This window comes from Motacilla alba, chromosome 20, assembly GCF_015832195.1.
Source record: "Motacilla alba alba isolate MOTALB_02 chromosome 20, Motacilla_alba_V1.0_pri, whole genome shotgun sequence".
NCBI classification, from domain to species: domain Eukaryota; kingdom Metazoa; phylum Chordata; class Aves; order Passeriformes; family Motacillidae; genus Motacilla; species Motacilla alba.
In genome coordinates, this window is record NC_052035.1 from 14188191 (window position 1) to 14249138 (window position 60948).

Below are 60948 nucleotides of genomic sequence, written 5' to 3' on the forward strand. Positions count from 1 at the left end.
GGCCGGCGGCGCCGCGGACGCGGAGAAGGCGGGCGGCGCCGCAGACAGCGTGCCAAAACACCAGTTCCCTCTCTTCCTGGAGGAGAACAAAATCGCCGTCAGCTAAAGACTCGGGAGGAGCTGACCTACAGAAAGAGCAAATATATATAGACACAAACGTATATTTTTAAGAGATTCCACTTCGGCCTCCTATTTTCCTATTGACGTGCAAATGATTTTATGGTTGTCTTTGTAAGAGTTGCCCAGAGTACAATCATGATATTGCTTTGCAAATAGTAATTAATAAAGAATAGGATTTCCTTCTATTTGGAAAGATGCGGGTCTTGCAAAGTAGTTCTTACGTGTGACTTTAATGTGTACAAGCCTTACAGAAGTTTCTACAACTTGAAATTCCAAAGGTTAGAATATTTACCTCTTTGTTTAGAGTGATAATGGGGGTTTTGAATAGAGTGGAAACAACCTACTGTTGATGGAAAAGCTTCTATTTACTGATGAGAAATGGAAACTATTGATGCGGGTAAATATCCTAGAATGTCTGCCACCCTCTTAGGATTTTTCTGTTTGGATTTTTGGCTCTGTGTGGTTTCTGAATGTACTTTTTCTTAATAATTGCTATAAAAACTACGAAGTTTTTTTTTAATTCCTTTGGGTTTTTGCCTCAGAAGTTCTATGAAAAGCAAGTTGCTGTTTTTCTTTAGTCACTGCTCCTAAGAAATTAATTCTTTGTGTTGTTGACTGCTGCTTATTTAATACTACTACTAGGACAGTCCTTCAAGTATAGTGCCAAAATTCCTGCTTCCAAAGATGTGCAGTTTTTCCTAGATGTTTTATTTCAATACCAAGAGCCCCAAACAAGCATGGGTGGGTATGTATATACTTTTTTTTTGTTTGTTTCCTCTTGAAAGGGAAGACTTGCCTTGGGAAGTCAGGTCTGAAAGCTCTGCAAGGAATCTCAGGTGACTGTTGCAATTTGCCATGGGAACTGGTTTCCTTAGCAAGAGACTTTTTGTTTTTATTTTATTTTTTTTTTCGTTTGGGTACTTTAGGAGATCAGTCTGTGTAAACCTGTATTTAAATATGAAGTATTCATGCTTAGGTTAAATGTTTTGTGGGTTTTTGGATGGCATTCCTGCTCTGGTCATTAAGGTTTTTTTGGTGGTCTGTGAGCTTGCATTCCACCAAAATGGTAATTAATGATCCCTGTGTGATGTATGAAGGTTGCTGGGATAGTCATCTGGATTCTAAGTTATCTACCTCATTTTTTTCCTTTTGTAGTTGTAGTGTCTATTTTTTCTAATAATGACCACTGTAATGACTGAGATCCAAGCAGATGCTTCCATGCACTATGTGAAACCAAAACCTGTTGTATTATTAGTGGAAGCACCTGAGGAGTTGCTGGACTGACCTTTCCCTATTCCTCCAACGCCTGCTGGAACTGGATGTGGAGTGGGATCTGAACCAGGCTGCAGAGGGAGCATTTGGTGTGGAAGGACTGAAGGAGGGAAAGAAACCTGGCTGTTGACTGCAGGAAATCTTCAAGTCCAGTCTCTCGTGGAAGGCCCCAAAAATGCAGATTTACCAAAAGTTTGTGTGATGTTGTTGCACCTGATTCTTGCTTATGATCTCTGTATGCCGAGTTGTGCCTTTCCTGCTGGACTCGTGGGTAAGAACATACCAGTACCTGTTTACACTGTAAGATGGATATTGTTACATAGACCACGCAAAAGGCATCCCAATTGTCACATTTCTACATTGTGAATGTATGACTTCTGAGAACTCTGTAGTTTTGAGTATCTACTGATGCGTTTCTGTTGACATTTTTGAGAATAAATTTTGGGATGGCTTTTTTCACACTTGGTGCTGAACATTCTTGTAGCAAGAAAGCTTTTTGTCTGCTGAAGAGCGGGTTCAGGAGGCAGCATGCTGCTTCACTGCAGGGACCTGAAATCCAGGAGCTGGAGTTAGGCTTTAGTTCACTGCTCAGAACAACAGGAACTAGGAAGCCGTGGAGGAGTTGGAGATCCCGTTGCTCAGGAACAGCTGGGGTGTGATGCAGGGGTTGGGATGTGCCAGGGACGTTGATTTCCATGCTGGAATAGAATGACAGGAATATGTGCTATCATTTTTGCACTGTGATCATCCTACAAAGGGAAAAAGAATATTAAGTTGTCAAATTGCCAGTGCCTGAAGATGCTGGCTGCTTGGAAAAGGGATGAATAACTTCCCCTTAAGAGCCAAGAAAAGCAGTTCTGAGAACAGCCCCAATAAAATGGAAAGGGCTGAGATCCTCATTCTGGTAACAAAATCCAGCAAGTGTCTTTTGCCTTTGGGAGGTAACAGAGGAGGAAAAGGGAGCCCTAAAGCTGAACCTTTCCAGCATCAGAGCTGGCTGAGTGGGCTGCTCTTTGCTCGGTCCTTGGGCGTGCAAAGAGAGGCAGAAAGCAAACGCTTGCTTCCTCATCTCTGCCAAGCTCTGGAGGAAAGTGTAGGGAGGGCAGGACAAGTCTGAGCTCCAGGAAGCTCTGTCCCTTCCAGTTGTGGGTTGGAGCCAAGCTGTGGGGCTCTGACTGCCTCTTCATCACCAGCCACAGCAGTATAATGCCACATTCACACCTCTGCTGCCCTCAGGTGTATTGTCCAGCAGGTTGGACACTGAGGGGAGATGAGGGAAGGAGTTTTACAAGGCCTGAGTGCTGGTCTAGAACTAAACAGTGAGCAGAGTGCTGGCACAGCAGGGCAGGCTGTGGCACTCAGGTGTGATGGGGGAATGGGCCAGAGCCCAAACGCTGTGACCTGGCCTGGGCACTCAGGGCTTTGCTCTCCTGCCTTGGGGCACTCAGGGCTTTGCTCTCCTGCCTTGGGGCACTCAGGGCTTTGCTCTCCTGCCTTGGGGCTCTCAGGGCTCTGCTCTCCTGCCTTGGGGCACTCAGGGCTCTGCTCTCCTGCCTTGGGGCTCTCAGGGCTCTGCTCTCCTGCCTTGGGGCACTCGGGGCTCTGCTCTCCTGCCTTGGGGCTCTCAGGGCTTTGCTCTCCTGGCCACAGTGCCAGGTGCTGTGCCCCAACGCTGTGACAAGGCAGCTCCAGGCTGGAGCAGGGTGAGATCCCTGGCTAAGCCAGCAAGTCCTGGATCTTCCTACAACACCTGGGTGACAGGTGGGACCTCTCTGAGCCTGTCCCCACAGCAGGAGCTGGGCCACAGGGATGCTCCTGCTGCAGGGGAGAGTGTTTGCAAAGCAGGCAGGGCTGGGGATTACCTGCTCTCCCATGTGAGAGCTGAACCAACGCCTTGGGAAAGTCAGTGTGCCGGAACTGCCCACAGTGGCGAGTGTGCTCAGCTTGCAGTAACATCTACAGTTGCATCTCAACAATTGAAAGAGACAGCTGATTGTCTTGTGGCCTCGGCTGCTGTGACTCAGGAGCGAGTTCAGGAGCTGGTGCAGCTGCAGAGGTGTGCGAGCAGGGTGAGCTCGGTGTGTGCACTGTCTCTGCTCATTAGCCTCTCCTCTTGCCTGGAGGATTTTCTCGTTGGTGTTTGCTCCTGCTTGCTTTGCCCCTCACGCAGAGGGTTTGCAGGCTGTTGCTGTTGTGTGAATAGCAGATGCTTGCATGAGCTGAGGTAAAATCTGGCTTGCTTAAAATGCCAAATTTGAACTTAAATGTTGCATTGCTTAAAACAAAAAAACCTGAACAGTAAGTAAGTACATTTGCTTTACCTTAATGCATTACCTCAAGTGTTCCTCTAAGGAAAGATTTCTTTTAACCTGCCCTTTCTGTTCAAAGCTTCCCAAAAAGTCGGTGGGAACTCTGAGGAGGGAATTTGCCCATTGCAGATGAGCAGCTCTGGGCTGTGCTCAGCGAGGCTGGTTTGCCTTCCCACAGCTGGCAGTGGGGGAAGGACCTGGCTGAGGTGCTGGCACTGATGGGATGCCAGAGGGGGGCTGGAACAACAGGAAAGAGATGAGTATGACATTATTTTCATTTTTTTTTCCCGTTGAAGGCCATGGTGCTCCTTGCAGGGTTTGCAGTCTGGAGTCAGGGAAGGTGATCATTTCTGTCTGCAGAGGCAGAAAGCTGCCCTGGTGTCTGTGTGACCCCAAGAGGTTTCTGCTCAGAGCTGAGGCTTTCTCGGTGCTTTTCTGTGCTGAGTGCTCAGCCCAGAGGGCTCCTCTGCCTGCCCTTGCCCTGCCTCCCTGCTGGCCGGGCTGTGCTGAGTGCTGGGCTCACGTGTTTGACTTCAGCTCACATTCACCACTGACCTAGAAAAGCTCCTGGCACTGCACAGCCACAGCAGGACAGGAAACAGCTCAGAGGCACAGAAAGAACCAGCAATTACACACTCCTGGAGCCCTTTACCATGCTCTCTGTTTTGTTATCGTGGCTTCTGCTTTGTGCACGTTGGGTTCATTGCACAGCAAGGGCAATGTCGTTCTTTGCAGCACTCTGGTTGCTGCTGGTGCTGGCTGGGTTATTGGAAAGCTTGTTTGTTAATGTCTGTTGCAAGTGATTTTGTGCTGGGCTTCCCAGCCACTCTCTGGCAGCATCACTCTCCTTTTAAACTCTTTATTGACCTATCTGATTGTCACATCTCACGGGCCAAAGATTCACTCCTCTGTCTCAATTGCCTCGTGCAGAAAGTGGAGTCTCCAGTCAGAATGAGAACAGGTGGATCTCGTCATGGGCCTTGTTTTCCAGGCAAAATCCAGACACGAGTAAACTATTTGTGTAAGAGTCTCTCTAAGGAAAACTAAAACCCCAAATCCAGTAAAATTTGCAGTATCTAGTGCTATTAAATATATATGTGTATTTATCTTGTCCCCAGCCCAGAGCTCTGAGTGCCGCCTCCAGGAGTTCCTGGGACTCCTGCAGGGATGGGCGCCCCAAACCTCTCTGGGCAGCCCCTCCACGGCCTGAGCACCCTTTCCAGGAAGGACAAAACTGAACAAACTGCCCCAACCCTCCCTGGGCAGCCCCTCCACGGCCTGAGCACCCTTTCCAGGAAGGACAAAACTGAGCAAACTGAGCGGAGTGCAAGCACTCAGACTGTGAATCCACGGGAGTCTGAGGGCCAGGCACACAAACCACGGTGTGTGTGAACAGAAGGTGATGCAGGAGGATTGTGTGGGGAAAAGAATGACAAATAACCTGTATTCTCAGCGCAGTGATACAGAATCAGTCCTGAAATCCTCCGTTCACTGCTCTTCCCAGGCACTCCCTGGCTCTGCAGCGCTGTGCCTGTGGTGACAGAGGATGTTTGTAAATCAGCTCACCTGGGTTGGCTTCACAGCCCTGCACAGTCCTGTCCATCCACTTGGCAAAGTTTGTTTTAGAGAAATTTGTCTCCATGCAGTCTAGATGTTCAGAATACCAAACATAACTTTTAATTTTTCTTCTTTTTTTTTTTTTTGGCACACTGTTTTGGTTCTCTTTCCCACGAAACCAGTTTGATTACTTAGGTCCTTAAAGTTCAGCACACATTCAGGTGATTTGCTGCCTCGGGGTACCTAAATTTCTGTATGCATTAAAAGTACTCCACCCCTCTCAAGTCCCAAAATCCAGATTTGAAAAACATCAAATTCCTTCATTACTTATTCTTCTGTCTCCCCCTCATTCTTCCAGTCTCAAAAGACAAAATAACTGCATTATGTAGGGATTTTGATTTTTGGTTTTTTACTTTTTTTAAAAGTTGCACATATGAAACGTGTAACAAATATTTTCACTTTACAGCTTTACATTTTTTTAATCATGCTTACAGGAGGTGTAACACAAAAACAATATGGCAAGAATTCACAGAACAGCTCCAGCTAATAGCCAGATCATGTCAAGAACTAACAAAATACAAACATAAAATGCAAGTGGGAGTGTATTTGTCTAGAAAGCCTTTTTCTTTCTTCATTTCTTAAGCTGACAGCTGTCCTGCCTGAACGACAGTTCGACTATTACGGTTTTAAAAATTAGGTGCTAAAGGGTTGTTTTCTTCTTGATCCACAACATATAATTATGAGAGGAAGAAAAAGATCCTACACAAAGACTGCACTTCCTCAGAGCAGTATCTGCTCTGAAACTTCATTATGAGAATGCCAAATGTTCCCTGCCTAGCAGAGCCCATGGCAGTGGGAGCTTTATTGTAGTTTCCCTTAGCAAGTGTTGATGGATTTATGGAGGCCTTCATTAAATATAGGCTTAAAGGATATCCGCTATCGCTCGCTTGTCAAAAGCCAAAATAATATCAAAGGCATCCGTGCAGCCCCGAGCTGCAGGTGTTAACAGTGCTCGCTAATCTGGGAGTGTTTAAGCCCCCAATTAATCGCAGTGGTCTTGTCTGAGCCCAGCCCTCTCAGAGATAAATTTCCAAGATGAATGCATCCCGTGGAGGCTGAGGGCACTTGCGCGGCGATCCCACCCTGCTGATGGCTCGTGCTGGGCTGTCCCTGCTCGGGATTGTGTTTCCCTGTGGTGCCTTGAGAGGCTCCCGAGAACAGAGCTGGGCAGAGTCAAGAATAAAGCAGGGATTTATTAAAAGGCCTGAATGGATACACCTTGGGCAGTGCAAGAGCCTGGCCAGGGCTGCACCCAAGGTGGACCCGAGTCACGAGTTTTCACACTTTTCTAAGTTTTGGTCCATTTCCATACTGGGGTTCATTGTCCAGTTACAGCTCCAGGTTCTGCAGTCCCTTTCCCCCACACTGCTCTCCTCAATTCCCTGCTGTTTGCACTTTTTGGGCCTGGAGCTGCAATGGTGTCCCTGGTTCTGGGGCTGGAACAGGATTGCTCTGTCTGGCTGAGCTGTGAGGAGAACTGGCTAACACTTTCTATGCAGTTCAGAGTTCCACACCAGTGCAGTAGAGTCTGGGCAATAGGAAAGCTCAAACTCGAGGCAGCACCTGGCTCTCAGTGCTCCTTCCCAGCAGAGGCTCCGTGTGTGGAGCTGAGCTGGGAATGGGCAGCTTTGGCAGGTTTGCTCTGATTTTGGGGGACTGAATGGCACAGCCCAGGCTCTGATTTTGGGGGATTGAGTGGCACAGCCCAGGCTCTGATTTTGGGGGATTGAGTGGCACAGCCCAGGCTCTGTTTTTGGGGGATTTCAATGCCACAGCCCAGGCTCTGATTTTGGGGGACTGAATGGCACAGCCCAGGCTCTGATTTTGGGGGACTGAATGGCACAGCCCAGCCTGTTTCTGTGCTGCTTGAGGAGCAGTGATGTTCCAAAGCCACCTCCAAAGCCACCAAAGCCACCTCTTGCCTGTCACTGTGGGGGTGAGTCGGAGCACGGGGAATTACCCCAGTGTAGGAGCCCAGTGCTGCCCCTTTGCCCTTGGCAGCCAAACCCCTTCTCCTGCCCTCCTCACAAACGGGGCAGCTGCAAACACAGCCCTCAAACAAAGCTGCAAATGCCATCTGCAACGGGCTGTGCTTCCAGACAAAGGGGGTGCACCCTGGTGTTTGTAAAACATGCACTTGTGGAATCAGATAAGAACAGGTACGAAGAATAATGGCACGACTCGGGCTGCTTGTGGAATTATAAACATTTTGTTCAACCAGTCCTACACCCTTAGTCCGAGCCAACTCCTTAGATGTCAGAATTCTCTATATTTTGACATTCATGGTTAGGGGGAAAAAATTAAGTAAACAAACCCAAAAGTAGTTCCAAAATTGAATTAATCTTTCAGCTTATAAGAAGTCAAACAGGATATAATTATTATGACTTTCCTCTGTGTTCATCAGGAAAAAAAAAAAAATCCTATGCATAAAAAGCCCAATGATTTATTTAGTAGCAAACTATAATGGAACAAAATTTATAGCATATTGTGCTAAACAGGTAATGAGCACAGTTTGTAAATGCATTGTCAGAACCAGCCATCCATTGTTTGAGTGGGAAACTGGCACCAGGACTTGCTCCTTGAAGGAGCACAGGCAGACCCCCAAAATACAATTTATTTACCTGTTCTTTGATCAGTGGGGCTGAGAGACCTGGGTGCATTTGGGGATCAGGGGGGCCCTGAAGGGTGAGAAATTGGTGTCAAGGGCAGAGAGCAGGGGCAAAGCCACGGGGACAAGGAGGGGCCCGTGCTCTGCACCACGGAGCTGCCGGGGAGAAAGGCCAGAGGTGAGGCAGCAAGGCTCCCAAAACCACTGGGAAACTGGGGCGGAGACTGATGGACACGGGAATTTCTGGTTTGGTTAAGATTCACCTGCAGCCAGTTGTGTCCATAGGCTGGGCTTTGCCAGGATCAGCTTCCACTCGTCTGTGTGAGCCTGAGCCAGGCTCAGTGCATGAAACACAATCCTGCTGGCCAGGCAGGGGTGCCTGTGCTGCTGCTCAGGGAAAGGGGTTAAACCATCCCAACCCAGCCTGGGGTTAAACCACCAAAACCCAGCCTGGGGTTAAACCACCAAAACCCAGCCCTGGGGTTAAACCATCCCAACCCAGCCTGGGGTTAAACCATCCCAACCCAGCCTGGGGTTAAATCACCAAAACCCAGCCTGGGGTTAAACCATCCCAACCCAGCCTGGGGTTAAACCATCCCAACCCAGCCTGGGGTTAAACCATCCCAACCCAGCCTGGGGTTAAATCACCGAAACCCAGCCTGGGGTTAAACCACCAAAACCCAGCCTGGTGCTTTCATCCAGCCTTCGTGTTCAAAATGGGGCTCAGCCTTGGACCTGCCCATAAACCACTCCTGGGTGAAATGGGATTTATGGGGTGCAGTGGTGAGAACAGTGACTGGGGACTGTCCCTACAGCACCACCCCAGAGGGGGCCAAGGGGCCCAGCTCTGGTTATAAGATAAATCACTTGCTGGGATCACAAGGAGGGTATAAACTGATTGTTCTGCTGTTAATTTAATCATCTGGGGGGAAAAAGTCCTGGGAGGAAAAAAACCCCAAAACCAACACAGATAATGATTTAAAACTATGGAAAATATCTCAGCTCCTTTTAATTAGCAGTATTAATTCTGGAGCTTGCAGGGCTCCTTTGTGAGCCTCAAGTTCTGTGCTTGCAAAAATAGAGCATCAAAGCAAAAAAACAAAATCAGTTTTATTTCACTTGATTTAACAATTCTAACTTCTCAGACTGAGGCTGGAGGTTTTCCCTTGGGCATTCCCTCTCAACAGGAGAGTGAAAATCAAAGGCTTGGAAACCAGGAGAGCTCGTACCTGCTGTGAGTGCTGCTGAGATCACAGGTGAATCTTCCAGCAAAGCAAATGTTATGCCAGAGATATGTCAAGGAGTGGCTTTAGTCCATTGGGCCACAGCCTGGTCCAGACCCTCCAGAGTGATTTCTAGCTAAAAACCAAAAGTGGCTCAATGCAAGGCGGAAAATCAGAGCGCACATAAGGAGGCTTTGCGCGTTTTCCCGGCTGCTCAGATGCTGTGTGAGGCTGCAGGGCCTCCCTCTGCTCCTCCTGTAGGATTTCTGGGACTGAGCCACCTTGCAGCAGTCAGTGGCTCCTTCTCCCACGTTCTTGGATGTTGGAGAGGGGTGGGAATGACGTGGAGGAGCTTCAGGGATGTAATGAAGTTCTGTCTGATCACAAAGGTGTTGAGGGCATAAAAGAATGCTGGATGTTTTCAAATGCAGTGCCACTTTCACATCAAAGCAAAAAAAAACCCTGGCATTTGATAAGTTTTATTTTAATTGAGGCTGTTCAGACTGGCATTAGGGCAGCAGGTTTGTGACAATGGTGTGACAAGGCCCTGCTTAGGTTCTTCAGTTGCTCCTTCTATGAAATTGTAATCTGCAGTGAATTCTAGCATCACATCCTTTCATATAAAAGAATTCAGATGTAGAATATGAGAAAAAGTAAAGCAAATGTGTTTCATGAGCCAAAGTGTTTGTGGGAGAAGGGATTTCTGTTTCTACTTCAATTGTCTCCACGAAGGGGTAAGAACAGTAGATTGGGAAATAAGAAATTAAAACATGGTATTGCTTAATTGAAATGCAGCCTAAAAATCAATCCTACAAAGAGTTTTTGTAACAAGACAGCCCAAGTTAGGATGGCATTGGAAATCTCTGTCTAAACAGTCTCAGTACTGGTGCCTGAAACTGCTGTAACTCTTCCTTGTCTTGCTGAAATGTCCTCGTTGGAAAATGTCAGCATGACTCTGCTTCAACCGAGAGGGAAAACATTAAATGACAGCTGCAGTTAGTGTGCTGCTGCAATCCACAGCGGAACGAGATGCTCGCAACCAGAAACACAAGGGCTGGAGCAATTTGTGCCGACATTTACGGAGGACATCTGAATTTGGATGCAGAAACGGGTGAGAGCAGGGGGTGAAGGTCGCCGAGCGTGCAGGGTGCGAGCAGCAGCAGCGATGCCAGCCCCGTGCCCAGGCTGGAGTGTGCTAGAGGAGGGGAGAGGCTGCGGCTGGCACAGAGCGGGAAACGAGCGCGGGGCACCGGGGAAAGGGCACGGCGGGATGAAGGGCAGAGCAGGGGACGGCTGGGGACGGGGCAGGGCGGGGCAGATCAGGGCGGGGTAGGTCGGGGCGTGGGTGGGTGTGGCAGATCAGGGTGGGGCTGGGCGGGGCAGACTGGGGTGTGGCAGATCAGGGCGGGGCAGGTCGGGGCGGGGCAGATCGGGGCAGGGCGGGGCAGATCAGGGCGTGGCTGGGCGGGGCAGATAAGGGCGTGGCTGCCCTGCTCGATCCGGGGTGGAGTGGACTTGACCCTATTCGGCCCCACGGAGCCGCCGGGTGCCGGCGCTCGGGGCCGGGCCGGCGGAGCATCCCTGCCGCGCGGTGCGGCGGTGTCGGCGGTGTCGGGAGCGGCGGGGCGGAGCGGCGGAGCCGGCGGGCGGGGCGGGCGCGGCACCTGCGTGCTGGGAGCCGGCGGCGCCGGGCCGGCCCCTCGGCGGTGCCGCCAGACGGCGGCGGCCGGGCTGGGCGCTGCCGGCAGCCGGAGCATCCCCCGCTCCGCTCCGCCCCGCAGCCGCGGCCATGACCGACAACATCCCGCTGCAGCCGGTGCGGCAGAAGAAGCGCATGGACAGCAAGCACCGCGGCGGGTGAGGGGCGGCGGGGCCGCGCTCGGGGTGCGCGGGACGGGGGCGGCGGCGGCGGCTGGAGCCCGGGAGGGGGAGGAGGAGGATGAGGATGAGGATGAGGGGGAGGCAGGCGGGCGGGCGCTGACAGGTTGCTCCTGACGCCATTGCCGCGGCACGCCCGGCGCACGGCAGGATGCGGGAGCGGGGACAGCCCCGGCGGGGAGCGGCTCGGCCCGGCCCGGCCTCCAGCGCCGGAGCCGCGGACACAGCGGGGCGGCAGCGCCCGGAGGGGCCGGGCCGGGCGGGGGCCGTGTCACCCCCGCGGCCCTGTCACCCCCGCACCCGCCCGGCTCCGGCTTGTCACCGTCCGTCCCCGCTGTGGCGCACGGCCGCGGCTGCGGCATCGCCCGGGCCTGGCTCGGGAGAGCGCAGGAGCGGCGCCGGTGCGTGTAACAAAGGCCCGGCTCCCATTAACTGTATCCGCTCGGCAATACAGTGTCCTTGCTGGCGATGCGTCCCTGAAGGAGACGCAGGGATATGTTCACACCGGTATGCCCGTGCAGGAAGTTAAGCAAGGAAAATGGTTTTCCAACAGCCTTCCGTGACGAAATCGCAGCACCGAGCAGACAGGTTGGTTTGCACACAGCAGGGCGTTCGTGGTATCCAAGTCACCTGGCTGGCAATTATCACAGCATTTCATTCAGCCCTGGAGAATTTGGGTTTCTTAAATGTGGTGAGTGATGTTAGCAAAATAAACCAAAATACTGGAAGAAATCTTCAGTGCTAGAGCAAGGGGAAATATACACGTTTGCCTCGTTTATGGTTTTGGTTGGTAGTTTGTGTTCAGAGTGCTGTAACTGACAGTGTTGTACACGGTTTATTCAGCTTTATTCCTCGCTGCCAGGTCGCTGGGGGTGCCGTGGCAGTGCCCGGGGCAGGGAGGTGTGTGTGATGCAGCAGCAATCCCCGGTGCCCGTGTCACATGCGCCGCTGAGCGAGTGCCACAAGGTGCAGCCACCGTGGCCTTGCCTTTGGTGACGTGATGGAAGGGAGCGGGGAGAGGTGAGGGCCCGGGAAATTTCTCCAAGCTGCTGGAATGGATTCTTTCCTGGAGTTCTGCAATCTCCAGCAAGAGCCTCCTGGGTGTTCCGACGTGGTTAGTGCTGCCCAGCAGAACCTGCCCTCAGCTAACCCGAGCTATGGTTCATTGCCTGCGGATTCTGCCTGATTAGCAGCCACTGAGAGGCTTTCCAGCGGTGGCAACAAATTCCAGCAGCGCGGGAAGGAAGCTTGCCTAGGGCTTTTACTCAATAGCAGTTGAAATAAATTGGATTTGGGGTTTCTGTTTGGTGCAGTAATTGTTTGAGGGTGGGATTTGTCATGTATGAGGAGCCTTTGTTTTAGTGATGTGGTCTCTTGGTATTTGATCAAGTGATGGATAGCAGAGCACTGAAGTCAAGCTAATCCAAAGCAGTGTTAGGAGCCACAGAATAAATCATCCAGCAAGTGGAGGGGTCCCTGGTGTCAGAGCCAGAATAGAGTCCTGGGAATCCTCAGCCATAATCAAGGCCTCCCTTCTTCTCTTCCCTCTGAGGAAGAACCCACACTAAAGCCATCCAGTTGATGTTCCTCAGTGCATATGAAACCCAGGATGAGCAAGTGTTGATGGGCTTCACTTTAGCATAGCCCCAGCTGGTTTCCACTGTGAGGGTCCCCCAGCAGTGGCGATGAGTTTTCAGGCAGATTTTTGTTGGTGTGGTCTTCTGGAGTGGGGAGCAGGTTTCTGGTCATGAATGTCTCTATTGAAATCTTGGTTTCTGTTGAAATAAAAGTGAGAAATGGCTAATTCACCTGTAGGGCGGGTGCCATCCAGCAAGGCTTTCATTACCCTCAGCTTCTGGCACGCTTTGAAAGGAAAGCAGGGAGGAGCTGGCTCAGGAGCCTTGCAGAGATGAGTGATGGCTCAGACAGCTCAGGTCTGTGTTGGAGAGAGGCCGCGAGCTCAAAGAACCGAGTGGGAGAGTGGGGATCTGTTCCTGAGCACAGCTTCAGCGGGGCTCTTCTTGCTGCCATCCAGGGCTGAGCTCTGAATTCCCGTGCCTTGAGTCCAGCCCTGCTCATGGCGAGGCTCTGGAAAGCCCTGTGAGCACTGTGCCCGTCAGGAGGGAGGGATGGCAGGAGCTGCAGCAGCCCTGCTGGGATGGGAGTGAGCCTGAGCTGCCCAGCCTGCCAGGGAGGAGCTGCAGCTTCCTGGAGCACCCTGGGTGCTCTGCTCAGCACATGACACAAGTTCTCCCCTAAATAGCTGCTGGTGTCAGTCCTCAGTCCTGCAGGGCTCCTTTTAAAGCAGCAAACTGCTGTGCTCGTGCAGCTGCTGCCGTGGAAGAGGCCTGGCTCAGAGCTGCAGGGAAGGAGAAAGGAGGAGCTGTACAGGAGCACTTGGTGAGGCCGTGCCATTGTGCCGCCTGTGTACTCTGGCTCCCTTTAAAATGGCAAATTCCATTTCAGAGTCAACAGAGAGGGACGGCAGCTCCTGCCCTGGGAGAGCCCGTGTGGGTGTGCCTTGGCGCTGCAGCCTGGGGCTGGGCTGCCTTCCCACAGCCAGGGAAGGGCAGGAATTGCAGCTCTCCGGCCCTTCCAGAGCCATGCCAGCTGCAGGCAGGAACGTTCCGGAATGTTTCACGTGCTGTGTCTCATGTGCAGGTGCATAAAAGGGCGAGGTGGTCGTGCCTGGCTCTGGTTTTCTTTAGCCATGGAAAATTTGTCCCCTGCTTTTGGAATGATGTCACGTTGGTTTCTGTGTTAGAGGTGCCAGGCACAGCCCATGAGGGTCACAGAAACAAAATCTGAGCAGTGGGCTGGGTTTAGAAGTGACTAAATATGTCAGTGAACTTCAGCACTAATTTGACAGTGCCACCTCAGAGCACGTTTGGCTGTGGGTTTGCACACCTACAAACGTGGCACTTTTTTCCCCCTGGGTTTGTTTTACATGGGAATATTTTTCATTTGATCTTCAAATACTTCTCCACTGAACATTTATAAATAAAACCTGCTTCTTGCTAGTTAGTGGCTGTTCACCTGGCAGCCACTCTGCTGTGTTCCTGCCTCTTACCTCACCACTGGGAACGTGGTTTTGTGAGCAAATACAATGCCAGGTGAAGTGCAGAGCAGACCTGTTCTTCAGTTCCTCCTGCTCATTGGGATCCCTCTGCAGATGAAGGGCAGCATCACTTGCAGGACTGAGCTTCAGGTACAGCTTGCGTCCTGAGAGATTCTCTTCAGTGGTTGTGACTGTCTTTGAGGATTTGTGAGTTTGTTTCCCGTTGTTATTTTTGCCAAGTTATGATTTAAAATGTGAATTGCACGGTGCTGTATAAGCTGTCCTCATGTATTTTTCTTGGTCTTTCTGCAAGGTGATGATTTTTAAAGCCCATTATTTACCCTCACTTGCTCGTTTTCTATACTTCAGGGTTATTGCAGGATTGTTCTTCAGTCCTTCAGCTGCAAAATGGAGAAGGAGAAATGTTTAGGAGCGCGTTCCCAAAGTTTCACACAAACTGTTTACATTTCTGTAACTTTGTGATCCCTGTTCTTGGAAAGTGCACATTAATTTTATCAGTGTTTCTCAGCAGCAATGTCAACCCTCAGCTGTTTTTCTAGACAATCTTTCCCTTCCCAGGATGCAGTCTTTAGATTTCACGTTGGAAAACATTTTATTATTCCTACTAATGCAAATAATTCTCTGCCAGAAACGTCCTCCTGTGCCACTGCCTTTGCTCTGAGCAGAGAATTCTACAGTAATGAAGCAGCCCCTGGCCTCATCATCTGCATCTCTAAGCTTGACTCAAAAACAGGGGTGGTAGCCAGAGAAACAGCAGATTGCAGAGCTACACAGTGCCTGCAAAATTCTTGCAGGGAGGAACAAATAAAGCAGCTGGAAAAAGCTGACAGCTCCAGTCAAGAGGACTTTTCATGTAATGGGCACCAAAGCTAATCTGAAAACACTTTTGTATGTGCTCAGAGTACTTTGGTACATTTCTGGTGCCCAAATGAATAGATTTTTCCTTTTTTACATTAAGATTATTCAGTTTCCCCAGGAGAAGGGAAAAGGAGAACTAATGATCTTATTGATTCTTCCCCAGTGAAGTTTAAGGCATCACTGAACTGTTTAAAAATAATTAAAGATTAGGGCAATTGGCTACCTTTGGGAGGAGTGATAAACATCTGCCTGGAACAATGAGCACGTGGTTCTGTGCTTGAGAAATTGCTCTGTTCTAACCAAAACCTCACTTTTAGCTCATTTCAGCAGTTGTGGGCTGGCACTGGAGCAGTCACTGTGAGGTAACATTGCTGCTGGAGCAGGATTTGGGTGGTGGATTGCTCTGAGCCCACCCAGCACAGCACAGGAGGGAAAACACAGTCACGGGGTGCTGAGGGTTGAACACCAGCCCTGGGCTTGAGTGGGTGCCTTCAGAGCAAAAATCCTGGAAGGCTGATGGGGTCAAAGTCAGGATTTGCTGTCAGGATTTTCCTCCCTGGCACAGTGAGGCTGCAGCCCTGGGCTGTGATGCAATGGGATTCCTGAGAGCTGAGAACCTCCCCACTTCCAGCGCTGCAACCTGAGGCTCCCAGTGCTGCTTGGAATCCTGTTCACTGGGAATTTTGAATTGAATGCTTTACAGAAACCTCCTGCTGTAAGGCTGTGGAGGAGACTCCCAGCAGAAATTCTGGATATTCTTTACTCGGGCATCCGTGCTCCTGATATTTGCCTTCCAAACTTGCCGGGCAGGAAGTTTTAATTTTGTTTGTCTAATTAGGTTTTCAGTTTGCTTTCCCTGTCATTCAGCAGCTTGCAAAAACTGACTCCAGCCAGGCAGGGATTTCACAAACCTGTTATTTTTCCTCAGCAGATTCTCCCATGCCCTTTCCTGCTCGTTCTTGGAGCTGCATTGTTTTTAGGTTGTTTCTCAAGCCCTGAAGTAGCCCAGCATTTGCAGATTACCATTCTACAGCAGCAAGTGTGTTTGTGGGGGAAATGCTGCGAGGGGTCACCCTCTTGTAAATATTATGATATAGGTGTGGGGCTGTTCTGCTGTTGAGTACAATCCCTGTAAGAGGCCCAGCCTCAAAAATAAACAAAGGTAAATGGTTTCAGATGTCTGAGTGCGAGGACTGGCTGATTTTTCCTCGCTGGAAAGCACATTGTGATGAAACAGGCTGTGTGGACACCAGATTTGCTCCCTTGGGTAAAGCTTCATTTTGGAGCCTTTTCTCCTTTGTGAAAGAAGGAAAATCACATTTTTCTCCTTTTTTTTCTGTAGTGCATATCTATATTCTGTTGGAATCCAAACGCCACCATTTCCAGTACTTTCTGTTCAGATGTATTTGGGATGCAAGTGGTTATTTGTCTTAGGCCTTCACCTGCAAACACAAAAGCAAACTGCAATGGAAAGGTGTCCAGCTCATAAAATACACTTCTGAATTGGAGTGTTTAACACCAGTTTTGCTGTTTGTCTGGTCTTGGTAACCAGCTGCCTTTCAATGTGGATTTTTTTCGTGAATGTGGGGGGAAAAAAATCTGCTAGTTTGTTTTTATAACAAGCAAAAATAGTTTGTGGAGGTGACAAAAATTGAGAGTTTCAGGGGCAAGCATAACTTTCTGAAGTGGTTCTGTTTAGGGTATTTATATTAATTATGGTTGTATGGCATTACCTAGGGAGCAGCTGGAGAAGGAAATCCACTTGGAAAAGTTACAAATGCAGGATAACAGGAATGTCCCTATCCAGGGGTAAGCAGGCGTGGCAGCGGTGGAGCTGCAAGTCTGTAGGAAATCACAAGTGCTTTATATATACCTGAACATTAAAATGTCTCCAGTTATTTCACTGCAGTAGTTGGATTTAGGTGGGAAAATCCACCTTTTCAGGGCTTCCCTGGGACTCTTCATGAAATAGAATCATGCCCAAGTGATTTGATTAAGCAGAAGTGCTTCTGTGTAGTTTTAAAAGCCTGTGAGAATTCATCCTGCCAGTCAGGCTGGGGAGGTGAAGGGCTGTGCCTGCTCAGGGAGCCCTGCAGCACGTGGTGGCACCTCTTTATTTCTGGCAGCAAAGTTGAGTTTTAATCCCCTCCTGTACTCAGGGAACTGACTTAACTGATAGCACTTCTTTCTGCTGCAGCCAGCAGGGCTTGAGAGATGAGAAATTGAGTTCTTTGTGGGTGAGCACCTTCTGTGTGGTGAGATGTGAGCTCTGCTCAGTGCACTCTGTGTATCTCTGGCACTCCCAGCGTGCTCTGTGCTCCTCCTTTAGTTTGTTAGCTGTTAGTTAGTTGTTTGTTTTGTAGTTGTTTATTTGTAGTTGTGCCCTGAACTGAGCTTTGGGGGCAGAATGCTTGGATCAAGAGCAAATCTTCGCGGTGCATTCTGGAAGGATGGTTTGTAAGAGCTCTGGAGCTGTGGGTGATCAATCTGGCTGTGCCAAAGTCAGTGCAGTTCAGCAGGTCTGTCCCTAGGGAGAAGGCTTTGGGAAGGGACAGCCTGCCAGAAGGCAGCAGTGACAGCAGGAAAATGCCCTTTTTGCCTCTGGGGGGTGACTTTGAACAGAGGGGCTTTTCCAAGGCACGGGAAGGATGGCTGGTGCATCTTTGCATCCTTCCTGAAGGACCTGACCTGGCTGTGGTTCCGTGCCTGGAGCCAGGGTTTGTAAGGTGGGGCAGGGCAGGGCAGGGTGTCCCTCCCCGCGCGTGGTGTGAGCAGAGCTCCTGGCTCCTCAGGGCCAGCTGAGGCTGCTGGAGCTGCTGTGGGTGGGCAGGGGCTGCAGGGGCGCGTGTGACCCAGAGGGGTGTTGGAAATGAACTCATTAATTAATGAGTGGTCCCTCTGCAGGTGCTGTGAGTGCCTGAGGTGCTGCGGGAGGAGGGAGCCGAGGCCTCGGTCTGTCTGGCTTGGCCACCCGGAGAAGAGAGACCAGAGGTACCCCCGCAATGTCATCAACAACCAGAAGTACAACTTCTTCACCTTCCTCCCCGGGGTAAGCACGAGTAAAACTGCTTTCCATCCTCCCCACCCCACTGCTCTCCCCATTTTTCAGTGGTTTTGCAGTGGATAAGTGCAGAATCTGGAGCTGGAGAAAATGATGGGCTTGTGTTTGGTGGAGCTGATGCCAAGGCTGCCTCAGGGCAGCAGCAAACCAGACTCTGAAGTGTCCTGAGTGTCCAGGACTGCTTTAAAACTGTCCCAAGTCACCATGTAGTCACTAGGAAAGCATGCAGGAATGTTCCTGGTGGTTACGTCAACATGCATAACATCCTCTCTCCTCTTTTTGTCTTTTTTTTTTTTTTAGGTGTTGTTTAACCAGTTCAAATACTTCTTCAACCTCTATTTCTTGCTCCTGGCCTGCTCTCAGTTCGTGGTTGAGATGAGGCTTGGTGCCCTTTACACATACTGGGTTCCTCTGGTAGGTCCTTCAAGGTCTATTTATCCAAGAAAGTTTTGGTGTTTGACAAAATTTCTTCTGCTGCCTTTTCTGCGAGGTGTCAGTTTGCACCTTCAGTCATGTTTTTAGCTTGCTTCCGAGGCCTGTGCTGTGCATGTTGTAGGGCTTAGCTTTCAGTGCAGTGAGATCCCTGGTAAAAGCCAGAAAGAAGTGGAGGGGCAGCTTTGGGACACTGCTGTTAAAATTCTATTTGTTTCAAAGCCTGGATCTCCATGAATTCTCCATGAATGACACGTGAGATGATGCAGTCAGCTGGAACATGTGGGAATATTTTGGGGTGATTATTTGAAAGCTCTTCAAACAGCTGAAACCTAAGCTGAAAATAGCTGATGCTTTTTTAGTTTTATTTTGGAAAGCAGGTAGGAATTTCTAGGCAAATGAATGAATGCATTTCACTGCTACATTAATTAATTAGATCACACATTTGGATATGTGTAAGTACTGGAAACCTGCAGTTTCTAACATCACCTTGCTCCCTTCCTAAAGCTCTGTCTTGACAGAGGTAATCAGTAGCTGGTTTCACCTTTCAACACAAGTTGTAAAAAGTTCATTTTCTGTGGTGCATGAGGAGTGTTTTAACTGTTTAGTCTGAGCTAATAGTCTCTGTTAAAACATGACTTTGTGACACCAAGCCCACAAAGAATTGGCTTGCATTAATTATTTATATTTTATACAGTGAAGGATGTGATGCAGGCATTTCCTCATGGCAAGAGGAAATGAAATGACTGCTCATATGTACAGAAGAGTAGGACTGAGGCCCTAATCAGGCAAACGTGTAATTATACCATGAGCAGAGCACAGAAATATCTTGAGAGAGTTATTTGTGGAGGTGGAGTGTCTGTGTACATACACATGAGGGCACATGCACCCTCTGTTCATCCGTATTTATAAAAAGGGGCTTATACAGATTTCTGTATACATTTCTGTACAAAGAACTCTCCCAGATGAGTTGGGCTGACTTCGGTGGCTCTGAGGTGCTGAGCACTGGGGTTTGAGGGGTCTGCCTTACCCTGGGCTTCTCCCTCTCAGTTACTCAGCCGTGGGCTGAAATGGGATCTGCTACTGACATTCTTCAGCTAAGCTCCACAGAGGTTTTCTTGGGGATGAACTTTACAAAGCCTTGCTTGGGGATTACCTTCACAAAGGTGTGCCTGGGGAGAGCACCCTGATAAAACTGGCAGGTTTCTTAAGCAGCAAGTGTGTTTTGAAGCAGCTGGGGTGAGCTTGGTACGGGGGATTGCACACCAATCTCACCGCGCCGATTCGGGAAGCTCAGCTAGGAGAAGGAAATGCAGATTGTTACGTTGGCACTGATAAATGCTGCTGTTGCTGGAGGCAGATGTGATTGCTCCCCTGACCTTGTGCTCCCTGCTGTTTCCGTGCTGCTGGCAGGGCTTTGTGCTGGCTGTCACCGTGATCCGCGAGGCGGCCGAGGAGCTGCGCTGCTACATGCGGGACAAGGAGGTGAACTCGCAGATCTACAGCAAGCTCACAGCCAGAGGTCAGCCCCAGGCTGGGGAACGCAGCCCTGCTGACAGCCAGAGCCACAGCTCAGCCCTGCGAGGGGGCTCTGGGCTTGCCAGGCACGTGGCTGTGTGGCCGTGCTGCTCCTGGGTGGCTCCTCAGCAGGCTCTGGTGGAGGTTGGGGTTTGTTGAAGGGTTCGTGGGATGGTCTGGGTGGGAAGGGACCCTAAAGATCACCCAGTGCCACCCCATCCATGGGCAGGGACACTTTCCACTGTGCCAGGCTGCTCCAAGCCCTGTCCAGCCTGGCCTTGGGCACTGCCAGGGATGCAGGGGCAGCCAGAGCTGCTCTGGGCACCCTGTGCCAGGGCCTGCCCACCCTAAAAAGAACCTAAAAAGACCCTAAAAAGACTGTGAGGCGTTTGTCAGCTGCTGTGGTTCCTGAGGAGTGGCAGTTTCAGCTCCTGCATTTTCCATGTCCATCCCCTTGAGGTCCCCTGCAGCCCTGAGGAGTCTGAGCCCCCGTTTGGGAGTGAGCCCAGGCTGGGGCTCAGCTGAGCCTGGCCCTGCTCTGCCATTGTTTCCAGCTGTGCTGTACCCAACAAAGACATCTAAACTCTCATTGCAGCAATCCAGGGCTGCCCGCTATGGATTGATTGCTCCTAATGCTGTGACAAAGGTGCTGAGGCCAGGGTTTGGTTTCAAAAAGGGAATGAGCTGAATTTGAGCAAGTTTTGGTTATTTTCAGTTTCAAATTTCTTAGTTATAAAAGTTTATACCCCTGAATTTAGATGCAGTGATGTAGGTGTAGTAAAAAAATGCTGCATTTGTAGGGATAAGGCTGCTTTTCAAGTGTAATTGCTTAAGGCTGGATATATTTCACATGCCAGGAGTTATGAGGCAGCTCCAAACTGGGGAGTTTGAGTTTCTGAATATTAAATCCCCTTTTAATAACATGTTCTTAGTACAACACTTAGAATGCTTGGCAACCAACAAAGGCCTCATCCAAGAGGGGTGTACTACATCTATTTAGAGATATAAAAGAGTTGCCTTCTGGATTCTATTCAGTGATCTATAAGGGGCCTGACCTCTCCTTTAGTTCTTTTCATATTGCTATTACGTTTCCCATGAATGATTTCCCTCCCCCCGGTCCTTTAACTTTTCTAATTTTTGTGAAAGAAGCCAAGGAGGCTTGGCAGCTGGGCCCTAGCTGAAAATCTCAAGCCACTGTATTTAACATGAATTTAGTGCAGAAACAGGAATGAGACTGTATATAGTTTAGAGTAGAAAAAAACATAGAAAAATATTTATGGTTGTCACATGGTTTGGGGAGAAGAGTAATTTTCTGTCCCTCTCTGAATCTCAGAACTTATTTTTTTGGGAGAGCTGGTCATCTTTTCCACTGAATAAAACCTCAGCTCCTCTGGGAATGACCTGGAGCAGGGAAGGGCCTGGTGAGGCTGGGGGTGCAAATCTGGGGGTGGATTGCTCTCACCCCTCTATACAAGGAGCTGGGTTTTCAAGGGAGAGTGTCACCAGCTCAGAGGTAGAAGCAGCGAATATCAGAATAAATTTGGAGCAGCTGATGTGAACAATTACTTTTCAGTGTAGCTGACAGTGGGACTTGGGCTATTTGCAGGCTGCTTCTTTTGTTGCTGCTGGTTTGCACAGCCCTGAGCCGAGACCTACTGTCAAAAACCTCCACCCTAAACCTTTTTTATCTTTTTATACCCAGATGATCCATTTCTGTTCCCAAATGACGAAACCAGCAGACTTCTACAAAGCTTTTTTCTTTTTTTTTTTTTTTTAGTGGAAAGCTCTGCATGTAAAGGAGAGTTGTTTGGATTGTTATGAAAAATAATCAAATTTCAATCCCCTATTCATAAGCCACAAGCCTCCCTGTGTTCAGGGGGTCTGTATCCTGATCTGCTTGATGGAAAGCTCGAACTGTGCTTGCAAATTCCTGGCTTGTTTTTCTTCTCCTGCAGCCCCCCTCGCTGGGTAACGCTGCATAATAGAGAGAAACTCCACAGAAGAGTGGGAAGGGACCTCCTACTGAGGGGTGCTGCTTAAGATACAGATCACTGGCATTTACCAGCCATAAAAACACCAATATTTTCCCAAACTCTGCGAGTCCTGCTCCACAGCATAAGGCTACAAAAGCCAAAAGTTCGGTGCAGCACATCAAACAAACCCACCCTCCTTTTTTTTTTTTTTTAATGTTTTAGATGCATTTAACTTGTTTCAGTAAACCTCTGGCTTCACCTTTAATTCCAGAGTAAGTGTTTGGCTCTGTACTTCAGTGCAGCTTTGCAGATCTGTTGTGAAATTTCGACATAAATGCTCAGAGGGCAAAAAGGGGAATATTTTCTGGCTAATATATTGATTACTTGAAATGATCTGCTTTCTGGTGCATCCATCATGCTGCAAATTCAGTGATAATTTCAAAAACCATGGCTTAAATTGGAGCAAACTGTTTGCATTTGATTACGCTTACTTTCTTGTCTTTAAAAAAGATAAATCAGGGCACAGCAGAGAATGAAACAAATACCAGACAAATTTTAACAATAGTTTTTTTTTTGAATGAGAGATCAAGGCTGTTTCCTTTTAAAAAGTGATAAACACCAACTTCTATTCTGATTGACTTAAGGAAGTACAAACTGAAAGTGATATAAATGCTGAGTAAACCTGTGTGTATTTAGAGGAAGGATTTCTAGTTGCACTTAGAAAAACATGGAGTTTATAATTACAAAAATACTTAAATAGCAGAGCAGTTCTGGGAAATGGAACAGTAGTGCTTATTAGCTGGTTTTAAACATGCATGAGAAAACATCTGATGTTTAGGTGGCAGTTTCCCCACAGTAAGAAAAGGGAATTACAGAATTCCCAAGATCAAAATAAAACTAATTCAAGTAAGTTCTTTATGGGAGTCCTGAGTCAAAGGAAACATCTGGTCCTGGGCCTTCTTAGCAGGACGTGTGGTGCACACTGCAGAGATGTCACCCACGGGGGCCAGGGAGGCTGCAGAAGCAGAATTAGCTACCTAAGAAGGGCATCTCACTTATCCAGGAGTTATAAAAACGTGTGCTGCTCAGAAAGGTCCCCTCTTTGTTTTACCCTCCAGCAGCTGAGGTTGGGAGGGTTCCTGAGCAAGACAAATCTGCTCCAGCTGCTTTGGGTTTTCTCAAATTGGAAAAATTTTACAGCAGATGATACTGTTTTCAGCATAATGGTCCCAAAAGGCTTTTATGTGTGTGATGATAGGAAATCATCACGTTACAGCTTTGTCCAGGCTTTAATTTTTCTTTTGCAGAATGATTTTTTTACCTCGTTAAGGAAAACCTTACAAAAGTGAGTTTGCCTGAGCCCTGCAGGTAGGGCTGCTTCTGCTGACAGCCACCAGATAAATCCTCGTGATCTTGGAGAGAATACAGAAAATATGGTTAAACAAATCCAGAGCTTTTCTGCACTTTGGGTCGGGAGTGGCTGTGCCTGTGTGGGGAGAGCACTGGGGCTTTCCCCCCCCTTCCTTTGCACAGGAGAATATTCAAAAGCACTTTTTGTTGCTTTGTGAATAACCGTATTAAAAGGGGAGGAAGAGATGTTATCTGTCAGACCCTTTTAGTGTCATAGTACCTAACTTTGTATAGCCCATACAGAAGACTGCCAGGGATGCTTTTTTTGATCCTCTTGGAGTGCAGCTTTTCTTTTCAAGCCCCAGCGTAATGGACTCTTAATCCCCGGGTTGCTTCCTGCCCCGGCAGAGATGTCTTTAGCCCAGCATTCGTTTTATTTACCTTTTTTTTTTAACCAAAAAACCCTCACAAGGCAAACTCCAGAGTCCATGGAAGACCTATGAGATATTTGTGAAATGGGCCATGACTGCTTATAATTTGTAGGAATAATTACAGCATGCGAGGAAGGCTGCATTTATTAGCAGCAGTGACGAAGCATGTTGTTAGGCACACAGTGTGTCACCAAAGCAGCAGGCTGCCCCAGCCCAGAATGGCTTTCATTGTTAATTTGGAGCAGAAACACTGAAGCATATCCTGAGAAGGATGCTAATGAAGGGACTGCCAGTAGTAAAATCCCAGTGACCTTTGTGCTTTGTGCTAATTTCTGTTCCCCCTCCCTTCCCCCTCCTGCTTTCCCCCGAGCTGCTATCTGGCCAGTTAGCCCGTGGATTTGGAGGTACAGTAGGAGTGTTGTCCCTGCCAGGGCGAGCTCCACGTGCCTCCCCCACTTCCACTCAAATCACAGCAGATTAAAGAGGCTTTTGTTGAAATATAACAGACACGTGGAGGCAGGGTTCAAATTAACTGATTATAAATCACTAGTTAGTCGGAGAAGCCAAATCTAGAGCTGGCTAATGATTTGAAATTACTAGCCAATTGTTAAATTAATCCCCTGTTTTAAAGCAACTGGGAAATGTTTGACAGCTGCACAGGAATAAATATTTACATGATTTGGTAGGACCTGTTCTCTGCTTGTTTGGCCAGTCCTGCAAGAGGCAAAGGAGAGGTGGCAGAGCCGAGCCAGATGCTGGAGCTGCAGCAGGGCAGGAAGTGAGGCTGGATTTTGGAAGGACCCGCTGTACTTCCAGCTTCCAGGCCTTGGCTTGAGCGTCGAGCTTTGCATTTTCAGGCACCTGAGGAGAAGGAGTTGGGTTTGGTGGTTCCCTGCTGTAACTTTCTGCTCTTGCTCTGGCACCTGCCTGATGCTGAAAGTGTTTTTGAGTTCATGAGTTAGGTCGTACCGAAAGGAGTTTGAGTTGAGTTAAGAGTAGGGGGTGGCTGGGGGCTTTCTGCAGCCAGGGCTGCTGTCTGGAGCTGGTACAGGAGGGCCTTCAGCCCTTTTTGGGAGAACCACCCCCTTAGTGGGGACAGTGGGCTCAGAAGTCTTCCCAGGGCAGCATTGCCCAGTCCCTGTGGTGGAAACGTTTCCCATTTGCACCCCCATAGTGCAGGGAAGGAAGGGAGGGGAGGAGCAGCACACAGCACCCCAAAGCCTGTCCTGCTCTGCTCTAACACCAGCACCTTTCCTCTGCAGGGACTGTCAAGGTGAAGAGCTCTAACATACAAGTGGGTGACCTCATCATTGTGGAAAAGGTTTGCCTTTATATTCATCTTTCCTGTGTAGAGGTTTTGGGATTTTTTTTTTGCAAGACCATACAAAATGAGGTCTTTTGAATTCCTACTTATTTTACAACAGGCTTAGAAGATTAGGTGTTGAACACAAGTTTAAATGTTTAATCACTTTACAGTGTTCTCCCACTTCACCAATAGCATCATTATCTTTACAAATGGGGGCAAATCTGTAGGTATGCCTATAACCTATTTTTTTTACTTCTGCTATAGCAAGATAAAGAGCTTCCCTATCTTTTCTGTGTCTGTGGGACACAGCTTAAATACCTGGAACAAGTGCAGCAGCCAGGTGTTTCTGTGGGTCTAAGCATTGCAGTTTTGGGAGACCCAGTGATCCATTTGTAGATACTGGTATATACAGGTATATTTTGCCCTTTGTACAACTTTTAATGTGGTTTTTTTAATCCACTGGTTTTGTTTTCCCCACCCACTCTCCTCAAGCAGCTGTGACCTCTAAAACCATTAGTATGAAAATACTCAGTACAGAATGAGAAACTTGGTAGCTGCAGATTCCAGATACAACCTTTCTGCTAACATGGGACTCCTTGAAAGGAAACCAGCACTAGTTTAAGATTTCTTCATACTTCTAGAATTACTCTCCAGCCCTTTTGTAAACCTAACCCTTGGGTCTGGTCAGTGGGAGCTGGCACCAGTTATTATCGTGCACTTGGAATTCTGCAGGGAAGCGAGTTCAGGATTCAAAGCAAACTGAATCCCAGGCTCCAGGCTGACAAAGGAATCCTCTTTGTGCCTCTGCTGCTCTGGGCAAGGCGCTGCACACGCGTGCGGGGCTGGCTGCACAATAATGGCCTTTCTTCTCCCCCCAGAACCAGAGGGTCCCTGCTGACATGATCTTCCTGAGGACGTCGGAGAAGAATGGTAAACATCTGGAACCAATTGTCAAAATAGCCATTAACCTTTCACTGGTTGTTTGGAGAAAATTATCTTTTGGAAATGTGAAAGAAATAGATAATAGGAAAATTTTAGAGAGAGGGGGAACTCAAGTGATTTTATGGACCACCACTTCTCAGGATGTTATTCTTTAGTTTTGTTTGCTAATCAAAGAATGTAGGGGTTGATTCAGGGTAAATGAATCTGGTTGCGCTTTAGATATATTTACTTACTGTTCAGGCTTGCTTTGTTAAGTGTGGGATAAGGAAATATTTGATCAGAAGGTTAGGAAACAGATCAATGGGAACATTTCAAGTGTCTTTAAAAAAAGTATAGCACAGAGAATTCTGGCCTAGTGGAGGGAAAGGAATGTGGTGCAGGGACGCCATCCTTCCGTTATTAACAAATGTAAATCGGACCCTGTTTCTAGAGGAAGAAGGATGTGGCTGTCCTGGAGGGGAAGCCATCCCATGAGTTAGCTGTAGGTGTGCCTAGGACAGAGGTGGCAGGATCCCTGAGTGCTGTTCCCCTCCCCAGGATCCTGCTTCCTGCGCACGGACCAGCTGGACGGGGAGACGGACTGGAAGCTGCGGCTGCCCGTCACCTGCACCCAGCGCCTGCCCACGGCCTCTGTGAGCACCTGCCTGGCCCCCTGGCCTTGGGAGCTGTGGACAGGCTTTCCCTGAAAACCTGGGGGTGCTGCAGTCCTGTTTTCAGGCTGTGGTTCCTTTCCTGGGGCACAGATAAGTCCCAGGAGATTCTCAGGTGTCACCCCAGGAACTCCCCTGCTGCCCCAGGTGTGTTTTCTGGGGGACTCCTGGGCTGCAGTATGTATCAAGTCCATTCTAAACCATGCCAAGTAACCCTTGGTGCAGTGTTCTGGTAAAATCCTGTTCGTTATTGGGCTGTGGCTGGCTGATAGGAGCTGATAGGGCTGATGGATGTGTCTCTTTGATAGGACCTGCTGCAAATCCGCTCCTACGTCTACGCAGAAGAGCCCAACATTGACATACACAACTTCGTGGGGACCTTCACCAGGGTGAGTCTGCTGGCAGGGCCTGAAATCAGCCAGAGACTCACCAGGGTTTATGAAAGTTCTCCATCCTATCAGAAATCCCTCTGCCAGCTTGCCCAGCATCCCTCCCCAAACACCTCTGAGGACCCTTCTCATCCTCTGCTCTTTTCCATTACTGACAAATCTGTTTCTTTTTCTCTTTTTCCCATTGCAGGAGGACAGTGACCCTCCAGTAAATGAAAGTTTAAGCATAGAAAACACCCTGTGGGCCAGCACAGTGATTGCATCAGGTAAGGTGGAGACCCATGTAAAATTGTTTTTAAGGGAATATGTTAACAATTTTTGAAAGTATTTCTGTGATGGAATAATAATTCTGTCAGTTGGAGAAATTAGCAGTTGGAATGAGGTTTCCCCCTGGTCCTAACACCTCTGGGGAGCTGAGCTGACATCTAATTGCCTCTTGGACGTTCCTAGATGAGAAAGAAGTGGAGTGGCCTTTGGGGCCCTTCTTTAGCATCTAGGAGCAGAATAGCACTTAATTGCTCTGCACATTGACATCCTAATCTGTAACAGAAATGGTGTCAAATGGATTCTGGGAACAGAAGCTGAGATGAAAGATTTCCAGGTAAGTGCTTCCATTGAGTTTGTCCTATATACCTCTTTAAAAAGGGGGAAAAAACCAAGCCCTTGACAGATTTTGACTCGTATATACGATAAACTCCCGAGGCCTGAGATTAATCAATGCCCCCTGAAGAGGCTTGTCACAGTAAAAGCCTTGTTCCTCTCCTGCCCAGTGTGTTTGCTGGGCAGGAGCTGGAGGAGAGTGCAATTCTGGAGTCCAGCTCTGGAATTAAACTTGTCAAATGGAGAGACTTGACAGTGCCTTTGCAAATATAGTTTCAAAGGGTTTAAGTAATTGAGTCTGTTTGAAATGGCCATAAACCAACTAGAAACACTCCTTTCTCACAGATCAGTGTGTTTTCAAGCTTCTTCTAGTCCTGGCAGGTGCTTCCTCTCATTTTGACTGACTTATCCATACAATACTGGATCTTGTTTCTGCTGTGGTAGTAACAAATAGCATGCTGTAGGTTATTTCTCTTAGGAGAAAATGTGGATATTATTTTTCTTCTGCTGTGAGTGGAAGCTGTCGGGTTGCAGTGCCATCTCACTGGGGCAGCCCCTGTAAGATGAAGCAGAGCAATGTGTCTTCCTCCATCTGCTGCAGGAGGGCTGGGTGTGACTCTGACTGTTTGCAGTGGATTTGGAGTAGCTGTGCCATCTGCTGATCTGAATTGTGATGATCTTACCACCACCTGCCATCTGGCTCCGAGGATTTGTTGTTGTTTTTGGGGGTGTTTTTTTAAAGGAATGTTTCTCAGCATATTTTTAGAAACCACCTCTCTGGAATCAGCCTTATTTAAAAATAAGTCACCTGCAGCTTGATAAATCTCTGCTCATTAGTGAGAGCCGGGGAACAGTAGAGCATAAAGGAGCAATGTATTGGCAGTAGTGCTTTTTTTAGAGTTGGTTTTCTCCATTTTTACAGACTCCCATCTCTGGGCAATAGCAGCTTTTAAACTGTTGATGGTAGACAGCTTTTTCTTCATGGCTCTTTGCAAAGTCTTTAAGAGAAGACCCATAGAAACCCTGTATTTTATGGTGAATTATGTTTCTGCAAGAAGAAAATTGAGGACTTTGTTGCTCTCAGCTCTTTAGCAACTGTGGGACAGAGCATTCAAATTCGCTGATGGGCTCCCAGCAGCTCCATCTGTTCCAGGAAGGTAGGAGTTGGTGTGATTCACTTGGTGGTAGGAGCAGTACTTAGATAAGCACTTAAAGTAAATTGTAGATTTTAAAATAATGCAATTCTGTCTTTGAGCTCTGGAATTCATTGGATTTGCTCGGATTGTTTCAGCCTCTACCAATAAATACCCCTAGCCCAGAGCTGCTTTAATTTGGACACACAATGAAGGTCTGGTGGAAGGCAGCACCAAAGTGGGATTCCGAGTGGTGGGAGGAAATCCAAGAAATCCTCCATCCTTACCAACCTTTTTTTGTAGTCTGGAGAGACAAGTGGATCAAAAGGGGGTCAGGGAAGGTAGAGCAGAGCTGGCTGCTCTTCCCATGAGCTGATGGAGTCTGTGATGCTGCATCAAGGCCAGCCCTGAGCCTGAATGGCTGCCTGGGAGCATGTTTCTTGTTCCAGTCTGTGTTTTCAGAGGTGTTGTGTCGCAGATACCAGCTTTTTGAATTTCTGGTTGCTTCTGAAATTAGCCTGCTGAAAATGCTCTCCACCTGAGAATTATTTTATGGAGAGAACCTCTGTGTGTGCAGGTACTGTGGTGGGAGTTGTCCTCTACACGGGAAGGGAGCTGCGCAGTGTGATGAACACCTCCAACCCAAGAAGCAAGGTATGGTGAAGAAACAGGTTTGTAATAAAAAGGGTCAGAAACAGATCATTTTTTAAAAGGAGATCCTTCCAAATGCTCTATGTACACACTCCAGGGACAACCTCATAGGAATAATTCATATTTTCCAGCCTGTGATTTAAGATAGTTACCAGAACCTATTTCTCCTGATTTTTTCATCCTATTAAACATGTGTCCTCTCACTTTTTGAAGGTTGTCAAACATTGTTTTATATGTTTATAATGAGACAGTCCCCGTGAGAATAGAGAAGCTTCTTTGGCTGCATTCTTCCATTGTAGCACAGCTAAGACAAGGTGCAGGGATGTTTACACAGCTTTTGGCAGCCCGAGCCCTCTCACACCTCTGCATCCTCTGCTGAGCTTCTGAGGGATGGAAATCTCATTTAACAAGCTGGCAAGAGTATTGATTATAAATTTAAAAATGTTGGTAGTGTTTTGAAAGAAGAGAAGCTGACTAGGGGGAGTGGCTCCTTGCATGGAGTGGCAGCTCGTTTCCTTTGTGGATATTGCCCTGAGCTGACACCCTCACCTGTGTGCCTGAAATCTCTCTCTCCTGCTCTTCTAGATTGGCCTCTTTGATTTGGAGGTGAACTGCCTCACCAAGATCCTGTTTGGGGCTCTGGTGGTGGTGTCCCTGGTCATGGTGGCCCTTCAGCACTTTGCAGGCCGTTGGTACCTGCAGATCATCAGGTTCCTGCTGCTGTTCTCAAACATCATTCCCATCAGGTGAGGGGACAGCTGGGAATGCCCCCAGCACAGCGCTGCCTGCTCGAGCACCTGAGCTCTCACCTGTTCCTCATTGCACAGCTCAGCAAGGCCAGAAGTAGAAATGAAGTTAAAACATAAGAATTGCTTTGTAGTTTCTGCTGAATTTGTTCAATTGATTGACCCATTCACTGGCTCAGGCTGTGGATTAGGCATTTAAATTCCCTTCTCTCAGTGTTTGGAATACCTGGTTACTGTGATTAGACCAGAGTAGAAACTGGAAGAGGAGGGTGTTTTATACAGAATGCAGGGGAATACATTTAGAGGGCAATGAAACTTTGATATTCAATTGTACTGTATTAGTAATTTACTTTGGGTGCAGGACTGGGATTCATTTCAGTTCTATTTTAATCTGCTCTCTGGTATCCATCACTGTCCTTACTCTGTCCACCCTCCCCTCAAATCATATCTGCTCTTCTCACTCAATTTTGTCATCTGTCTTTGAATGACAGTGTAATGACATTGGCCACCAGAGCACTGACTTTGAATAAACTTCTCCTGAAACTCTCCTTGGCACCTCACGTTCCCTGTGGAACTCGTTGTCCTTTCGTTGCACTGTAGCAATTCACAGGATTATTTTCCAAAGTTTACCGGGTGACACTTTTTATTTTCCTTTTTCTCTTTCCTCCTGTGCAGTTTACGTGTGAATCTGGACATGGGGAAGATTGTGTACAGCTGGGTGATCCGCAGAGATTCCAAAATCCCTGGCACTGTGGTTCGGTCCAGCACCATCCCTGAGCAGCTGGGGAGGATTTCCTATTTGCTTACAGACAAAACAGGTACTGGTGCAGAAAATACAGCTTGGAGTCATGGCATGTTGTTTGGATTCTGTTTTGGTTTTGGCCAGGAAAAGAGGATAATGTGAGATTTCTTTGGACTGGAAGAAATATGCATTTCCTGTCACTTTGGCAATATGATCTAATCAGATTTTGAAACAGAAGTTCTGCTTTTTCTTTGTTCTGAATGTGCTGTAAGGGAGGACAGGAATATTACACTACTTGAATGAATACTTAAAGCATGCTATTACAACAAAAGCTGAGGGTAAAAATAAAATTAAAATCAACTTTTTAGAGCTAGTTTTCAAAGCCAGGTTAAGATAATGTACATATAAAGGCAGGAGCTGCCTGCTGCTGCCCTTAGACCTTTGAAGCTGAGCTGGAATTGAAGGCCTGAGCTGTGATGTAAAGCTTGGTCTGACGTGAAATCCTGGAACCACTGAAGTAGTTTCCAATTTTTTCAGTTCCAGTGGGACCAGAGCTATGCTTGCAGCTCGTGCTGGCATTGACTGTGGGGTGAATCTCGTTGTTATTTATACACCCCACTTCCAGGAGAATGAGCCCTCAGGTCTGCTGATCTGGGTTTTTTTGCCAGCCCTGGGAGTGCACAGTGACAGGTTCAGCTGCTGGCCCGCATTCAGGTTTCTGTGCTCGAGGCACAGCAGGGACAGGAGGCGTGCTGGGCTGGGGGTGTTGCTCCCACTCCACGGTGCTGTTTTCCCAGGGACTCTCACCCAGAACGAGATGGTTTTCAAGAGACTCCACCTGGGAACGGTGGCCTACGGCCTGGACTCCATGGACGAGGTGCAGAGCCACATATTCAGCATTTACACCCAGGTACAGCCAGCTGCATTCCCGGGCTCCCTGTGCCCAAAATTCCAGTCACTGGGCCTCTGGGGAGTTCATGTGGTAGGGATCTGCTTATGAGCTGCTTTTGGGAAAGCCTGAAGGTCACCGGATGCTTAATTCATAAATAATGTCCTGATTGCTTGTGATGTTTTGTGGGTTGTTTCCCATCAGCAAGTGTGTGTGCCTGTGTTCTGTTGCTGAGGTCTGTTTCTAAAATAACTTTTTAGATATCCAGCTATCTCTTTTCTTTCTCCTTCCAGGCATTTGGTTCTTCTCTTGGTGTTGAGACCCTTAAATGACAGAACTGTATTAAAAAAAAAACAAAACAAAAAAAAACCCAAATCACAAACCCCCAGACTTCAGCTTTATTTGCCTTCATTTTATCCTGAATCTCTAGAGAAAACTTGACTACTGATGAATTATTTGCCAAAGTGCCCAGTGTTTGTCAGGAACATTTGGGTGACTGACTAGTCCAGTGTGTGAGCAGTGCCCTTCAGCTGAGGGTTTGCTGTTGGATTTTGTCAGCAGTGCTGATGAGCAGTGATTCTAAATGTGAAGATCTTGTGGGTCCTAATTGCTAGTGTGGAAAATAACATGTGGAATTACCCTGGTAATGGATATATGTCTCATAAAACTTTCATAATTACCAAATGAGATCCCTTATAATGAGAAGCATTTGCTGGCAATGGTTCATTTTGAACTGTAGTTCTTATTCTTTGCTCTTATTTTTACCATGTTGTGGCCCTTTGACCTGGAAGTGAAACTTTTGTCCTCTTGACACTAAAGGTTAACAGAGCAGGAAACTGGCTCACTGTGTGTCCCTTCTTCAACTGGGATAATTTAGTAATTGTGCAATTATCTCAAGACTCCCATTCTGATACTAAAAATAGTATTAAGAAATAAATGAATGTAATTAAGATTTTCTAGCTCCATACCAGTCATCTGGTTTGTGTTTTCACCAATTATATTCTCTTGCACATGAAACCCAAGTGACTCTAAATTTCCCAAACCACTGGTCTTTTGCAGAGTGAAAAAGTGGTTTTGCTGAGTCTTTTGAGGATGGTGTGTCCCCCTTTGGTGGATTTGCAGCAAAGGGGCTTTTTCTTGGTGTACTGTCCCAAAACTTCAGTATTTTGGGGCCCTTCAGGAGAATGCTCCAGGAGCTGAGCTGCACTGGTGTCACCATCCTCTTTTCTGAAAAATCCCTTTGCCCAGGATTCTTCTCCTGGGAAGCTGAGAAGCCTCAGAGAAAAAAAGAAAACAATATTATCTCATTTGCTTCTGCTGTGTTTTGCTGCTTTGGAATGTGGTTTGGAGATTATTTATCCAACAGGTTTGATTAGTTTCACGTGAATTGTTTTAACTTAATGACCAGTCACGGTCAGGCTGTGTCGGACTCTGGAGAGAGAGTCACCAGATTCATTAGTATCTTATTAAGCCTTCTGTAAGTAGCCTTTCTCTATTCTTTAGTGTAGTTTTAATATAACATTCTTTGATATAATATAACATATAATTATATATAATTATATATATTACATATACTATATATAATTATATATATTCACATATAAAAATATTATCATATTATATTTATGTAATAGACATAATATATAATTTACGTAATATACATAATATAAGATATTATATATTATATATTTATATATTATACATTTATACATTTATAATATAATACAATATATAATTATATATAAGACATTATATATATTTTATATACTATATAAAATAGATGACATAGATATTTTATATAATATATAAAATATATAATATATAAAATATATAATATATAATATATATAATACATAATATATATTATTATATATGTTATAGTTATATATGTTATATATATATATAAATATATATAAATATATATATATATATATATATAAAATAATAAATTAGCCTTCTAAGAACCTGAAGTTAGATTCATCATTTCCTTCTTTGTCGGGGAACCCTGAAAAAAAACCCAAACCACGCTGGAGTGTTCCTGGGTGGCCTGCGTGAGGGGTGGGACGAGCGTGCCGGCTCTGTGGGGACGCGGGCCTGCACAAACCCAACCCGAGCGTCCCTTTTCCCCCTCAGTAAGAGCGTGTCGCCTTGTCCCCTGTCCCCCAGCAGCCGCAGGACCCCCCGGCCGTGAAGGGGCTGTCGCTGGCCACCAAGGTGCGGCGCAGCATGAGCAGCCGCGTGCACGAGGCCATCAAGGCCATCGCGCTGTGCCACAACGTCACCCCGGTCTACGAGTCCAACGGCGTCACCGACCAGGCCGAGGCCGAGCGCCACTACGAGGACTCCTGCAGGGTGTACCAGGCCTCCAGCCCCGACGAGGTCAGTCCGGGCCCTCGGGGCGTCCCTGTCACCCTGCTGGCTGCAAAAAAAACCCCGAGGTTTTTGGGGGAAGGGCTGGGGGTTAGTGGAGGGGATAATGTTGTGATGTGCTCGTTGCTCTGATAAACTGAGAACAGGCTGTAAGTGTCCTCGCAGCTGTTCTGCCTCTCTGCCTGGAGCTCCAGGCTGCTGTCTGGCTGTTCTGTCAGCTCCTGCGTCACGGAATTTTGTCCCTGTTTCTTTTGTCCTGGGTGTATTTTTCATTTGGACTCTGGGAATCCCTTTGGCCAGGTTTGGTACGTTATGAGCAATCTTATCTCGTCTGGGGAGGACAGCTTGTGGGAGAGGGTTGGAATGCTCCCTCAGCTCAGCTCTGCGAGCTGTGTGACCTTCCAGACCAGGGAAGAGCTGGACATGGCTGTAAGGTGGCACATCCCACGAGCAGGCGGGCAGAGCCAGTGCCCAGGTTAATTCTGGGGAGGGGGTGAAGTGCACGGGTTTATTGGAGAGCAAAGCTGGGCTCCGCCAGCCCCCAGCGCTGTGCAGGTGGCACAGTGGGGAGAGCCTTTGGAGCTCTCCAGACTGGAGATTTTCCTGAGCGTTTGGGAGATCAGGTTCAATACAGCACTTACAGTTTGTGTCGTTTGCCACCCCCTGCAAAATCTGGGAAATGTCATTATAGTGTTGCTTCCTTCTGTGACAAAGACAGGAGGAATAAAATGTGGTGTCATATGTTGGTTATGCCTCTTGGATACACCTTTTAGTGCAACAAAAGTAACACATCTTGCTTGCTATTAATATGTGCAATTACATTTGCTCTGTTCTGGAGAGACGCTGAAGTTTGGGTCTTCCCCTGAGAATCCCGCTGGCAGTGTGAGATCACATCACCTTTTTTGACTACATTCAAAGGGCTCTTCCATTGCCTCAGCCAAACCAGCTTTGCCTCTGATAATAACCTTCCACCTTTGCCATCAGAAGAGAAGCTGGCTTGCCTCATTGCTGGAGAAATGCTTTGCATGGAATTCAGTGCACTCCTTGGAAGCCCAGCTGAGCGAGGGTTTTGGGGCTGTTGTGCTGCTGAAGGACTGGCACGGAGCTGGTTTGCACATTTACATACATTCAGAATATTCCCTGCAGTGTTTTCCTCCCAAAGCAGGCAATTTGTTTCATGTGTATTTATATAGATTCATTGTCTCCTGTGCATCATCCAAAGGCTGCATTGCTGCTGTGCCCCCTGCGTGGCTGGGCTGCAGTGAGGTGCCAGCACATCTCCCTGGGCAGGGTGTGGGTGTCCTGTCCACCACGGGCTGGGGCAGGGTTGCTCTCCCCTGAAAAGGCAGTGTACAGAAAGCAACTGCCTTTGCACTGAAACGAGTTCTGAATGATTTCCAGATGGTCCTTTTTCTGATCTGCATCTAAGGGTTTTTTTTCTCCTAAAGCATTTACAGGCTATTTTTGCACAGATTTCTGTTTATTTACATATATACTGTGGTATATAGTGAAGTCAGTGATTTTTCTTTTACTTTTACTCTTTATACTGTTCTGTCTTTAAAATATTTACACAGCAATTTGTCTGAAATACCCAGGGGATATTGTTTATTTGTTTTACTATGGCATGATAACTAATCCTTCCAAGATTATTGTTTAAATTCTTTTTTCCTTTCTTGTGATATCTTAAGTAGAGAATTACAGCAGGTTCAGAAATCAGATACGCTTTGCTGCACTGAGGAAATCTTGTCTGTAGGTCTTGGATATACAAATATTATTTAGCTGTGCTCTGTATGTCATCCTAGATGGTACAAAATGCAGGAGCTACACAAGGGGAGCCCTTGAGAAGGGAGTAATGCTGTTAAATAACATTCCCTGTAGGGGAATGGCTTTGGACTCCTGTTAAAGCCAGCCTTTGAAATCCTATATCAATAAAATATTGCCATGGCAGGGAAGGTCAGTTTATGAAATGAGTACAAAAACTTGTATTCTCTTTACTTTAACAGCGAGGGTAATTTCTACCAGTTGGCACAGGATTCATTTCCTGTAACAGAAAGCAGGATTTCCTAAATTTGTTTCCTGTGCACACCGCCATTTAGAAGTCTTGAAGTATCTTTATTCAGATATCAGTTACAGCCTTGGGGCTCTGCGAGCCAGTTGTCAGTTGTAGCCATACAGTAACTAACAGGGGAAATGAAATAGATATAATCTGATCAGAGATAAGAGGGCCTGGGATTCCTGGGCAAACAGTCTTTAACCCTGACAAGGGCGGCAGCTGCCAGGACATGAAAGGGTGCAGGATCAATTGGTCTCTGCCTGCTGTCTGCCTGCCTAGGCAACCCAGAGGGGACCCTGCAGAGCAGCTCATGGCGCACAAGGATCAATTTGTCTCTTTAGAATGAAATTTATTAGTCGATACTCGCTTCAGTGGTGGCTCGGGTAATTTAATTGTCGGGGAGAGCGGAGTTGGAGGATGCTGTGCTGGCTGCTGGGGCTGCTGTGCTTTGAAATGCTCAGATCTGTAGCAGGCCTGGCCTGGCTGGAGCTGCAAGTGCTGGCAGGGACTTCATTGATTTCCCTCATCAGTGAGCGTGGGCTCCCTTTAAGGTGTTCGAGGGATTTCAAGCCTGCTTTCAATTCTCCCTCCTCTGAGTTGTAAATCCACTTTTGCATCTTGAATATTTCTCATCTTTCCGCCGCGGCTGAGAGCACCTTGGGTTCTGTGTTTGCAGGGGGCAGAGCAAACTGTTCTGTCTGACCTGGAGCTGGCGTGTGCTGCCCGTCCCAGCCCAGTGCCCAGAAGAGCTGTCAATGCTTCTGGTGCCACGGGTGCTGGTGTCCCCTGGTGTCACCTCCGACGTGCTGCCCGTCCATTTGTCCCTCTGCACAAGGCTTTGCTTCCAGAGCTGTGTGGGATGGCAGTGAGATGCTGGCAGGGAAGGAGGGAGGAGGTGTCTGTGCAGAGGAGATCTTTACCAGGCCAGGCTGGAGCAGAGGTTTGTACCTGCAGGAGCTCACCAGCCCAGGCAGGAGAACAGCCAGGGCTGCGCACGCCGAACGTCACGCAGCATCATGCTGGGAATAATTCCCAATAATTATTTATTAACCAGAGTATTAGAAAGCCAAGCTCAATCTCTGCTCTGGGAGGCTGCTAGGAGGATTATCACTGCACGCTTTAATGCACTGAGGATGGCTTGAAGAAAGTTCTGAGAAAGATAAGCTTGAAAGAGCCTTTGATTTGTCGTAATCTTTGGGAGTAAGCCTGCACAAACTTGTTAATATTAAGCCAAATATTGATTCAAATTGACTTAAAGGTCTTTCAAGGCAAAGCCAACTCAGTTACTTTTTTTTTTTTTTTTTTAATCTGACAATTTAAGACTACTTTGGGAAAGGAAAAGTTTGGTTTAGGTTCTCTTTTAAGCTTTTGGATGAAAAGGAGCCAAGTTCACAAAAGCTTCTTCAGTTAGTCCCAATTCTATTGACTCATTAATGAAATCGCTACTCAGTGCAAGTATTTACAGGTTCTGATTTTATTTGTATCTCTTGTATGTGATTTTCCAAAATCAATTTCATTTTTAACCGAGGTATTTGTGGTCGCTTGAGGCAGCAGAGGCAGAACCTGAAAGGCAGAAGGGATAATTAACCTTCAAGTCGACAGCAACCATGTGCCCAGCACTCTTGTGCCTTTGAAAATGTCACTGTAAAACACTTCCAGTATTTCATGTCTGTTTAGGGAAAGTCTCCCTTGATCCTTTCTGGGGCCAGTGATAGATGGGCTCGTGTCAGCTGCTGCTCCATCTGTTACTGCCCAGACAGCTTCTGGAGTTAAATCTCAGCAAGCTCAGGCTGAGATGGATGTGTCAGCTGGGCTGGGCGCTCTGGGGCATTCTCAGGGAAGCAAAATAAAGGCTTTGGTCTTCTGGCATGGCTCTGGTTGCAGTTGAGTGAAAACTTGCAGAGAACTCAATTTTGTAAGTGCTGAAATTGTAGAGGCTGCAATCAAAATGATGCCCACCTCAGTTCAATTAAACCTTGAACAATCTGGGGTTTTTGGGGGGTGTTTTTTTGTTTTCTTTAATGTTTAGGGAGAAGGGTTCTCTGCTAAGAAGTGTCTAAGCCAGCCTTCAGCTGTCTTGCAAAATTATTGAAATTTGTTGATGAGCTGTTACTGCTGAACACACAGAGAATGCCACAGAGCTCATTTTGTTTGGGTTTTTTATATGAATTTTTAATGTGCTGCATTAGTGTCTCTGGCTTTGAAATTGTAAATCCAGGGTGAATGTGTCGTTTTGAATTCTTAATTTCATAGACAGCAAGCTGGGAAGTAGCTCTTTCTAAAAGTAAGGGTTTGTAAAGGGGTTTCCCTGACGTGATCACGGAGGTTTGGGCACCCTAGGGCTGGGTGGAGGATTCCAGTGCCTGCCCCTTGCTGAGGGCTGTCCTTTGGAATGAAATCATGGAATCATTTAGATTGGAAAAGCCCTCCCAGTGCATTGAGTCCCAGCTGTGCCCATCCCCACCCTGTCCCCAGCCCAGAGCTCTGAGTGCCACCTCCAGGAATTCCTTGGACACCTCCAGGGATGGGCACTCCAAACCTCCCTGGGCAGCCCCTCCAAGGCCTGAGCACCCTTTCCATGGGGAGATTCCCGGTGTCCAGTGGAACATGGCAGTCAAAGGCAGGAGGTGACCACGGACACGTGGGCAGTGCCACAGCAGCATCAGACATGGGCTGGGCTGCCCAAAGCCTGGCAGAAGGGTCTGAATCGGGGGAAAGCCGCGGAGGAGCGCCTGTGTTTGTCAGCGGATCTGTTTGATAGCACTGCTAATGACTGGTGAATTAATGACTGGTGAATTAATGACTGGTGAATTCTCTGCAGCCATCTGCTAGCCCTCCCCTTGGGGGATGGTGTGGCAGGAGCCCTCACCGTGCCCTTCTCCTCCCAGGTGGCCCTGGTGCAGTGGACAGAGAGCGTGGGCCTGACCCTGGTGGGCAGAGACCAGTCCTCAGTGCAGCTGAGGAGCCCAGGGGGGCACATCCTCAACTTCACCATCCTGCAGATCTTCCCCTTCACCTACGAGAGCAAGCGCATGGGCATCATCGTGCGGGTAAGGGCTGCCAGTGGCAGGGTGGGGACAGCCACACCTGGGGACAGCCAGGGCTCCCCTGGGCTGGCCTCCTGCTCAGAGGTGTCCCCAGAGCACAGCAGGGCAGCCAGCCAGGGCTGGGCTGTCAGCGAGGCAATCCACTCCCTCCCTGGGCAGCACGAGGTGGAGCACTGGGAAGGCTCTGGAAGAGGAACACGTGGCCAAGAGCAGGGGTGGCAGGGGAAGGGAGCTGGGAGGTGAGCTGGGACAAAGTGCAGTCACTGGGGTAAATCTGGGAGTTCAGAGAGCCACAGGGTGCATTGAACGGACACCGAGTGTTCCCACAAATACCTTGTGCTGCAGGAGATACCTGCAGCAAGTGCAGTGTGTATCCAGTGCAGTGCAGCAAGAGTAAATTCTTCAAATTAATTACTTCTGTACTGAAAATTAGGTGGAGACTGGGCAATCTTTCCATGCCCTAGAATAAAAACTTCTATTACTAGAAGAGGGAGGACTAAAGAACCTCCCTCCCCATTGCTTTTATTGCAAGTGCAAGCTTTTGATGAAATGCAGTTTTATCAAAGGTATAAGAGCTGGACAAACCATCAAAGCCAGGGTGAGCTTCGTTAAATTGTGGTTTTAGACTCAACAGAAGTGAATGCCCTGAAATTTTCTTATCATAAGAGTGCTCCTTTTTCCTCTCCCGTCTTTGATTTGAAGTTTATTCCTTTTAAATTACCTATTATTTATCTTCTCCCGCACTAGGAATAAAGAGGTTTCAAGTCTGTATTTCTCTGTTTAGATTTTGCCATTTGTATTTCAGGCAGAACCAGCAAAACTCCCACTTGTGGTCAGTGGGAGCAACACCAGGCCTAGATCCTGAGTGTAAATACCTTTAAAGAAGCATTGGTCCCTGTCTGTGAATGGTCTTTATTTTGTAGCCATTCAGCTGCTCTAAGGCACTAAAATCAGCTCTGTGTGTGAATTAGGGTTGAGTAGCAGACCTTGACTGCCTGGTATTACTTTGCCGTATTTCTGTATATTCCAAAATAGTATCTTCAAGCAGGGTTTTAATTTCCATTAAAAATGCAAAACAAATCGTTTATAAATAGGTAGTTTTCAAGTAAAATTTGCTTTAATTAAACATTTGCGTGTGACTGTGTAGGCACTCCATTTGGTTTGATCCACAGCTTGAAGGGTGTTCACCTTTTCAGTGCTTCTCCTAAACTGTGCAGCTTGTTTAAGAAACAGAAATGGGGGGAGGGAGAGCAGCACGAAGCATCCAGATGAAAATACACCCAGGAGGGAGATGAAGCTGCAGCCAGCACTGCAGCGAGCAGAACCCAAAGGGAAACATTCCTGCTCACCTGCACAGCTATTGCAGTCCTTGTAAACTGCAATTTTCGGGCTCCTGGGAGCCCTGTGAGAATTTTGCCAGGCTTCCTGCCCAGCCTGGGGACAGAGTGTGAGCAGTTCCTGTGTGCAGCCCAGCAGCGCTGTCCCTGCAGGCAGCATCTCCCTGCACATCCTGCCTGCTCTGCCCCTAGGAAATGATCTCCTTCAAGACAGCTTCCAGTAAATAAAGCAATAGCTCATAGTGAAAACGAGTGGCAGATGTTGCCTGCTTTGGGATATTTTTACAATATCTGAGGGTTTCCTTGCACTCAACTGTCATTTCTGTACCTGATTATTTCAGTTCTAAGAAATCCTGTGCTACCCAAGCAGCCTCCTCCCCATAGTGTGCACTGACTTATCTTCCTCTTTGAAGAAGGCCTGTTTGTTTGACCACAATATTTTCCATTCTTCGTTTTCTTTGTTTTTTTCCCCTTACCCATGTGGAATGATCTTTGTTGTAGAGCAGAGATAGTGCTATTGTCATATCTGGAATTGAAAGGAGCCTTTGAACCGTGGCCAGAGGCAGACCATGGTGGAAAAAGATGCTTCCCCAAAACAATATAACTGGCAAATCCGTGTGCAGATTTATAGAGTGATCTTGCCATGATCTGAGAACGCGCTAACCTCCTCCTGAACTCGGGCAGAGGAAATGACTAATGCAAGGAGATAGCTGATGCAGTATTTATATTGGACAAAAAATCTAAACTATCTTAAGCCAGCTCTGCAGCACGGGAAGTGCAGTCTTTATTCAGCTTCCTACAGAGATGTTGTTAGACACTCTTTAATCAAATAATTTCGTAGATAAACCTTTACCTTTGCTGCTGCCAGAAGTGGTGTGTTTTATTTAAACAGATTCTGGTTGTTTTGGAACAGTGACACCCATTTTCCTCTGGGGATGTGGGATGTGTATCACTCTGAGGGCTGGATGTTCCAGGACACTGAAAACCACACTTGGGCTCAGTTATGAGCATCTTCCTTGTGAATATCTCTGTGAGCTTGGCAGAGACAGTCAGCAAAGGAGCTGCATTATGCCAATTTTTCTGGTTTTGCTATGGATGCAAACTCTGTTTTGCCAGTGCCACAGAACCTGGGGCTTTTAACTTATTTGTGTGTGAGAACCCCCACCACTGATTTCTGTAATGGTGGAACAGACCCAAATATTAGGTGAGAGAATGAAGTGTCCACTTTGCTTTTCTGTCATTTTTCTTATTCCTGAAGTTCTTTGGTCCCTTCATTCACAGCTGTTTATTTCGCACCTTCCTGGGCTTTTTGGTTTTGCATTTTGAGTTTGTTTTCTTCCTATCCCTGGTGGCTGTTTAGGTTTACAGTTTGTTCCTCATAGTTTTGTCTCCTTTGAGGAAATTGCCAGGGTTTCCATTAGCTTGTAGTACTCAGAGCTGTGGCCTCCATATGTATCTGCCTGCTTAGAAGGGACCTTTTAATTTGTGGCAATGTAAATATGCTTTGCTTGCAGCCTATAAACTCCTTGTATCAGATAAGGCAGGCAGCAGTTGAAGCTTTCTGTGGCCAGCATGAGCTTCATTCATGCTTATTCCATGTGGTGGAACAGAGCAGGTAAAGCAGAGTGATTTTTCCCCTGCCAGGCTTTGTGCATCTGTTCTGCTCTTTCAGGTAAGCAGGGTCAGGGTTCAAGGCTCCCGGTGATTCTGGAGGCACAGGCAGTCAGGGCTGGGAGGGTCTGCAGTGTGGAGATGCTGATTAAAAAGCTGATCCCCCTTGTCTAAAGCATGCAGCCCTGCTGTGAGGAGCTGAGTAGGCATCTCCTTCTGGCCCCAGAGCAGGAGCTGAGCTGGTGGCCCTTCCCCTGGCCCAGAGCAGACAGTTCTGTGCCTGCTGTGCTGAGAATTCATGGCTCCCTTTGCCAGGCCCCCCCAGGTGTGTGAGTGCTGCCCAGCTGAGACTGCTGTGCTGTGTCTGCAGGATGAATCCACGGGAGAGATCACCTTCTACATGAAGGGGGCAGACGTGGTGATGGCTGGCATCGTGCAGTACAACGACTGGCTGGAGGAGGAGGTACGGGGGCTGCTGCTCTGCTCTGCTCTGCTCCACTGCAGCAGGGCTCACATAGCTCATATACTCACTGCTGAAATGTTTGCATGGTCCTGGCAATTCCTTGGAGCAGTCCTCAGCCAGATACATCCACAGCAACAAGGCGTCCACGTATTTCATGTGGAATAAGTCCTGTGAATAAAAGGGTTTGGCTCTAAGCTGATTGACACTCACCACATTTGTCCTGGGCTTGATTCTGTGTTTGGATCTGTTTTAGCCTGAAGGGTCTGATTTCAAAGCTACGTTTGGCAGCTTTGTGCTGGGGGGTGTGTCAGGTTAGCAGTAAGGGTGGCACAGGGTTCATGGAATCCCAGAATGGGTTGGGTTGGGAGGGACCTTGAGTCTCATCCCATTGCACCCCCTGCCATGGGCAGGGACACCTTCCACCATCCCAGGCTGCTCCAAGCCCTGTCCAGCCTGGCCTGGGACACTGCAAGGGATCCAGGGGTGTCCTCAAGAGTAGCTTCACTAACTGATTCTCTGGTGTTCAGAGAAAGAATAATATCTTAGTCTTATTTTAAAGAGTTGATTGCCAAAGATGTGAAGTCTACAAATCACAGGCTTGTGCCCTTTTACTTAGAGACAGAGAAAATCTAATCAGTGGGGTTGTTTTTGCCCCCCTGGTGTAGTAGAGAGGACATTTTTCTTCCTGATCACTGGGCTAGGTCACAAACCACTGGAGATCCCCTCTTTCCTCTCGAGTTTATCATGCACTTTATCAGATATTGTAGACTCACTGGGGTTGCTCAAATGAGATGGTTATTTTCTTGACCTGCTATCTTACACTGCCATCTCCTCACTGCCGTGCATAAATCATCTCAGTGGAGTGTATGGTTTACAATGTGATCCTTCTTTGCAGTGTGGTAACATGGCTCGGGAAGGCCTGAGGGTTCTTGTCGTGGCCAAGAAGTCTCTGACAGAAGAGCAGTATCAAGACTTTGAAGTAAGTTTTTATTTGTTTTTTTTCCCTTTGTTTTTAAACAGTCACTGAAGTGATTCTCACAAAACTCTTGTGCTAATGCTGCCTCCCGCCTCTAGCTCTCTGCTGGAATTGTTTTTCTGAACTGTCTTGGTTTTCTTTTTATCAAAGTTGCTTTTCAAGTGATAGGTATGAAATGTTTATCCCAGGGAAGACCCTCCCAAGCAGAGGGAAGGCCACAGAGGGAGGCTGACTGCTTCTCCCTGGAGCTGGCCAGCCCTCTGTCCCCAGAGGTGGGCTGGGTATGCTGAGTGTCCCCAAAGCCCAACGGGGCATGCTGTGTATCCCCAGTCCCAGGCTGGCTGTGCCCTGTGTCCCCAGAGGTGGGCTGGGTGTGTCCCCAGAGCAGTCTGGCTGTGCCCTGTGTCCCCAAAGCAGTCTGGCTGTGCCCTGTGTCCCCAAAGCAGTCTGGCTGTGCTCTGTGTCCCCAGGCTCGCTATGTCCAGGCCAAGCTGAGTGTCCACGACCGCTCCCTGAAGGTGGCCACGGTCATCGAGAGCCTGGAGATGGAGATGGAGCTGCTGTGCCTGACGGGGGTGGAGGATCAGCTGCAGACAGACGTCAGGCCCACGCTGGAGACGCTGAGGAACGCTGGCATCAAGGTCTGCCTAAGCCAGGGCTGCTCCAGCAGGAGCACTGAGACCCTCTGGAGCGCGGGGCACTGTCCCACGGGCGGGAAATGGAAATTTGGGGAGCCCTGTGGGGGTTTTAAACATCACTTTGGGAACACAACGTGCTGCAGGTGGTAAATCCGATCACATGAGTGTGGCACCTCTTGTGCTCTTCATCCCCTCACGTGCTCTGGCTCCTCCTGCACAGAGAGGAACCGGGTGGGCACGAGGGGGGTCCGACAGGAGACTTTGGGGCAGTTCTTCTTTCAGGGAGTGCATGAAACAAGGCAGGTTTGGGGCTGTGTTTGCTCTGTGGTGCCTGATCCCCCTTGCTGGGCTTGGAGCTGTGGATATCCACGTTTCAGTAGCCACTAGAGGGGAGTCTGAGCCAAGAGAATCAGGGACTGGATTTTTTTTCCAGCTTTCTGGGCATCTGTGATTCCACACCTACAGCCTGAGCTGTGCTCAGCTGTGAGGGAGCTGCCGTGGTGCCTGTGTAGGTTCTGTCTCTGAAAAATTTGTCAGGTTAGCAAAAGGGAAAAAAAAAATGGATTAAACATTCAGATTTGGGTAAGAAAAGTAGGTGAAAGGTCCTGGTTGTGGTTTCTCTGGTTTAAGTTGCAAAGTGAGCAAAAATCTGAAGCTGTGCTGTGAATGCAAAGCAGGGCTGTGTGCTGGGGGCTGAGGCAGGAAGGGATTCAGTACCTGCGATGAGCTTCCAAAAGTGATTTTTGTTTGGGGCCATCCCTGTAAGCAACAGAGACTTCAGCAGAGAATCAGAGGGGAATCGGAGTTCCTCAGTGATGTTGGAGTCCTGGCCCAGCACTCCAAAGGGTTTTCCTGCTTCCCTTTCTCCTCACCTTGGCTGGGGTGGAGGTGTGGGATGTGCTGAGCACCCCTTGCACTGCAGTGTTCATCGGGGCATTGCATGTGGGGAGTAAATCCAGAGTGGAGGGGGTCTTGCAGTTCATGACTGTCTTGTTAGGATCAAATCTCTTTCCAACCTCAGATTATTTAACAAATGAATGAGTCTTTGTGTGGGGTTTTTTTGATGATGTTTTGGGATTTTCTTAAGGTTTTTGTATTTTTCATTAAGTATTCTTGGGCAGTGTCTTGAAAGAATAAAAACACCAGTGGAAAAAACCAAACTCACTGTGATATATTTACACTGGAGAAGGAATTCCCAGCCATTGCTGCTGACATTGCTTTCTAACTCCCTCCCCTCACCAGCACAAAATAAAAGGAGCAGTGTTGATTTAAAAAAAAAAAAAAATCCTTAAAAAAAAAACCTCAACCGAGTTAGTGTGTTCCAGACTTACACATCAGCACTGAGCTAACCCCAGTTGCATCATCCACATTTCAGGCTGGGCCAGGAGGGATCTTTCTGCAGCAGGGCCCGGTTGAGAAATGGCTGGGGAGGGACACATTAACACACAAATACACATTTTTTTACTTGCATTTCATGGGTTTATCAGCAGAATCTTGAAATATTGCAGGCGGGAAAAATGTTACCCAGAGTTTGTAACTTCCTTTGTGTCTCAGCCTCTGTGAGAGCTTTGCTTTCTTTCACGTGTGAGAATTTTCTTGCGTGTTCTAAAATAGGGGTTTTTTGGAAGAATAATTTGTATGTGTATTTTAACAGTCCTTTTATAAGCCTGAAGGGGCAGCTGGCACTTGCAGAGGTCCTGCAGACGTGGTTGTTAAGCTTCACTTCACAGATGAAATGTTTGGATTTTAGGTGTGGATGCTGACGGGGGATAAGCTGGAGACAGCCACGTGTACAGCCAAGAACGCTCATCTGGTGACACGGACACAGGACATCCATATATTCAGACTAGTGAGTAACACCCACTGACCCTGTCTCGAGGGGCCCAGGCTCTGGGACAGGAGGGCTGTGAGATCACAACTGTTTTCCAGCCAGTTATTATTTTTTTTTTACCCCAGCTTTCTACCCTGAGTTTTTATTTCTGTGACTGTGTGCCCTAACTCAGTGTGCTGCCTGTCCTGGCTGTTGTTCCCTCTGGGACTCTTGGCTGTTTTCTCACCCCAGTGGAGCACACCTTGCTCAGTTCTATCCTCCCCCAGGTGACAAACCGAGGAGAAGCCCACCTGGAGCTGAACGCCTTCCGCCGCAAGCACGACTGCGCCCTGGTCATCTCGGGGGACTCGCTGGAGGTACTGCTGCCTCGAGTTTGAGCTTTCCTATTGCCCAGACTCTACTGCACTGGTGTGGAACTCTGAACTGCATATGAAGTGTTAGCCAGTTCTCCTCACAGCTCAGCCAGACAGAACAATCCTGTTCCAGCCCCAGAACCAGGGACACTGCTGCACCTTCAGGCCCAAAAAGTGCAAACAGCAGGGAATTGAGGAGAGCAATGTGGGGGAAAGGGACTGCAGAACCTGGAGCTGTAACTGGACAATGAACCCCAGTATGGAAATGGACCAAAACTTAGAAAAGTGTGAAAACTCGTGACTCGGGTCCACCTTGGGCAGAGCCATGGCCAGGCTCTTGTGCTGCCCAAGGTGTATCCTTTGAAGACCTGTTAATAAATCCCTACTTTATTAAAGTACTTATTTAAATAGTTTATTTAGTTTATATATGGTTTAGTTTATTAAATCTCTGCTGTGTAGCCTCTCAAAGCATCAGTAGGGGCAGCCCCATAGCCCAGTCTGGGGAAAGCCTGGTGCCTGCAGAGCAGGTGTCACCCAGGTGCGTGCTGTGTGTCACCCAGGTGCGTGCTGTGTGTCACCCAGGTGCGTGCTGTGTGTCACCTATGTCTGTGCTGCGTGTAGCCAGGTGTGTGCTGCGTGTGACCGTGTCTGTGCTGCGTGTAGCCAGGTGTCTGCTGCGTGTAGCCAGGTGTCTGCTGTGTGTAACCATGTCTGTGCTGCGTGTATCCAGGTGTGTGCTGTATGTCACCCACGTCTGTGCTGCGTGTAGCCAGGTGTGTGCTGCATGTGACCATGTCTGTGCTGCGTGTCAGCCAGGTGCCTGCTGGCTGTGTGTGACCATGTCTGTGCTGCGTGTAACCAGCTGTGTGCTGTGTGTAACCGTGTCTGTGCTGCGTGTAACCAGCTGTGTGCTGTGTGTCACCCAGGTGTGCCTGAAGTACTACGAGTGCGAGTTCATGGAGCTGGCGTGCCAGTGCCCCGCCGTGGTGTGCTGCCGCTGCGCGCCCACGCAGAAGGCGCAGATCGTGCGGCTGCTGCAGGAGAGGACGGGCAGGCTCACCTGTGCCGTGGGTGAGTGACACGACAGCCAGGGCCACACAGAGAATGGCAGCTGCCTTTTCTTCTTTCTCGCTGAGCAGTCTCGCGTCGTCTCACGCCCCCTGGGGATCGTGATTTAGGGAGAGGTGGGTTTGTGGGGTGATGGAGAAAATGATGGAAATTTTGCATGTGGAAATTCAGTGCCAAGCTCCTCATCGCCCTTTCAGGTGGTATTTTGGCCAAGCAGAGCTTGGACCTGATCAGGTGCAGTGTCACTGTTAATCTGAGCTGTGATTCAGCATTGTAGATGTAATGGTACCACCTGCAAGTGACATACATCAATCACTGATCTGGGGGTCTATTAAAACAAAAATTAAGAGCTTAAGCTCATGATTTCTGTTTAAAAATCTTGCTTTTGTTCACTGGTTTAAGTGTTTTTTAAAATATTCCACGGTGGTGCAGATCACTTTGGTGGGGTTGCAGGTTGCCCCTGTTGCTTAACTCCCAGTTTTGTTTGTGCTCTGCCCTGCAGGTGACGGAGGGAATGATGTTAGCATGATTCAGGAGGCTGACTGTGGTGTTGGAGTTGAAGGAAAGGTGAGATTACCTCATCTTTAATGAGAATTTCTGTGGCCAGTTCTCAGGCAACTCTTAAATGAATCCTCAGATATTCGTGCAGGAAAGGGAACAAGCTCCCACAAGAATCATCATCAGACCAGTAGCCCTATAATGAGAAATAATTTGGCTATAAAGGAGACCACTGTTAAAGGGAGTTCAAGTTCATTGTTTGGTTCTTGGCAGAATCCCTGAATTTGTTCCTCATGGTTAGTTTTAGGGGGTTTTGATGCTCCAAGTGCTGGAGTTATAATTACACTGTTAAGATATACCCTACATGCACAATTAAAAGCTGTTCACATTAGTTTGCAAAACAAACTCTGGGTTGGAGCTCTGATTGCTGCACCTGGGGCTGCGTGGAGCTGCAGGCCTGGATTGGCAGCAGCAGACAGACTCTGCTTGCAGCGAGCCAAAACTGTGTGAACTTTTGAGACTGAGAATTTGTTCAGCCCTGACTTGATAGGAGTGTCACGTTTACATGTGTGTTGTGAATCAGAATCCAGAGGTTGTTTAGAATTGGAGGCCAAGGTTCAAATGGGGATTCTCCTCATATTTTTGCTCTTTGCTTAAAACCCACAGTGGAAGGAGAAGTAGTGAGGCAATGCTCTCCCTCACCTAACATACTGCAAATATTCCTGGAAATTCTGTCAGTGATAACTCAGTAGTAACACAATATTCTTTGTTTCCAGTGCTGAATGAGCTCACTGTGCCTTTCCTTGCCCTTGTTCCCAGGAAGGGAAGCAGGCATCGCTGGCAGCTGATTTCTCCATCACTCAGTTCAAGCACCTGGGTCGTTTGCTCATGGTCCATGGAAGGAACAGCTACAAGAGGTCTGCAGCCCTCAGCCAGTTTGTGATCCACAGGAGCCTCTGCATCAGCACCATGCAGGTAAAGGGGCTGCCACCGCTTTCCAGAAGAGGTGGAGAAGCCAAATCATGAAGGAAAGGTCCTGTGTCTCATTTGGAATGCTGCTATTTCTTCTCCTGAAAATTTTCCTGGGTTTGGACTTGAGGTTGTTACTTTGATATGAAAACACATGAGAAAATTCCTGGTGTTGGACAAACACCAGCAACTGCTCCAAAGGAATAGGAAGGGTTGGTGTCCCATTAGCCTGTCTTTATTTCAGGAGCTGGGAGAACCTGCTGGAAGAACGTTCCAGTTGGAACAGAGTGTATTTTTAAGCTGTTACTTTTACTGCAGTATCTCAGCGCCTAAAATGTTCATTTCTTTTCTAGGCTGTTTTCTCATCAGTGTTTTACTTTGCTTCGGTTCCTCTCTACCAAGGCTTCCTCATCATTGGGTAAGAGCTCTCTTTTTGCTGGTAATGAGGAGAACCTCTGCACAGTGAACACTTCTGGCTGATTAACGTGCCAGCCACGCACATCTCCACCCTGCTCACAGCACTGCCTCAGGAGCTGGGTGTGAGCCTTGTCCCCTTCAGTGCAGACACTTGCAGAAGCCTTTCCAAGGGTGGTTTGTCATGTTTGTGAAGCAGCCCATCCTCCAGGAATGTTCCTTTGGGACAGCTGTTCTGGGCTGGTGTCTGCACAGCACTGAGAGGCAGTGCCCAGCTCCTGGCAGTGCCAGGAAGAGACATCCCACCCTTAGTTCCTGCCCCAAAACTGTCTAAAGCAGGGCATTGCAACTGTAATCCCACTGTGACTTCTTATACATTCCAGTACCTAATTTAAAACCCAGCAAGTTCATCTCCATTGCCTTCTGATGCAAACAGAATCAGCCCTGAGCTCTAGAGCAGACTTTGGGATGAGCACAGGTCAGTCCTTGGCTCCATTAAAAACCCACTGCAATATTGGAACCAGTCACTTGTGTATGAGTGTTCCTGATCAAAAGTCACTCAAAAAGCCAATCCTGATGGCTTTTCCCTACCTGCAAAACTCTGGTGTGCTCCACTTGCCAGTTTTTATAATGTGTTCATTATTGGGCACTTGAAGAATAGGGTATTTCCTTTCTGGAGCCTAGCATTTGTTTGCTCCTCTCCACCTGAGATCCTTACTGGTCTCCTGCCTTCTTCCCAGGTACTCCACAATTTACACCATGTTTCCTGTGTTTTCTCTTGTCCTGGACAAGGATGTGAAATCTGAAGTTGCAATGTTGTACCCAGAGCTCTACAAAGATCTTCTTAAGGTGTGTGAGACTCCTGTTTGTGTGTTTTGCTTTAAGGCAAGATCCTCACCTTGATTTGAAACTGTAAATGTGTGAAGTCAAATATATTGCCAGGAGATCCAGAACTTTATCAGGCATTTTCAGGCAAAATTCTGTGAAAGTCAAATTTGAAGCCACAGACAGAACCAGAATTTCTGGCAGTTGTTTATTGAATGCTGCATGAAATGCAATTTATTAAAAACGGCTGGGCAAGTAGAAGTTCCATTCTGTGGGAAATTCTGGGGATTTAATATTACCAATTTTTTCCATAATAAAGGGAAAAGAGAAATTGTTGGGGATTTGGCACTGTCCTGAAGCCAGAAAAGAGGGGAAGGGATACACTCATTTGATGGAGGCAGGGGGTTATCCCAGAGTTTCTCCAGTAGAAATTGGACTGGAGCATGGTCTAAAGGTTTGCTTGCTGTGCCATTTTTGTAGCTTTAGCATCTGAGTCAGGTCCTTCTCCTTAAACAAAGAAAACTTTATTTTATGTTTATCATAGAAATATGAGGAAGGTAGATCATGTCTTAGGTACGGTTTTAATATATTTTTTTCTTCCTCCCTGGAAAATGTTTTGAATAACTGGGGTATGCAGCCTGGGAACATCTTTCTTAGTTGGAGGAGAGGGTGGACTGAGTCTTCCCCAGCTCCTTTCCCTCAAGGATTGCTGTTAAACAGATACTCTGAGAAGCACAGCCTGTTTTTCCAGAGCCTCAATAAGTCTCCATCTGGTTTCACTTGGATGTTGTCTCTTATGTCATAAACCACTAATTCTTCAGCCATCCTTAGGCCTGGTCTAAACATAGGGGGTTTTGTGCTGGTGTAGCTGTGTTGGCTGGAGATGGTTTTTACAATCTATCTGCCTTCAGTACGAGGGTGATTTGTGTGTGTCTAGAAATGTACTCACATCGATGTGTGTACACACATCTTCTGTTTCATGGTGATTAAACTCCTGAGGCATCTTTGCCCTGAATTCATTGTGTGTGCACTGAGGGCCAGGTTGTGCTGGGGGAGCCCCGAGCTTTCACTGCCCCTTCATGCACCCAGAAAATGAGAATAAAGGGGCACTACCTCAGCGTTGCTTGATTTGTTTTATTTTCTTTTCTTTTCCAAAGCACCTTCCAATTCTCTCATTAATTTCTAAGTTGATCAGTAAGTGAATTTTCATAAAAGAAAACCCCAATGCAGCTTTGTCTTTCTTTTCCCCACCCAGGGACGACCATTGTCATACAAAACGTTTTTAATCTGGGTCTTGATAAGCATTTATCAAGGTAAGAAATCAACTTCTGCTTCTGCCTTTAGATGTTGTAGTGTGTGTGTGGCTATCTAAGTTTTGGTATTGCAGAAGTTAAGTAAGGCATGAAATGAATTTCCCAAAGCATCCTTGTGGTGATTAATATATATTTTTTTGTCTCGGAAAATGTCAGTAGCGTTACCAAAGGAAAAAATTACCTAAACCCAAATATTGGCAGTGATTGGTCGATGCTGTGATGTAGAATTCAAACCTTTGTGCCTCTTCCCATCAGACCCATCCACTGTCACTCTGTGCCAGTTCCTTGCAGTGCTGTAGGTACCCTGTCTGTAAAGCAGAGCTCATCACTCTCCCTCCCCTTCTCTGGGGAAAAGTTCTCCAGTCTATGGATTTTGCAGGTTTTTGTCAGCATGGAAAATGCAGCCTTCTGTATTTTATCCAAAAATGGAAGTGGCAATAGTTCTGGTTGCTTCACAGGCATCTGTGATTGAGGGTCACAGTCGAGCTCATGTTCTTGATCTCATACACTGTAATTAGGCTGCTAAAGCAATTAAGTAAATGCCTTAATTACAATGCATTTTCAACAGTGGACGTAGTAATTTGAGTATATATCTGAGAAGGTCTTTTCTTTCATTTTGTCATTTTTTTTAAAATCAAGTACCCTCAGATTCAAATGGTCTCTATAGGTATTAATCAGGGAGTTGTAGAAAACGGGTCAATAACGTGGAGCTAAAAGCTGAAGTGGCAAAACTCCCTGTTTTCTCTTTATCAACAAGAGTGAGAATAAGAGGTCAAAATAAGCAGGTAATTCTTACAGCTTTAATTAATGTTGCCATCCTCAGCAGAGAGTGAATCTAGGAGTCTAAAATCTGTTAGCTTTATTTTCTGCAATCTATCACAGGCATCCTACATCAGGGATCAAGGGCTTGGGATGCTGAGTGACACAATGGCAAAGCCAAGGCACTGAGAGAACACTCCCAAGTGGTGGAAGGCTGCAGCCAGAGGGTGATGCACGGGGGGAAAGATTCCTCCTTGAGCTAAGAGCCCTCTCTGGTTACAGGGTTTGGTTAAAGTGACTTCACCAGTGCTCAAGAACCAGCAAACAGCAGCCAAACAACGGGGCCAGTTGCTAGCAGAGATGAGCCCGACCAAAACTTGAGCAGCCCAAAAGTTTGGAAAGTTCACAGCTGGGTTTGAACTTTGTGGCTGGAGCTGGGTTCCCTCGCAGGTTTTCCCTTCCGGAGGCAGCCTGAGTGATGGATGTTGGTGTGGATTACTCATGCTGCTCACATGAGTTATTTGTGCAGGTGGCCTGGAGCAGCCCCGGCCAGGCAGCATAGGAGCACAAACAATGCCTCGTTAGCAGAGCTTTAATGGGATTCTCTTAGGGGGAGGTGGAAAGGGGAGAGATCTCGGCCCAGGCAGTGCAAATTGAGGCTCCCTTGTATCCACTGAGCTTTTCAACACTTGGCTGCCTCTTGGCACCGAGGCAGCGTGGTAGGATATAGAAGAATTTGAGATCTTTTAGCTTCTGAGTAGTGACCAAGTGCTTTTGTGGGAGGATAGAGTTTCATGATGTTAGAAATCTCCAGTTGCCAAAACAGCATGTATTAATTTCCTATCTCCATGTGTCTATGAACATGATAGACTGTTAGAAAACTTTGGGTACCTCTGCTGTAACTTTTCCCTGCCTTCTCATCAGTTCTGTCTCCTAAATAGTAACTGATTCGTTTTCATTACATTCATCGGGTTTCATGAAAAACAGCCTCAAGATAGGATTGTTTCAGCCTTTCCAAGACCTAACTGTGGGTTTGACTGAAGTAGTTCCATTCCCTTGCAGGTAGCATCATCATGTATGGAGCGCTCCTCCTCTTTGAATCCGAATTTGTGCACATTGTTGCCATTTCCTTCACGTCCCTGATCCTCACCGAGCTGCTGATGGTGGCGCTGACAATCCAGACGTGGCACTGGCTGATGATCGTGGCTGAGCTGCTCAGCCTCTCCTGCTACATCGCTTCCCTGGTCTTCTTGCACGAGTTTATTGGTGAGGCTTCCTGCTCTCCTGCAGGCAGTTCATGGCCTGGATGGGAACAGGACTGAACTGAGCAAAGGGCTCTTGGTGGGGCCGGCAGCAGGCACAGTGACAGTGGTACCACACTAAGCTCTGTGGGATTTGAAGGCACTTGGAAGATATTTTATGGTTTCTTCCCACAGCAAAATGCTAGAGAAGGTAAAGGTGGTCAGAGTGTGCTACCCAGTGAATCTCATCCATTCTTTGAGCTCCAGCACGTGTCAGCTGTCTCATGTAGCAGTGACCTTTACTTCCATGTGGGAATTTGAGATGGAAGATTGAAGTCTCTGCTGTTGGATTGAAAGATTTGGTCTTTTAAACTGGGGGAAGGAGCTACATCCTAAAATTTATTTTATCTGTTCACTGGGACCATTCTCTTACGGGTTTGGTTGTTGGTGTTTTACTTGCCTTAGAGCTAATTCTGTTCCCTGGCTAGAGGAGGAAGGGTGAGGAGTTCCAGATTCCCCCAGTAACTGCCGGGTTGCCAGTATCAGACCAATGGGCTTGTTCAGTGTTCATGCAGGAGCCACAAGATGTCACTGCTTCTTCCATAAAGCTCCTTCCTAGCTGAAGACAGCAGGGATAACTTCCCCCTGGCTGGATCTGTCTCTTGCATGGGGTTATACCAGTTCCATTTTGAGCTGGTTAAAGCATTGAGGTTGATGCTTTAACTCTTCTTCTGAAGGTTCTGAGGTGTTTTGGGTCAGGAGCTGTGTTTGCTGGGCTCAGCCAAGCAGCAGAGGCAGCTCCCAGAGCGGGAGGACACACAGTTCTTGGCAGTGCCAGGAGGATGTCCCTGTTCCAGGTGGGGTTTGGGAGGGCAGTTACCTGTGAGAGCCACATTCCTTACACCCCACTGCTCAGCACATCTCTGCATCTTCTGGGGAAGAGAAGGGCACAGGAGTGAGGAGCCAGGTATCATATGAGCTTTGATCTTGGAGGTGGGGCAACTTTAAGAATTGTAGAATTATGGAATGGCCTGGGTTGGAAGGGAGCTTAAAGATGATCTGGGTCCAACCCTGTGCCAGGGGCAGAAGGAAGCAGTGGGGCATTGAGCTGCTTTTCTGCACCCCCTCCCAGAAGGTTCTCCCTGTGGTTTTGACTCTCTGCTCGTTTCTCCACACAGATGTTTACTTCATTGCCACCTTGTCGTTCCTGTGGAAGGTCACTGTCATCACCCTGGTGAGCTGCCTGCCCCTCTACGTCCTCAAGTACCTGAGACGGAGGTTTTCTCCCCCCAGCTACTCCAAGCTCACATCCTAGGGCTGCTCCTGGCACACAGAGACAGACATTGCCCAGGGCCCCGAGACAACCCCAGCTGTTCCCACAACCAACACGTCCTGTCCCTGCCTCAGGGCCCCGTGGTGATCTCTGTCACCTGCTGCTGCAGTGAGGGACTTTCAAACTGCCCTGGATGGGAACCTAACGCCAAATGGGAGTGTTTGGAGGCTGGAGGCTCTGCATTCATCCAGTTCTTGGCACTTTTGTTCTACTTAACTGGGGTCAAATGCATGGAACTGCGATGGCAATGGGTTTCTCTTGCATGGTTCAAAGTCTGTGGAAGCTGCTACCTGACCTTGGGATTTACATTTGACAATTTAAAGTGAATTTTTTAAGTGTCTGCGCTGTTCTTTGCATTGTGTTACCTTTTTTTTTAAGTTTGTTATTCGTCTTTTTGATTCAAGTAGTTACATTCTTTTTACATCTTGGAAATCCCTTAATGTAGGTGATGCACTACACTGCTGACAGCTGATTCCTGATTTATGGCATGTTGTTTCCATAATGGGGCTCCAGCCTGTCGGATCTACACACACTGGAGAATCTGAGCGTGGCTGAGATTTTCCTTCCGTTGAAATGTGGTCACCCCAGTGATTTTGGAGGTATCCAGCCATTGATAAAGACAGAGAAGTGGTAGCTCCAAACGAGAGAATTCAGTTTTGTTTAGCTTTTGTGCTTCCTGTTAAAAGGAGCAGTGACATGATAGTTTTACTCTGTATTTATTTGTGTAGGAGAAAATTATCTAAACTAAAGCAAATCCTCTTTGGAACAGAACTTTGCAGTTGATCATCCTTGAAATGTGTCGACAACGTGAGAAGAGACTCGTACTGTTCTGCAGACAATGTGGCAGACGTGTCTTGAATCCTTGGAGACTGAAAGGAGAGGTCACAGAGCTGCTACTCCTCACAGCTCCATGAAATCTGTTTCCTGTTAGTGTGAAACTTTGAGGATGAGCTGCAAATAAGCAGAGGCACTCCTAGGTGGATGTTTAATGACATGCTCCCTGTAGGGAGGCAGTTTTTGGAGCCTTGCACTTGCTTGGCTCTGAAAACCAAACCTGAATCACAGGAGTGGGTTCATGCAAAGGCATTAGGCTGAGTGCAGAGCAAATTTATGCGCTTTTAATTCTCAAAAATTAAACTCAGTGATTCTGTCATTATTATAAACTTTGGTCCACATTGTAGTCTCATGAGGAGAGCCACACGTGCTTGGGCTTTTCAGTAGAAGGACGGAGACTTACAGGGACCTTTTAGAGCTGGGTTGGTGCATCAAACACGGATGGGCTTTTAGTGGCAGCCATCCTTGTCTGAGGCTCTTCAGTCTGTGCTAAATTAGCTGCTTGCTGTCTTCTTCCCACATCAGAGAAACCACAGGCGGAGCTGGCACTGCTTGGCGCCCTTGCTCCTTGGCTGCCCAGGGGAAAAGAGCCCAGGGCAGAACCAGGGCTCCCTTCTGGGAGCTGGGCTCACAGCCTCCTGTGAATTTATTAATTAATGCCCTTTTCCCAGAAAGGTCCCTAACGTTGTCTTCATCATGACTGGATAGTGTTGGCCATGCCACTGTCGTGGAGTCCCCAGACAGCATTTCACAGAATCATGGAATGGTTTGGGTTGGAAGGGACCTTAAAGGCCACCCAGTGCCACCCCTGCCATGGCAGGGACACTTTCCACTGTGCCAGGCTGCTCCAAGCCCTGTCCAGCCTGGCCTGGGGCACTGCCAGGGATCCAGGGGCAGCCCCAGCTGCTCTGGGCACCCTGTGCCAGGGCCTGCCCACGCTCACAGGCAGAATTTCTTCTCAATATTGCACCTAAGTACAAGAACCAAGAATTCCTCTTGGCTCCAGGTGGTGACTGAGCAGCCCAGTGCCCCTGGGCTCTGGCGCCCAGCCCTGCCCCTCTCTCCTGTGTGTTGGTAGTTCAATGTCCTGCAGCAGCAACAGTGCCAAGCTACTGTGTGTGAATATTTGAGACATATAAATGGTAGAATTCGCTGTTTCCTCAAGTCAATACAGTTTACACTGAGTGGACCATATTTGCAAACTCTTAGCTTACACCAAGAAAGGGAGTGAACTGTGATTTCATTTGTATTTATTGAATCATAAGTTTAGTAGCATATTTAGTAGAGTTGATAGTGATCTAGAGCTGTGTTTTGGGGTGTGGATTATGTTTTTGCAGTTTGTGGTTTTGCACAAGGTAGTAAATCCAGAAGTCATTTCTGCCTGGATATACACTACATCTTTTCAAAGCTGTCAGAGACTAAAACTGCCATCTTAACAAACAGCAGCAAAGAGGAACACTTCTGTTTTTCAAGTTTAGCACTTTATGTTTGCAACCCATTTCTCTTAAGTTATTTAAAAATGTTTTTAAAAGCAAAATTTAATACACATGTTCCTATTTACTGTACATTAAAATAAATGGATCCTCTGCCGGAAATTTCATCTTTTCCTCTAGTACGCTCATAATTTGTACTTTTGGGGAGTGAAGCATTGTTTTCTTCTGTGCAGTATCCTGTTTGTGGCCTTAGTGTGGTTCCTGTTCCTTTACCTGTGTGGGTTTTGTGCAGTAGCAGTTCAGGTGTGCCTCGTGTGCTTTGGGCTGCTCCAGGTGCAGCCTCACCCTGCTCCTGCTGCCCGTGGCTGCCAGCACGCCGTGCTGAGCTGCTGCAGGGTGAGGTTTTGTGGCACACTCTGTTCCCTTCCTGCGCCTCCGCAGCAATTCCAGGTGTGTCACACCCTCTCTGTCCCCTTCCCTCTGCATTTCTCTCCTCTGCAGAGCTTGTCCTGTTCACCTGTGCAAACATTTCTTCAGCTCAGCTCGTGGGGCAGTGGAAACCCAGCTCTGTGTGTTCCACAGTCTGTGCAGGGTGTGATCCGAGCTGGCTGAGGTCAGGGCTGCTCAGGAGCATCCCTGGTGTCCCCTCGGGGTGAGCACTGTGCTGGGGGCTCACCAGAGGTGTTCTGTGCTCCCAGAGCTGGCCCAGCCCAGCCCCGGGACAGCCTCGGCCTCTGGAGGTGCCTGGGAAGTTGTGCTGGAGGGGAGCTGGGTTTGTCAGGGGAATCCCTAGAGCTGCTCTGGGGGGTTTTTGTGTGACAAAGCTGCTGCTGCTGCATCAGGGGCCCTGGTTTGCACAGGCAGAGCTCTGCCCCAGGGATGGGAGCCTGCCTTGTGCAGCTCAGAGTCCCGAGCTGCTCCTGTGGCATTGGCTCATCCCACAGCGTCTGGGGCCGCTCCAGTGCCCACGTCAGCAGGATGAGCTTTATTTGTTATTAGTTATTTCATTAGTGTCAAACTCCATGATTTGCATGAAATCTGTGGTTCACAGCTTTGCCAATATGGTCCATTACTACTGCCTACGACAACTTGTGTACTTATATGCCTTTGAGAACAGTTTTAATTGTTAAAATTGTTTAAAAAATCAGTGTTAATTTAATTTTTAATGGGGAAATGGATTCTGGTGTCAAAATGGTATTTCCTGTGATGCTGATGTTTTGTACCTGTCATCCAGCTAAACAACCTGTAAATATCCTGAGTCAAGAGAAACATGAATGCCAATTATTTATTGTTCTGTGGAGTTACATGTCGCAGATGTGTAAGACCTTAAAAGGGAATGTTGTAAAACAAGGTGGAAAAAATAAATTTTATGCAACTTCTTTACTTCACCCCTGTATGATGCAGCTGGTTAGTCCTGGCACGACCAGTCCCAGACGTGTGGGAATTGTCAGGATCCAGGGGAGTTGTACCACGGGCCTTTAACCTGTGCGGGGGAAACGCAGCTCCAAGAGGTGGTCAGAGCTGCTGGGTTAAATTCTTTCCAGAGCCAGCTTTGGTTTTAACAGGAGTGCTGATTGCTGCTGGCAGCCTCTGCTGGGAATGAGGAGGGAATTGTCCCTGGAACACAGATCTGTGCTGCCCCGGGAAGAGCAGTGATGCAAGAGCACTGGAGCAGCTATTCTGGGCACGTTCTCATCCCTTGGACGTTTGATTCAGTGAGTGGCTCAGCACGAGAGCAGTCCCGGGGTCAGGAGCAGGGGCAGAGGCAGGATTTAACACTGAATATTCTCCACAGGGGACACGTCAGTAATGGTGAGTACAAACACAGTACAGCAATTTTCTACCAAAAATGTGATAGAGCCATAAACACTCCTAAAAACAAGAAAATTAAGAGTGCAGTTGGATAAAGTAAATCTCAGACTTGGGAGACTTTATTGAAAGCAGTGATGAGCTATCCCTGGGATCACTGACCATCCCTGGAAGTGTTTCTTTCAGACTCTGTGGGACACAGATGCCCTTTTTAATGACTAACTTTTTTTTTGGTATAAAGTAGTTAATGCAAGTATTAAATAAACCATTTTTGTGATGTTTGCACACATCAAATGAATGGTCTAGACTCCAGAAATCACAGGAACAGACTTTGCTCCCAAGTGTTACCAATTTCCCACTCTAAATGGGTTACATAAGCCCTGGCTAGTGGTTCCTTTAATTTATGGATGCTTTCTTTTTAATGGTGAAATGTGTAATTAAAAAAAGCTAGAAATAGTTTTTCTAAACTCACTCTGGAAGGGAAGGAGAATTTCAGCAAATTTTTTTTTTCACCCAAACATTGCATAATAGTAGAAATGTCAAAGATTTCCATGGGGTTTCGTTTCATTCTTCATGTGGCTGTGCTCATGCAAGAAGTTTGAACGCTGCAGGGGCTGGCAGATTTTTGGGAGATCACACGTCCTGGGCTAGGTTTTCAGCCTGGGCTTTACCAAAGGATGCCAGTGGCCTTGTTTTCCAAACTGGGGTTGTATTAGACACTGGTGTGTCTCTGGTTTTCCCTTTATCTGAGGAGAAAGAATAGGTGCTGGCTGGCATTGGGTGTGTCTGGCCCTGAGCCTGATGGAGCTGTAGGGACCTCCCTGTACATGAACCATTTGGGGAGAAGAAAACCTCCTTGAGCTGCTCTGTCCTCACCTTCAGCCACTGCCCCTTCCCCCTGCATTGCTGTGGCAATAAATAACTGCTGTGGCAGTAAATAATTGTCTTACATCTTCCCTAGAGGGAGGGAACTCCTCCTGTTGCCCTTTCCCAGGTAGGAGAACCAGTGGTCTGGGCTGGCCCCACAGGCAGAGTACAGGAAGCAAAAAGATATAAAGATATTTCTTTTTTTGGTGATAAGATTTTCTCAGCACCTCAAACAGGGGAGTCAGCCTTACAGGAGAGTTCCTTCTTCCACAGCGTGTTCAGATGCCTGGTGTCAAATGAGAGATGTGATTGCAGGCTCTGAAAACCTCCTGACTGGGAGTGTTGAAAAGCCCCAATCCAAACATTTCAGTGGATTCTGTTCTGTCTTCTTCTGGAGCTGCAGATGCACGTCCCCCCTGTGCTGAGTGTTAAATGTGAGTGCCAGTGGGAGCTCTGAGGCTCTGGGGGAGCAGGGGGGGTCCCTCTGCAGCTGCACGGGCACTCCAGGCAAGGCTGGGCAGTGCCAGCAGCCAGTGCTGCTGCACACCCTGCTCAGGGCACTTCCAAAGCTGATGCTGAGGCTCCTTAGGCCGTGAGCATTCGATGGCCTTAAAGCTCTCTGGGTGCTGTGGGGCTCTCTGGGTTACGTGGTGCATCTCTGAAACGTTGCTGCTGTGATTCAAGCCAGAGGTGATGAGCCTCTTGCAGGATCTGCCTGTGGGAATGTCCTGCCCTCTGCTGCTCTTCCTCCCTTCGTGGCCGAGACCTGAGTGGGTTACAAAAAGGGCTTTAAACTCACTGCATTCCCACTTGAAAGCCTCCCACTCTTGGCTTGCTGGAATTGTCCACGTAAGGCAGAATATTGTCTGCTCTTCAGATTCTCTCAGAAAGGAGGAGTAACAAGAACAAGCTGTGCAAAAGAATTTAACGCAGTAAAGATGGGGGTAATAGTCATTCTCATTTGTCCTTTTATGTGAAACAGATTTTATTTTAAACGTACACTCTGAGTGCCTTAACCATATCCAGAGAGTTGTTTACCAGGGTGGAAGCAGAGTTACCCCCAGCATGAACTGAGAGCAGGAGTGGAGGTGGGCAGGCTGCACTGAGTGTGCTGCCCAGGCAGCCCAGG

The 60948-nt window shown here is 47.7% G+C and overlaps 2 protein-coding genes across 8 annotated transcripts in view; both read left to right on the top strand.

Annotated features, from left to right (window-relative positions):
• Window positions 1–1848, top strand: part of SALL4 (spalt like transcription factor 4) — a 14122-nt gene extending 12274 nt beyond the window's left edge. For all 4 annotated transcript variants that reach the window (XM_038159350.1, XM_038159349.1, XM_038159351.1 and 1 more), the window contains one exon: window positions 1–1848. This exon is cut by the window's left edge and continues 314 nt beyond it. In XM_038159350.1, the coding sequence (XP_038015278.1) occupies window positions 1–106 (106 nt within the window). In that variant the 3' untranslated portion in view covers window positions 107–1848.
• Window positions 1849–10806: 8958 nt separating this feature from the next.
• Window positions 10807–58531, top strand: ATP9A (ATPase phospholipid transporting 9A (putative)). 4 transcript variants are annotated; one of them, XM_038158797.1, is made up of 28 exons: window positions 10807–11006; window positions 17869–18013; window positions 18326–18439; window positions 19871–19979; window positions 24992–25050; window positions 25914–25965; window positions 26515–26609; window positions 26936–27016; window positions 27207–27282; window positions 29327–29403; window positions 29986–30146; window positions 30822–30964; window positions 31686–31798; window positions 33947–34156; window positions 39089–39250; window positions 42566–42658; window positions 43554–43637; window positions 44105–44275; window positions 46023–46121; window positions 46370–46459; window positions 47383–47527; window positions 48027–48091; window positions 48842–48997; window positions 49345–49409; window positions 50146–50254; window positions 51486–51543; window positions 53365–53568; window positions 54722–58531. In XM_038158797.1, exons 1-28 carry the CDS (start codon window positions 10939–10941, stop codon window positions 54856–54858), a joined length of 3141 nt encoding a protein of 1046 aa, XP_038014725.1. In that variant the 5' UTR covers window positions 10807–10938; the 3' UTR covers window positions 54859–58531. The 4 variants fall into 4 exon arrangements, with proteins under 4 accessions (XP_038014725.1, XP_038014726.1, XP_038014724.1 ...); XM_038158796.1 differs by having other exon boundaries at window positions 10808–11006; window positions 33944–34156; XM_038158799.1 differs by lacking the exon at window positions 10807–11006 and adding an exon at window positions 13864–14235 and having other exon boundaries at window positions 33944–34156.
• Window positions 58532–60948: the final 2417 nt, after the last annotated feature.

Bases quoted from the DNA above. Each gene is read 5' to 3' on its own strand.
- ATP9A (XM_038158796.1), top strand. From the start codon at position 10,939: ATGACCGACAACATCCCGCTGCAGCCGGTGCGGCAGAAGAAGCGCATG. The intron at 26,610-26,935 runs GTGAGCACCTGC...TCTCTTTGATAG, and splicing joins AGCGCCTGCCCACGGCCTCT to GACCTGCTGCAAATCCGCTC. The intron at 44,276-46,022 runs GTCTGCCTAAGC...TTTGGATTTTAG, and splicing joins TGAGGAACGCTGGCATCAAG to GTGTGGATGCTGACGGGGGA.